Below are 72089 nucleotides of genomic sequence, written 5' to 3' on the forward strand. Positions count from 1 at the left end.
AGTAGGTAGAGGTAATGTTAGACATCTCAATCTATTCCCTGAAACTGCTGGCCCCCAAGTCGGAGAAACATCCACGCCAGCAGCAACAATGGGGCACTTTCCACCCATCACTCTGGGGGCAGTATCTGAGGGAATCGTCCAGCTCACCACTGACCAGTATACCGCGATCCAGGACCAGCTACGCGCCCTGCAGGCCGAGGTAGATGGACAGAACAGGGGCTGACGCCCTCCTCGAGCCCCCACTACTTGAACAGAAAACCCTCAGGTAACAAATTCTAGACGTCGTAATAACCGTGTTTGCAGGGAACAAAGGGCCAACCCCGAAGGACTCGACCTGAATCAGCCAACCTCGAGGGACCAATCTGCGAGGTATCCCAACCAGGAGACACAGATCGATGAAGACCTCGAACGACGTAACCCTCACACCAAGCCTTTGCGAGACAACGACATAGAATCTGCCTCCTCGTCCTCACATGGTCACACACCTAGCAGGTACACGAGGTCCGATTCTGTGGAGACGCAGCAGGGAGGATGATATCAGGTTCATAGGGGTGATCTGCGTGATCACCTTAACGTTATTTTTTAGAGCACGCTCCCACGCCCCTCGTGACGAGGAAGCACCCCGTGATCCCCAAATGGGCGATGAAGGTGTAAACACTCACACAAACCCACCTAACGCACCAGCAGCGACTACTAGGGTTAATGTCCCAGCAAACCTCGCCGCAGTAGCCGCAGCTCCTGCAGTCGCAGCGGTCCCGGCTCCTTTAGCCGGAAGTATTGATCAAAGCATGCTCTTGCAAGCTTTGAAAATACTCGAGCAGCAGAGAAAGCCCATATACAAGCTGCAAGGGACCTCTCCTTTTACTACGGAAGTGCGACAAGCTCAGCTTCCCAAGGGATTTCGATTATCCGAATCCCTAAAGTACAAAGTACCTCTAATCCCATTGATTATTTAGAAAAATTCAATACTATTATGGAAGTGGATCAGGTACCTCAGCTCGCAAAATGTCGCATTCTTGCGGCAACGCTGGAGGAAAATGCCCACCATTGGTTCAACCAATTGCCTGAGGCCTCTATCTCGACATGGGAGACCTTTGTCGATCTGTTCCTCACGCATTTCCAAGCCACGATGACCTATAGGCCGCCCTATACTACTCTGGCTAACATCAAGTAAGAACCCGGTGAGTCTTTGCAGGACTATTTTAAACGTTTTAATGCCGAAGTAACAAAGGTTGAGAAGGCTCTCGAGTCTTCGCTAGTTTGTATGCTAGTAACAGGTGTCCTGCCAAGAACCGATTTTTGGAAGGGGCTATAGGCCCGGAGACCAGAATCTCTAGTTGAATTCTTTTCCATGGCAGAATCGCATAAGAGGATTGAGAATTCTTTTGCAAAATTGGAGAAAGGCAAAGACAAGTGTAAGTCACCAGTGCCACGGTCACGATCCCATAGTCCACGAGGGAAAAGTTCCAGAGGTCGAAGCCCAAGAACACGCAGTCCACGGAGACATCGAAGTCAGAAAATGGCCAAGTCCCCTCCAAAGAAGGAATCCTCGCCGAAAAGAAAAGGTGGACCGCACTTCGTGAATTATACTAAGCTCGCGGTACCACGAGACCATATCTACACTATCGAGGAGAAGAATGGGGTCTTCAAGAAGCCCCCCCCCCCAATCAGGGGAAACCGCAACAAAAGGGACCCCAAAAAATTCAGTAAGTATCATAAAGATATTGGTCACACTACTTTGGAGTGTTGGGTTTTGCAGGATGAGATTGAAGAACTGATCAGGAGGGGAAAATTCAACAAATATAAAAGGAACGAGGAAAGTCATCCCCGGGCGGATTAAAAAGAGGAAAATCAAAACGCGAGTGGTTCGAGAACACCTCGCAATATATTGACCATCATAGGCGGGCCCCATATCGCAGGTGACTCCAGAAAGTCGCAGGAGCGATATGCAAAGGAAGCCAAGGAGAAGCCGCTCACCAACGTGAACAATCTCAGTGAGCGACCAGAGAAGTTATTCAAAAGGGAATGCGATGACATCTTGTTCATGGAAAGTGATGCGAGATTGGTCCATCACCCGCATTCTGATGCACTGGTCATTGTCGCCAATATTGGCAGAGACAACGTCTACCGTATACTCGTGGACAACGGAAGTACAGTGAATCTCTTGAACTTCCAAGCCTTTAAGCAATGGGGTTGCATGAGAAGGATCTGCGACCTGTTACGTCGAGTATATACGGTTTTACCGGTGACATCATTGCACTGAAAGGGATGATCAAGCTCCTGATTGCCTTGGGAACCGCCCTTGTAGTAGCCAAGTCGATGGCTGACTCCGCGGTAATCAACCAATATTCGGCATACAATGCCGTGATTGGTCGGCCAATTTCGAAAGAGATGAAGATCGTGACGTCGATCTATCATCTCACAATGAAGTTCCCTACTCCCGCTGGAGTAGGTTCTGTGCGAGGAGTCCAGTCAGACTCTCGAGAATGCTACAATGTAGCAGTCAAGCTCGCAGAGAAGAAATCGGTTAACGTCATCTATCTGTTAGAGGCACCACCTCCTCGCTAGGAGGTCCTTAGGATAGAAGAAGTGCCGCATAAAGACGGGCCAGATTTGGATCCGAGGATCCTCGATTATGCCTCAACCGCCCAAGCCGTGGAAGAAACTATAGAGGTACCTATTGATCCCGTAGATAATAGTAAAGTTTTGAAAATTGACTTTTCAGTAACGAGAAAAACTAACGACCTTTCTCAAACAAAATCTTGATGTTTTTGCTTGGAAACATTCAGATATGGTCGGAATATCTCCATAGGTAATGTGTCATCGCTTGAACATTGACCCCGAAGTGCCAGGTGTCCGATACAAGTGTCGCAAAATGGACCCCGCAAGGTACCGAGCGCTAAAAGAAGAAGTCGACTGCCTCCTAGCATGCGGCTTCATACGGGAATCGTTCTACCCCGATTGGTTAGCAAATCCTGTACTTGTGCCCAAGCCTAATGGCTCATGGCGCACATGCGTTGACTTTACAGACTTAAATAAAGCTTGTCCCAAAGACAGCTTTCCACTTCCTAGCATTGACCAACTTGTTGATGCCACTGCAGGTCATGAACTTCTCAGTTCCATGGACGCATACTCAGGATATAATCAAATCCCGATGTATGAGCCAGATCAAGAACATACCTCGTTCATTACAGATTGAGGTTTGTATTGTTATAAAGTAATGCCTTTTGGTTTGATAAATGCAGGTGGGACGTATCAGAGATTGGTAAATATGATGTTCGCGGATTTGCTTGGGGATACCATGGAAGTGTATGTTGACGATATGCTCGTAAAATCTCAACAGGCAAAAGACCATGTCAACCATTTACAAGCAATGTTTGAAATACTTAAACGATATAAAATGCGGCTAAATCTAATAAAGTGCGTCTTTAGAGTTGGTTCAGGGAAGTTCCTCGGATTCATGGTTCATCAGCGAGGAATAGCGGCAAGCCCTGCGAAGATCAAAGCATTAGTAGAAATGCGATCACCGACTAAGCCAAAAGAAGTCCAAAGTCTCACTGGTAAAGTCGCTGCTATAAACCGTTTTATATCGCGATCCTCTGATAAATGCAAGGAGCTTTTTTCAGATTTTAAAAGGCAATAAGAATTTCCAATGGACCGAGAAATGTGAAGAGGCTTTTCAAGCATTGAAAACGCATTCGGGGCAGCCCCTAATCCTATCAAAACCCATAACTGGCGAAGTCTTATCGATTTATCTAGCGGTGTCAGAATATGCAATTAGTTCGGTACTAATCCGCGAAGATCAAGGACGACAGTACCCGGTGTACTATGCCAGTAAACGCCTGTTAGACGTTGAGACCCGGTATCCTCAAATGGAAAAATTGGCGTATGCCCTAGTAATGTCGTCGAGAAAGATGCGACCTTATTTCCAGGCCCACATCATCGAAGTTTTAACAAACTACCCTTTGAGGCAAATCTTAGCAAAACCAGAGACATCGGGGAGGTTGTTGAAATGGTCAGTAGAGTTAAGCCAGTTCGACATCAGATACAAACCGAGAACCGCGATCAAGGGGAAGCCTTGGCTGATTTTATTCTCGAGTTCCGAAGTACTGAAGTGGCACTCATAAATGACAAGATCGACACCGCTATACCAAATGGAGAAGGATGGACGTTGTACGTCGATGGGGCTTCTAATAGCGAAGGTTCCGGCGGTGGAATCATACTAATGAGTCTCAACAATTTAAGGTACACGCTGCTTTACGTTTTGAATTTTCTTCATCTAATAATGAAGCCAAGTATGGGGCTTGAATCGTATGATTGAAGCTCGCTCTCGAGATGAGAATCGAATACTTACAGGCTTTCAGCGATTCCTAAATCGTCGTATGCCAGGTGAATAGAGAATACCTGGCCAAAGGCGGGCGCTTGGTTAAGTATCTCACCATAGTATGTGAGCTGTTGCAGAAATTCAATAAAGTAGTCGTGTCCCGAGTACCGCGTGCTCATAACTCACACGCAGACGCATTGGCTCGTTTGGCCTCGACTAGAGAAGCAGAATTACTCGATGTAATTCCTGTTGATGTATTGACTTACCCGACGAAAAACCAAGAAGAAATAATGGAAATAGATATCGCCCAAGAAGTCACCTGGATGACTCCAATAATTCCATATCTAGAGAAGGGTATCTTGCCCGATGAAAAAATGGAAGCGAGGAAGCTGTGGCAGCGGGCTGCCCGGTATGTCATCTATGATGGAAGATTATATTGCTGAAGCTTCAGTCAGTCGCTACTCAAATGTATCGACGGGGAAGACTGCGACTACATACTCCGCGAGGTGCACGGGGGTATTTATGGGAATCATACTGGTGGTAATTCCCTTGCCTTAAAAATCATGCGACAAGGGTATTTCTGGCCTACCTTGCAACAAGACGCTTTCACTTTCGCAAAGAAATGCGACAAATGTCAGCGGATAGCCACATATACCCATCAACCGCTAGCCACTTGTATTCCATCACAAGCCCTTGGCCCTTTGTAGTGTGGGGCATCGACTTGATAGGTGAGCTACCTAAAGGAAAAGGCGGAGTCAATTTTGCTGTAGTCGCAGTCGACTACTTTACAAAATGGGCTGAGGCCAAAGCACTAGCAACTATCACAGCGACTAAGTTGCGCGAGTTTGTCTACAACTCCATAATCTGTCGATTCGGCATCCCTTATAAGCTCATTTCAGATAATGGAAAGCAATTTGACTGTAAGGAGATACGACAGTTATGCGATGACTTGGGAATTAAAAAAGCGTTCTCAGCAGTTGCCTATCCGCAAAGTAACGGGCAAACTGAAGCAGTCAACAAGATAATAAAGCACATCATCAAAGGGAAACTCGAAGAACGTAAGGGTGTATGGCCAGAAGAGCTTTCGCAAGTTTTATGGTCATACAACACGACCCCCCGATCCACGACAGGTGAGACTCCTTTCTCGCTCTCTTATGGATGCGAGGCTATGGTACCAGTTGAGATTGGGGCAAGTTCCCTACGAATATATGCTTTCAACATTAAACAGAACGAAGAAAAGAAGTCGCTTTATCTCAACCTTTTAGAAGAAAAGCGCGATCAGGCTCACCTGAAAAACGCGGCTTATCAGCGGCGAACAGCAAGATACTTCAACTCTAAGGTCAAGGAAAGAGTCCTACGAGTAGGAGACTTAGTCCTTCAAAGAATAATGCCAAACACGAAGAACCCAGCGCATGGGGTCTTCAGGGACAATTGGGAAGGACCATATCTTATCGTAGAAAAGGTTGCCGATGCAACGTACCAACTCGCAGAACTCGATGGTACTGCGATTCGAAGAGCCTGGAATGGCGAGAGCTTAAAATTTTATTATCATTAGTACTCGCACTGTATAGTTTGTACTCGCTATGTATTTATACTTAGTCATTTTTTCATAAAAATCCTATGTATAGGGGGTATATACCACTATGTACTATTGATTATTTAAGAGTTATCAATTTTTTCGAAATTTTCCAAGTTTTGAAATTTTCCTACCTTAATACTTATTACACCAAGCTGTAGTTAAGTCGCAATCGAGATATTATAAATAGCAAAACACGCGAGTACCCGAGTACTGCGAAAATGTTATAGATAAATATCCCTGAAAGGATGTAAACTCGTTCAAAAGAAAAATAAATACAAACTTGTCCAAAGTACAAATCGTGAGTACCCTTGTACCGCATATATATATATATATAAAAAAAAAAGAGAGTCTAACACAAGTAAATATTAAAGGAAAAAGTTAAGCATTGGGAGCAGCAGGGGAAGATCCATCTGCGACTTTGCTGATAGCCTCGTCCACGACTTCCTCATTGTCCGCGGCATCAGCATCCTCAGGAAACAGATTCCCTCCACTGCCTTGAGTCTATGTAGGTGACATGGCTCGGAAAACCTCAACCATCTCAGCAGCTTCTGCTCCGAGGATTGAGAAGTCAAAGTCCAGAATTTTAGAAAGAGTGGTATAATCATAGTCAGAGACTGCCTGGTCATACTGCTTTTTCCCGTTCTCCTTCTCGACCTCCAAGTCACGAGACATCTCCTCGACCTTCATCTGAGACCTCTTGGCTTTGAGCTCGACTTGCTCCTTAGCCTTGCGAAGTTCTTCGAGCTCTTTGTCCTTGGTAGTCGCATCTTGCTTCAGCTTCTTGATGTCCTCCTGAAGCTGAACATTCTGTCTTCTCACAAATTCGACTTCCTTGGATCCAGTGACAAATGCCCTCGAAAACATAGCAATAAACTGCGAAGCCAATTCCGTAGAACGAGGCAGCAGCTCTTCAGCAGGGGCCCTGTCGACCTTTGATATAAACTCATCACCCACGAACATCTCTTGAAGAGTAAAGATGTTGCGAGCTCGGATGGGCGGATCGATCACGACTTTCTTCCCCTTGTCTTGCGTGCCCTTAGTTGGCTTCTTAGAGGAATCCGCGATAGGGGTGACCACCACATCGCTCTTTCTCTTCTGAGCAACGATAGGAGATGTCGTCACTGTTTCAGTTGTTGGCTTGCGGTTGAGGATCGGTGTGGACTTCAGAAAAGTCATCTCTGCGAGGAGAAATAAAGATAAGTATAAATAACGATAAGGCACTAGTTTATAACATGCGATATGTTACCTGACGTTGGCCGAGAAGTTTGCTTGGAAAGGCGTTTGTCTATCCGCTCGTGTTGCTTCTCAGACGGCTCCTTGTACACTGGCTCCCTTTGAAGGCTTGCGTTCTCTGGAATCAGCTTATGTTCTCGCAGCTTTGAGGTCGTGCACAGTAATCGCCAGTCACAATCTTGTACAGGAAGGCGTCCAAGAACTTCAGCAGTTTCTCTGTGAGTCGCGTCAAGTGTAGGTCGAGCCGGTCTATCTGCGACAATAAAAAGGGCGAGTTAGCTTAAAGTCACAAGATAACTCAAAAAATTGACTAAGTAAAGAAACACGCAGCATACTAGGTCGATGGTTAAAGTCAGTCCTAATCCCTAGAACCTTAAACACATAAAACCACTTGGATTTCCAATCTACCATGTTGGAAACCATGCCTTCCACCCCATTGATCTCAGAAGTGGCCCACTTGCTGAAACAATAGAAGTCGTTTTGGAGACCTACATTCTTTATGTCGTAGCAATAGCTAAACTCTTCTGTCGAGGGTGCCCTGTGCACGTACTCCATATACATCGCGTAAAAGCCTAAGGCTATGCGATAGCTGTTAGGGGTTAATTGGAAAGGCGACACATCGTACTGTTTGAGAATAGCGGAGATGAATGGATGGAAGGAGATTGACACTCCGCATCGGAGAATGGGGATAGACACTACGGCATCTTCTAAGGGTATGATCGTAAGGTTGGTAAAAGGGAGGAGTGGTCTTTGAGTAGGACGAGGATGCATGGTGCCAAGACGCAATAGGTTTAACCTCAAAAAGGTGGTCAGGTCAAATTTGGTAAACCCGCGAGACTAAGTCTTCCCAGGAGAAGCCCTTCGGCATCTCCATCTTCGTCAGACCCACGATCAGGAACTTCCCAATCTTCACCCATCTCCTCAACCTCGATGTCAGGAGCATGCCTAGAGTGAATAAGATGATCACGGACTGACACCGTAGACTCGCTATCTCGGATCTCGATGGTTCCTAATTCAGCGAGTTCCTGCACCATCCTCTCAATGTCTGCAGAAGACAGCGGACCCAGCTCTGTATCTCCAGTAGTAGGGACCTCCTCTTCTGAGATCGAAGTTCGAATGAAGCTATCCTCCTGATCTTCATCGAACGCATTACCTCCTGAGCCAAGCATTTGGCTAACCGATAGATCGCTCATCTGAAAGATAGAAGATCTTTCCAGCGTGGTGAACGTGCGAAAACAACGTAAGTGACCTCACCCACATACAAAATGTAAAATCGTCTTAGAAGGTTGATTTGAATTCTTGGGAAAACCAATCAGCCCACCAAGACGCGAAATGTCAGGTGTGCGAATAGAAGGATATCTCAAAAAAAATGGCTGGGTGTATCTCAGTAACCTAAGCGACATGCATTTTCGAGCATGACCCTGAAGTGACTGGGAAACACCCACCATTTTGAGGAACCTAACTAATCACAACCTGCGAATATGCCACGCATCTCCAGCTAGCGATGTACCTCAAAAAACGGTTGGGGGTTTCCCAGTGACCCAAGGGGCATGCGTTGTCGAGCATGACCCTGAAGTTACTGGGAAACACCCACCATTTCGAGCAAATCTACTAGCCAAAGAATACGCTTATATTGGGACACTGGCGTATGTCGCAAATGGCTGGGTGTACTGCAGTACTTCAAGCAAGATACGACCGCACGTATGAGCATTGGAATATTGCGATACACCCACCATTTGAAAGACTTAGCCAATGTCCTTGCAACAAAATATAGAGAGTATAAAATCCTAGGTTCTAAACAACGACTAGAAGTGATAAAGTCTCTGTGAAACCTAGGGCAAGCAGGCATGCGTGTGTTCCAAGTGTTCATCCGAATACCCGCGTGTATTCAAGAGATAAACAGATAGGAAAGATGCGATTACTTCCTAAAGTTCACGGTTATGCAAATTTTAAGTCTATTTTTTCTGTGATTACCTAGTTATACACAGAAAAACATAGCCCTATGTACGTTTCCTACAAGCATGCATTTTAAAACCCCTCAAAATACAAAAACCCAGAAAAAGCAGTTTTCCCTTTTGAGCAGAAACCAAAAAAAAGCAAATAAATTCGAAACTAACCTTTAGTTTTGATGATTTTCCCTGCGGTTGCTCTCAATCACTTCTGAGACTGAAGAGATTTAAGAGGAAGAAGCAAGAATCTGGACAGCATATGGAAGTTTCTTTGAATCTCAGTAAAGGAGGGAAAAGGGAGTTAAGGACGAGAGGGAAAAATGAGGAAGTTATTTCGTGTCAAAGAGTTTAAATACTCATATCCCTCATAAATTGGGATTATGACACGTGGCAGCAACAATGCCTAAGGTCGCCCTATCTAACGGCCAGCCATGGCCACGCCTACACGAAAACTGAGGACTTTCGTGACGTGGCACCATAAATGTGATAAAGTGAAATAATTACAGCCGTCATTTTTCGAAACCCTCGATCGGACAACCAAAGGTCACCTCCTCGTGACAACCTTTCACCTATCTCTCGAGTATAGTTTCCCTCGTGACCGCATCTGTCACATCGCGAAACTAGGGGCATGAGTTATAGTGAGATTTCTCTCATCTAGAAACTCGAGACCAGACTCCTGTTTGAAGGACACGTGTATTCAGTTTTCCAAGAAAAAATGAGATATCCATGAGAGACTCCTCGAGTTTAAACCTCGCCTGAGTTAGAATCAGCGAGATGATGCGAGTATGATCAAAGTCTAATCGCATGCGTGTAACTCGCATTATGTGGGACCAAAGAACGGATCCAACTCGCATGTACCAGGATACGTGCGGGTATCCTTTCCATACTCCTGCGAAGACATAGAGATCGATTCTCTATAATGCGAGTTGGTCCCGGTGACCTAACAGCCTCGATAAACAAACATAGACTCATGCATCTAGGTTCTATCAGCTCATTACACGATGTCCATAAATGCGACTATCTAAGAACGCAGGCATCTTAGACTTAACCAAATGTTAGGTCTATCCTAAAGCCCGCGAGCTTACACCAGAATGAACAGCCAAGTCGAGTAATAGAAGTTGCATACGTTGCTGTATTTAGTGAATAGAAACTGTTATTCATTTATTAATATTTACGTTTTTAGTTTAATTATTGTGAATCAATGTACAAACGGATTGACAATGAATACAATCCTGGTGTAATTAATTGGACACTTGCTTTGTATATAAAGGGGCCATCCACCACGAAATGAGACTTACGAAACTCTTGCTACAGTGGACTAAGCAGATCGTGATCTGACTGAACCACTATAATCATTTGTCTTCTTGTTATTTCCAGTTTTTGTTAAGTACTTACGTTCCCAGCTCGAGTACTCGTCATTTTAGGTTGAATACTCGCATTTATTTTCATACAATTTCTTCTTATTATTAGTATTATTATATATTCTTGGTGTTGCGAATTTTGCTCGACAACAACCCTTATCCTGTAATAGAAAATTTATTCATTCTGTTAAACCTATAAGCCCACTTTATCTGAATCATATATATATATATTGATAAATAAAACCCTTTTAATCCTACAAAATAAAAAGGATAATATTATTTTAATTTAAAATTCAAAATAAATATCATGAATAACAAAATTCAGTTATATCCTTTTATTTTATATTCTCTTTTCATTTAAATACATTATTTTATAATTATTTAATTTAAATAATAAAAGATAGTTATCATTTCTAATTTAATTTATTTTATAAATAAAATAATCAAACAAAAATAAAGTGTGCCTTTATATGTTACCTACACGTGTGGGACTAAACCCTACACATGTGGCCCATATTTTAAAGTCCAAAATTAATTTCTCAATTTTATCACAAATAAGATATAATATTTATTTTACAACAAATAATAGTTTATTAATTCTCATTAATATTTTATTTTATTAATATTGAAATAAATATTATTTTTACTAAAATAACATATTTCTCTCTTTTTAATATTATTTAAGAAGAATATTATATTTAACTAAGTATTATAGTTTCGTGAAGAATATTATATTTTGAAGCTCCAATGAACACTCGATTATTATTGAACTCTTCAATAGAATGATTCAGTTTATTAATTCCATTATTAGTCCACTATAAATATGGAATTGCACTCTTTGACAATATAAAATTATATTTATAGAAAAATTACTTGTAGCTTATTGATATAATCAATTTAAGTAGTTTGTCCTCCAATTATTAGTTCATAATTAGAGTTGGTCAAAATTACTATTTTATCCTTCTAATTATCTCTTGATTCCTTATGCACCATTAATTCAATGTGAACAGTTAATCTATAATCCAATTATAGAATTAGATCCAACTGTTAGCACTCCCAGAATTAACACTATAAGGAAACTAATATTCAATATTTTCAGAAAGCTTGGATTCCATTATTGTATAACATGTTCCCAGCCACCCATGTTTCCAAATTTCTACACAAAGTGACGTACATCTATTTGGGTGACACGTGGAACAGATTCTATGACCTGGATGGACGATTCCACTCACAACGAACGGTGTAGTGAGAACTAATGCTCGAAGTCAGTAAGAGTAGGGACATCTGAGAAAGGTATGCAAGAACACCCGACTAACTCCATCATGTGAGCAGCTCACATAAGCTGACCAGAGGGTGGAGTTGGACATTTTTAGAGGATGTATCCCACATATCCCCGTGCTTGCGAGACATGACAATATCCATATTTTCATGGGATAGATACACAGTATCAAGGAAGAAAGGAAACATGCCTTATTTCTCATTTTGTCTATTGTAATTATAGAAAGTAAACATTTTCCTCATTTTATTCATTATTAGTTTTTGGAAGCCAATCAATGCAATTTATCCATATAAATAGTCGAATCATCTCACTATTCAGGGACAGGAAATTCATTCAGAGAAAACACAAGAGAGAATTCTAACTTCAGGAGTGTAAAAACTCAGAGATCATTCTAAGAGCTTTTGAGAGATAACAAAGAATTCTGCTTCTCTACTCACAAGTCAATACAAACTAAAGGGAAGTATGGTATTACCATCATCAAGGGGTCGGACCTCTAAAATTCTAGTGTTTTCTTTACTCTATATTATTCATATTTGCTATTTAGTTATTCTTAATCGCTTTAATGTGACTCACTATCATTGGCTAAAAGCGAGATCAATATTTTGGTACTTTCATTGAGATAAAAGAAACACAAGTATTTGTTTTAAGTTCTTTGAGGACACAAGATGGATGTAACAACACGGAGAGCAAATCAGACTAAAAGGAGGGGTACAATTTGTGTCGTTGCAGTAGACTATTTCACCAAGTGGACAGAAGCTAAACCACTGGCAACAATCACCACTAGAAAAGTCCTTGAATTTATTCTCAAGAACATCATATGTCGATTCGGACTTTCCCAGAACATTGTGTTAAATAATGGGAAGCAATTTGACGTTGACATGCTCACTGATTTCTGCAACAGGCATGGCATCATCAAAAGATTATCTACCGTAGCCCATTCTTAAGCGAATGGGTAGGTAGAAGTTGTCAATAAAACCCAAGGACACCCTGAAGAAGTGCCTTGAGGAAGCGCAAGGAAACTGGCCTGAACTACTCCCAGAGGTCCTATGATCGTATAAGACTACCGAGAAGACGACCACTAGGCAAACACCATTCGATCTAGCTTATGGCTATGAAGAGATGTTGCCTGTATTGGAATATATTTTACTAGGGCCTAGATTTACTAACAAGTATGTTTATTGACATCCTAAATACGAATTTCTAATTTAAACACATATAAAGTTTGAGTAACCTTACATTCATTATAGTAGAATATAATGACTCCTCCCACTCAGATCTCTAACCCTTGTTCCTTTATGTCGTAGAGTATAACAAGATCTTAGCCCGACAATCCTTTAGTTATTTGGATTCTTCACAGTCTTACACACTATGATTGAGGACTAACTTGCTATGGGCGAGCATGCACTCAATCACTAAGGCTCAAAATTTTATGTGATGAACACTCTTGGATTTCGAAATTAGGAAAAAGAAGAAGAAGAAGAAAAAGTCTTAAAACTCTCTAGTTGTCTCACAAGATGTAAACTAGGTTTAAAGTCATTAGTTGGATTATGAGACTATTCTTTTCTTTTTATACTTATTCACTTACAGTTAGGATTGAATTATATGGAATAAAACATGATAAAATAATAGCAAAAATAAGAAGTAAGTGGCTGGCCATATGTGGGCCCTAGACTAATTATATTTTTTCTATTTTTCTTAACCATTTATCTATTATTTTACAAATGCTATATTTTCCAATTCTAATCCTAAATATACCAAAACTATTTATTTAATAATTATAATTAATTATCAAATAAAATTGTCATTTATATTATTTATTAATTAGACTCCACAAAGTCTCTTAATTAACAAATAAACCCTAAAATCCTATTTCTTAAAGCCATAACCTAGTGAAAATTCATAAATAACACATAGTCTAATATAGAATTATAATTGATTAATTAAAATCAATTAACTGAGTCTTACAAGAAGTATTGTCTCATCTAGTATGGGGACCATGGGCCTATATAAATGAGCTTCCAATAAGCAGATCTAGAATTTACCAAGTGAATTCCCTAACTTATTAATTCCTCCTTGCACCACTATAGATTTGGAATAGCACTCTCAATTAGATAGAATGCTCTATATGTTCCACGATATAGATATGTTATGAATTATCCATTTGTTATAATCTTTATAATCAATGATCCTCTATAAATGATCTACACTAAGTAGGGACAAATTCACCGTTACACCCTTCAATGTATTTTATCCTTAAAACACTTAGCTACTTGTAAATGATATTTCAGTGAACTAATATAATCTCTGAAGTGAGTACTCAACTATTTATCTCTATTAAGCCAAGCTCGAAGGAAATCATCGTTTCACTTCTATGTCCAAATAGAAGCTATGGATTCCGTATCTATGATTTGCGCTCCCACTCAATTGAACTACCATGTCCTTAATCTATATGTCACGAGAAGATCCATTGGTCGATTTTAATGAACAGATTTAAGAGCACAAAAAATGCAACTAAACTAGAACTAACCATCTCAGGATTGAGATCATTTGATATAAGATCAACTAGGTGATATTGAATTGAATAGATATTACGGTAACATTATTATATCTTATCCAAATTCAATATCAGTCTGTTCCGATGCATACTCCATACATCGAACCCAAGCTTACTTTAACCAATGCCTTGGAAAGGACATATCACTTATCCAAGGTACTACATTGTAGATTATCCTATCAGTTCAACCCTGTGTACTGACAAATCATAGGAATACCTATAATCACACAATCTTGATTACTTTCCACTGTGTTGACAAACAATAAACAAGAATATCAATGTGATAAGGATTTGGATGAATTAATAAATCAAATAAATAACTAGATGATCACATTAACCAAATAACACATTAAATAAGTAATGAAAATAAATATGTTTCTTTATTGATAAATGAATATAAAAGATTACATTGAAATAAAATTTTATTTAGAGCACAAAGCCCAACAGCCTGTAGAGCTAGTGCTACTGTCTCACAGAAGAACAACCTATGACCAACAAACAAACAACACCCTACTGGCAGAGTCCTTTGATGAAGTGGAAGAAAGAAGAGATCAAGCCAACCTAAAGTTGTAGGCCTACCAGCAAAAGGTAGCAAGGCACTTCAAAAAATAAGTCAAGCATAGGAAATTCTTTTAGGAGACATGGCTCTCCAAAGACTATTCTTGAACACTAAAGACTCAGTAGCAAGACTGCTTAAACCTAAATGGGAAGGGCCCTATCAAGTTACAGAGATAACTAGTAAGGGAGCCTACAAGCTGGGAAGGTACAACGAGAACATGGAGCTCGTTCTCCTACCAAGATACTGGAATGGAGAACTCTTTCACAAATAGTATTAGTAACCAGCTCATAGAACACTACTCCAAAGTAGCAGTTCTACCTATTCAACATTAAAGTACAAAAGAGCTAGTACCCACGTCTTTTTGGCGTGGTCTCCCACCGTTCTTCAACGGTGGCCTCTATTATACAAGTAAAGCATGGGTAGCCATTTGACATATAGAAGCTAAATCTGTGTAATGTAAGCTTGTACATTCAATTTATGTAAGTTACCCAGCAACAAACACCAATTAATGAATAAAAAATAATGTTTATGTTCTATTTATTATGTCTAAACCACTTTCTCACAAGATTAACTTCTTAAAGTTACTCTTTCATTTTCACATGCGTACTATGGACAACACCCCAAGGAAGAACCCAGGCAAGTATTGTAAAATGACCAAGAGACATATCTACATGGTCACTTGGGGGGGCACCCATACCATACAATGCATTGAAATAGCATAAAGAATTTATGCAGAGAAATTTTAATGCATAGAATAAGCTACTAAACCTACCTCTATGTCGTGCGGGCATACTTTGGCTTGACAAAGTAAATCTAAACCCTTTCTTGTCAAGGCCATAAGAAGATAGCCAGGATTAAATACTGCTTGGTTGGTCACACGATCTATGATAAAATAGCAACAGGGCCAAGCAATAGTAGTGTTCAACAAAAGAGGGCCTATATGCCAAGGATACGAACATGAAGTCCCTGGGTCTTAAAACAAGTAGCGTTCTAAAAAGGACACAGGCCACATGGAACACGGAAAGAAGTAGTGTTCTAAAAATAAAAGGCCACAGACCATACAGAACATGAAAATATTGTTTATATTATACAAATATGATGTTGAATTCTACTAATGAAAAATACTGTCTATGTGTCTGCAGAGGCAGGTGGAGACGAGTCTGAAGCCGCGAGATTAGGATTGTCGAAGTCCAGGCTGGCCATAGCAGTACCAAGAAGGTCGCCCTGGTGGTTAGTAACTTGGCCAGCCACCTCCTCAGCAGGTGGGCCGACTAGTCCCTCATCATGGTGCCCTGACGATGACCCCTCTCGATAGGCGGCGGCCTGGTCTGCCTCCATCCGACTCTCGAAGAGCGCCTTTCCTTAGGCTAACATGTTCTCCACAAAAGCCTCACTGCCCATGTATGACAAATTAGCTTTGGGGTTACACAGCTTGAACTCATAAGTGGTTGTCACCTCCGCTATTCAACACCTAGTGCTACCTGCATAAAAGAGATAAAGGGAGGTGAGCAACCTAACAAAGCTACAAAGACATTCTAGTCATCAGTACCCAATGGTATCTTCTAGGTAAATCACAATGTACAAGGACAGTCATGAACCTAGTACCGTCTTAGGTACACTTACTAAGATACATAGAAAGTCATTAATTATACTATTGACTATAATGGACTCACTACCGAACCTTATATAGAGTTCCCAAGAGGAACCATGCATAAGGCTACAATTTTATATGCCTCAAAGGCCGTCACAAGACCCTAGCTGAGGTCAATAGAGGGAAGAAAACTGACTACCCCCTTGGAGCCTTGGCCTTGGTCAGCTAGGGTTTAGGCCTAAGTGGCTAGCCAGACCCCCTGACCCAGCCTAGTGACCGGCCAGGAGCCCTTGTTCCAGGCATAGGTCGGCTAGCCTATGGGGTACATCCCCTTGGCCAACCAAATCCCTTGACAACCTCCCTTAGCCAGCCAGGTCTTAAATAAGAACTCTATCGCCGGCCAGGACCTGTACAGAGCAAAACTTATGTTTTTTTCAAGAACTCAAACATGTTCTTTGTGGTCATTGTGTTCTTCGTCACTCAAAGAGCCAAGAATCACAATAAAGGTCAGATTCAGATCTTTTTCGTCTAGAAATCACACATGACATATCCTAAGGCTATCATATAGATCAAAATATCGAAATGACAATAATCTAACACAGGAATCAAAGGGTGTTCAAAGTAAGAAATAATGTTCATGCATCCATGATAAAATCAACCAAATTAAGTGAAATAGTGGGAATAGAAAGCTTACCCATTATAAGAAACTGTTGAGGAAGAATGTGGGAAGCTTGGATTGTCAAAACGATACAAAAATCACAAGAGAATGGTGCTTGATTGGTTGGCCCTATAGAGAGAAGGAGGAGCTTCTTCAAATGCATATATCTAGTGAGAGAAAGTAAAATGTAAAAAGTGAAAAGTGAAAAAGGCTTTTCCTCCAAAAGCCCTTATATAGTAGATATGGCACCCTTTCTTCACTTACTTCACTTACACAACAAAGAGACAACTGAAACAATTATTTTTCTACAGCAAATGAGATCAAATAGTCAAGGGAAATTTTTTCAAAACGCTAAAATTCAGGAACTATTATTCAATAAAAGTTGCGGCAGTACCAACTGCAATAATACGGCTGGTAAGTCCCTATCCATACAGACGACTGCATAGGGACTTGGGGGAAAATGTTATCCTAATTTTTGTCCTCTGACATGACAATGCTTACATGGACAAAATTAGTGCCACGTGGGTATAGCTCACCAACGGGAAGGTTAAGTCAATACCTTAGCAAATAGAGATCCCAACACTTAAACAAGCTTTAAGTGATAGACGAACTTCCCCACAAAAGCTGGCTGGCCCTATGGTCGGCCAGCCTTTGGACAACACCATGGATGACCAACCTACTCTCTATAGGGGTTTGGCCGGCCAAGAAAAGACCTACAGGGTTCATTGGGCAATCCTACACGTGGATAACATGATTTGGTCTTTTGTAATTAATTAATTAAATATACAAATATCTAGGTTTTTAAGTGTAAATTAGGGTTTTAGGCTTCCTATATAAATGCCTTAACTCTAACCTAGAAACCTAAGTTAAGTTTAAGCCTTATACTAGCCTCCAAGCTCTAAGTTCAAGTCTAATAACTCTCTTCTCCACACTCTCTCATGCCCATACAAGCTATCTCTACACTTGAGATTTTCTAATCTCGATTCAACCTTGTATCTTTTAGGGTGCTATATCAGATTCCACCTATAGTGATTTGAATAATATTAACTCTCGTTATTAATACAACAAAAAGGAAAGTAGGTCATTACCTACTATCAAAGGGAGTCAAACCTCTATAACAAATCTGTGTGTTCTCTACTTTTTCATTCTATTTGTGTAACATGTGGTAAGCATCAGATCCATATGACCCTGCTGTTGGTTGATCACTTTTTGAGGTCAACAAACACAAACAAAAGTTCATGTATACTCAGGATTCAGACTAATCTACTAATAATCATCATTATGATATGAATAACTTTTTTATGGTAAACGACATGTTCATGAGAGATAATATTACATATCGGTCCAGACTTGTATAAACAAATTACACACAGTACCTTTACTACATGTTTATCCACATATGTGATCTGAATTAAAATCACACGCATTAGAGTATAGTGCATAGTAAACCGTACTTGGTGATTCTATATTTAAGATTCCTTACTTTAATACACTACTGACTTATTTTATTCATATTATATTATCTTAATTCTCTTGTATGACCTAACAAGACTATACCATCTCTATATGAATAAGGAATTTTTAGATATTTATCAATTATACTTCTATAATCAATGTATTTCATACATTTTATAATATATTATCCATTAAATACTTGCTTTTAGGGCATAAACCCTAACATTTCCCGAGAATTTTTGTCTTCATCTAAAATGAAAACAAGTACTTTAGGAAATAAATAGTTCAACCTAGAGGCTAGAAGACTGACCCAAGGCCTAGGTTGACACTTGGCCTGGTCACCAACGCCCAAGGTGACATTTTGTCAACCTCAGAAATTTCCAACGATAATTTTGACAAAGTCTTCATGATATATTCACCTTTTAGAGTATCCATTTGGTGGCCAAAATAAGGACTCAACGCCCAGGACGACCTGGTGCTAGGGTACTAACGCCCAAGTTGATATTTTGTGAACTTGGGCCAATTCCAAGCATTTTTCCCATGAAGTCTCCTAGATATTTCTCCATTTTCATCAATAATTAAGATATAAGTGTTCTCGAAAAGTAAACAAAAACATTTAGGGGTCAAAATATGGACCTAGCGCCGAGGTTGTCACTGGTGTTGGGCTCTGCACCTAGATTGACGTTCAACCTAGTTCATATGTTTTTGTTACGCAAACGAAAATTCTACTATGGGCATTCTTCTTATCTTGGTCCAAAACATGGTGGGAGACGTCTTTTGCAATATCAAATGCCATAGAAGTAGAAAAATGAATCCTAGGAAGCTCAACAATGAGCACCCAGCGCCCAGGTTGACATGTGACGTGGTGTATTGGATCCTGCTTATCCGATCCCAGTTCTGTCTCAAACATTTGATTATTTTTTATAGTAAACGAGAGCTATGACTTGTGACAAGTCAAATTCACTCTTTGATATTTCACCTTTCCAGTAAAGTTGAATATCGACAAACTAGTCACAAATCGAGAAGTTTCGAGTCTACCTGATTTTGTAAAAAAGCAACATCTCTGAGAACTGGTGAACAACTTCACTAGAACTAAGAAATTGAATAAGTGATGTTAGAATATTACTTAGGCATAAAAAAATATAATTCTATGTTGACGTTAGAATGTCAACCTGGGCCCCATTTGTTGAACAACCTTCAGTAAAACGACCATAACTCATTTAATGTTGCTCTGATTGATGTGATTTTAAGTGTGTTTGAAAGCTCTTTCTATGCATGTCTTACACTCATATGTTCTGAAGATTTGAAGTAAAAAATTCGTCCACAAGTCAAGTATAATTTTTTTCTGTGAAAAGCTTGAAAATAATTCAACAAACGCGATTCAAGCTCTAAAAATCCAAAATTATCAATTGGAATTCTTTTAATCATTAGATCTCCATTAATGGTCAAGATTAGCCTAGAATGATTTTTTCATATTTTTTGTATTATTTTATTAAGAGTTTAATGGATCTTATGCCTATAAAAAGGGAGCTCCACTAGCTCATTTTTTACATTATGCTAAGTTTCCATAAGGTTAGAGCTTCTTTCTCTTTATTCCGGCGACTCCTCTGTTTCCATCTCATTCTTTGGTCACGTAAGGGAAGCACTTTCTAGAATTTAAGAGCTTTTCCTTAGCTAATTGCCTTGTTATTCTCGTGAGAAATAAAAATTTGAAGCGGACGTAGCTCCATTTCTATTGACATGGAGAGTGAACTATTATAAATTGCGGTGTCTCTCTTATTTACTATATTTCTTCTATTACTGTTTTGCAAATTTAGCGAGACAGTGTTGACCAATTAGTGTCAACAAGCTTGCAATTTAATTTAAAAATAACTCTGTTTTTATACTATAGCAAAAAATATCTAACTCAAACTTAATTTTTTTTTATTTTTCTTAATCGATGTAACAATTCCAACCCATATAATAATAGAGATAATATAAAATGTGATTATTTTTTTAATTAAACAATAAAATTAAATAGAAAAAATCAATTTTTTAATAATACTTATTCATGAGTAACACTTATTAAAAGTGCAAGATATATATATATATATATATCTATTCTATATAAAGTGTGCCTATATAACAGAATTCTTGGTTTATGAGAAATTTATGGGTGACTTTTTATTTATATATAATAAAATAAATCCCATTAAATCTAAAAAGAAATACAATTGGGTTTTTGCTTTGTACATCTACTATTGGCTTTTCTAAATATACTTATGTTATTTAGTTGGATTTTATTCTAAATAAGAATTTACTACTATTTATATATATTATATATATTTATATATTGCTAAAGAATTTTTCTATTTGTTTTTTTTCGCTCGATCAGGTTATAATTGTTTGCCTTCATATCTGAATCTGAATATATAAAATGTGGCTATATAAACGAATTTTTGGTTTATGAAAAATTATTGAGTGACTTTTTTTTAAAATATTTTCTTTTTTATATAAAATGTGGCTATGTAACAGAATTCTTGGTTCAATGTTATTATTTATTTTTCTGCCGAAATGTTAACAGAATATTCTAATATTTGACAAAATATTCTGATTAGAAAACGTTAATTATAATTGATTAATTTTAGCTAAATAATCCTACCAAAATTTAATCTAACGCAAATTTCTCTCTCTAGAGCAAAAACCCTAGCCTCCAACACAACCTTTACCAGTTTATAACCTTAGTTGTAATTTCTTAAGCTATATTTTATAATTTTCATTGTCATTTTAAAATTTGAAAAATAATAATGAAGACAACATGCTACATGCTATTATACAAAAGTATTGCATTTATATAGCCTACGATGTTTCAAAAATACTTTGAAAAGTTCATCTTGAATTAATTATTAATATGTAATAAAAGATATTAGTTATTATATTATTACTTCAAACAAAGGAAAGTTCTAGCGGTGCTTCTACTTTCTAATCCTCTCTTGGTTTCGGGCAAAAAGTCATATTCATGTGTTATGTGTACGTTAAATTTTTGTTAATAAGACAGGGAAGAGAGTATAGTCTTACAGAACTTGAAATGTGAACTTGAGTTGTCAGTATATACATAAACCTCAATTTTGGCTTCTTTAACCAGCTGCCACACACAAGTTACTTACTCTGAATTTATAACCATTTACAATTTTTAACACTCAAAAAGTTACCGAGTTTGTATTCTATAGCACTACTTATTAAGGTAGAAAAATATTTTTAGATTGACTCATCTATTCCGTTTGTTAAATGAATTATTTTCAAGTTCACACATTAACTTAAAAATGACACAATAATGACCTACTACAAAGTATACAATTATATTCATTCTATTTGTTGAGAAGCGAAACTTCAATCTTCTTCATTAGATTAGCCAGACACACACAATATTTGGACATAAACACAGGACACAATATTATAACTCAAACTCAGAAACACTTAGTCGAAACTTGAATGAATAATGCCACTCTTTTAAGCTCTAAGACTGTATATGACTTGTATTATCATTCCTGCTACATAGTTGATCATTTTTAAATTTTTGATGTGAAATTTTGTATTGTGAGCTTTTTAGAGTTTCTAATAGACTTCAATGAGTAATAGATTTATATAATTATACTTGGAATAAATTTTGATAATGTTGTTTGGTGGATTCCTATTTTGTTATTAGGTAACATAATATTATTATTCGTTAGGTCTATCACAATTATTAAGTGAGAATGAATCAATTTAAAAACCTTATTTCACTATATTGAAATGTGAGATTTATTTTAATATGAGCTTAATTATATTTTTTATTTTGTACATCTTTTGTTTTATTTAAAAACAGGTGAATAAATGACTACACTATATACAATAATTAAGGACATCACTCCAACTACAGAAAGTTGGAAGAATAAAATGAGAATATTAGAAAAATTTGAAAAGCAGACAAATAAGAGTTCACCACTCAAATATCAAATACTTAATGTTAGCAAACAAAAAAGTATACAATCAGTTAATTTACTGTTGAAATTGTCAATACTAAACTAATAAATAATATATTTTCCAAATTTTGCATGTACACGTGTTGCAACAAATTATTATTTCATAAATATATTTTTTTTTCCTTAAAAATGAACACAGGGTAATGATGTTGAACCTAATAACTAATAATATATTTTTTTTAATTTTTAATTGTATCACTTTTTAATAACATAAAAAAAATTAGCAGAAAATTTAGCATACGTGTCTCGCACGTAACTTTTTACTAGTATATATACATATATATGTATATATTTATAACATAAACTAAACACTCAACTCAAAGTCAAAAGTAATTATAAGATAGGGTAAGTTTACAATATATATCCCCTTAAATGATTGTTTCAGTAGACTCTCTGTTTATTTCGGCACCAAAGAAAACTTCTTAGTTTAATTTTCTTTTTACGATCATATATGATATATGGTATAGTTATTTAAGACTATTTATATAAATTTTGAAAAAATTCTGAATAGTTTACAATGTCGAAAATAAAATTTATATATTTTTTGTACGAGCGACTGTTTTTTTTTATTCCCATAATAAGTAATTAGTCAAACATTAATTTTAATATTGTAAATTATTCAGAATATTTTAAAAATTTATAAATTTTTTAAACTAATTACAACATACACAAATATATATGAAAAAAAAAACAAAAAACAAAAAAAAAAACAAAATTTCTCGGAACAGATACATGCCACCCAAAACATAAATATTGTTAATAATATTTATGATATTTTATTATTATACACATGTTGAGGGAGTGTGGTGACTTTATAGCGAGATATTACTACTTGATTGAACAAATGAATCATTTATAAAAGGATTCCCTGACATTTGTATTGATATTTTACCTTTCATAGCGGTATACTTCTATGTATATGCAGCCACAGGACAACTATTAATGCTATATTAACTCAAAAATTAATCAAATAGCTATTACAGCTATAACCTTTTTTTTTTTTTTTTCTTTTTTCCTTTTTCTTTTCCTACATTTATAAGGCAGATTCTAACTTGCGACTACACTTTATGAGGATAAATGTAATATAACTTAATAAATATATGTGGTTGTAATTTCTTTTCTTATTTTTAAATAAGCGTTTATATATTTATAATACATAATTTAAACACTAATTCAAGACTTTCAACACACACGTACTTTGTTATGGTTATGCCACTTAGCTAGTCTCAAGTGATTATAATTTTTATTTTATTAGTGAGAGGGTAAATACTATTTTGGATTCTATATTTTATAAAAGTTACTAATTGGATCTTCTATTTTGTTACATGACAAAATAGACTATGTATTTTTTAATATTGTACAAATAGGACCCTAAATTGATCTTTTGTCAAAATAAAACTTAATAATAATCTATGACAATATTTATTACATTTTTTATTTATGTTCGGGTTAGAAATTGTGTTAAAGTTGGTTATATTAAAAAATAAAATTAATAAAAATATTTATCAAAATAAAACTTAATAATAATCTATGACAATATTTATTACATTTTCTGTTTATGTTCGGTTAGAAATTGTCTTAAAATTAATTATATTAAAAAATAAAATTAGTAAAAATGGAACTCAAAATACTATATTTTTACCTTTTTAAAATATATAAAATGTATTTTATGATATAATTAATAACTTTTACAAATATTTACTCTCGGTGAGAAACTGCGTATATATTAATTATTACTTTCCATTAAAAAAAAACATGCATATTATTACTCAAACTGTCACATCATTGTTTCACAAATATACAACGATTCATAAAAGCTGTAAAAGGTTGGCAGCAGTAAACTTAATCTTCACCCAGGAGAGAAGGCCTCATAAATATCCACCCCCACATTTAAATATGTTATTAATTATAATGAGTTAAAACTAATTCGATCACTTTAGAAGGTTTTAAATTGATGTATTTAAAGTGTAAATTTTACTTGAATGAGAAAATAACGACGTTAACAGAAAACAATGTAACATGATAATTTCAAGTATATAAGCATACTTAATTTTTTTTCTTAATTAATTTTATTTTTTTTTTTAACTTTTTTATGTTGCGAAAATTTCCCAATATATACTATTAAAAATCGTTGCAATTATCATTCTTTAATTATAGTCTACTCCTTTTTTTCAAAATAGTACGTTTGCTTATGTGATCATGGAGTCTCACGTATATATAGTTGCAGAAGGGCTATTAAATATTATTTATATTTTTAATTTTTGTCTAAACTCTTATACCAAATTAATAAATTATTTATAGAAATGAGCAAAATTATTTACAGAAATGGATATATATTTGTAATAATTTCTATAATTCATATTACAAAACTCTTCAATGGTGATAGTTAAATAAGGATGACAAATCCTATTTATTCTTTAAAAATAATTAATCGTTTAAGTTAAAAATATGCTATACATATCTCAACATGAACTATAGTTGAGATATAATATTAATGGCAAGTATAAGAAGAGAAGTTATTATTACAGTGTGCCAAAAACAAGAAGAAAAACAAGGAAAAATGCTCCATTATTTTACGTACTCTTGACTCTTGAGACCCTATTGTCTTTATTACATTGCGTACTTGGGCTTTAAGTTTTTGGTAAAAGAAAGGACCCTTAATATTATATAGAGATATATTACCTGATCTTATCTCAGTGAGTGGTAGAAGTAGAACAAAGGTCATTTAATATATGACATATCTACGTACACAGTAATAGGCCTAGACCAACTAGGCTAGTAAGATCAGCACTATATAAATCCAACCCCCTCATGAACTATTTCACATTACCTCTCATCCCTTGCTAATTGAGTACTAGTATTATATTTCTCTAGTAAAGTATTGTGTACTAGTTATATATATATCTCAAATGGAGAACTCTTCTTCAAATCATCATATTGCTTCTTCTATACTACTAGTACTACTACTCGTACTTGTAATGAGTTTTGGGCAACAACAAGCTGAGGCAAGAGCTTTCTTTGTGTTTGGAGATTCTCTTGTGGACAATGGCAATAACAATTATTTAGCCACCACAGCAAGAGCTGACTCTCCTCCTTATGGGATTGACTACCCTACTCATAGACCCACTGGCCGTTTCTCTAATGGCCTCAACATGCCTGACCTTATCAGTAAATCTCTCATTAATTTTCTCTTTAATTATCTAAGTATACATATATATGTATGTACGTATCTCTGATTTGTGTATATATCTATTAACTTGAATAAATAGGTGAGCAAATTGGGTCAGAGCCCACATTGCCATACTTGAGTCCGGAGCTCACTGGAGAAAGGCTACTAGTTGGTGCAAACTTTGCTTCAGCTGGGATAGGAATACTCAATGACACTGGATTTCAGTTTGTGAGTAATTAAATATTTGTTTATCAAAAAAAAAAAAAGTTATTGTAATGTTACAATAATATTAATATATTGATTTTAATTTTTGCAGCTGAATATTATCCGAATATACAAACAATTGGAGTACTTTCAACAATATCAAAGCAGGGTTGGTGCTCTGATTGGAGCTGAGGAAGCACAAAGGCTTGTGAACGATGCATTGGTACTCATTACACTTGGTGGAAATGACTTTGTCAACAACTATTACTTGGTCCCTTTCTCTGCTAGATCTCGTCAATATGCTCTACCTGACTACGTAGCTTACATCATTTTTGAATATCGCAAAGTCCTCTCGGTAATTAATTACTATCTACTCTGATCTACGTTTTTATAATAATTATAATATACACAAAATCTATGATGGGGATATATAATAAATTAGTATAATGTAGCTCATCATGTCACGAGAATTATACAATAATAGAGTATATATATTATATATAGTGTTTTCCATTACCGTTTTAAGGATTAGTATGTTGTATATGGTACCGAAAGTTGAAACCGACATAGAAGAAAATAATACTCAAATAGTCACAACAAAGTAAGGGAAAATGATTCTTTTCAAGTGAGAAAAGTGGGGTCACAAATTTATTGATCAATTTATTATTGTGGGGTTGGTTGTGTGTGTTTTTGCAGTGAGGCAACTGAATAGTTATGACAATCTTGCTTGGTTGGTGAGACCAACAAGCATTATGCATTTTCATTAATGGGACCATATATATATTATATATATGGACCAATGTTTTGATGATATTACTTTATTCGTTTAGTTATAATAAACCCTAGTTTTTTGGAAAACAAAATATAATTCAACATAAGAATTAATGCTCTTTTAATCATTATTATCTCTCTCATTTTATAGCGACATTTTTATTTGAGCATATGGTCGCCTAACACCATGACACTTCATCGTCGGTGGTTTGTAGGTTAATTTTAATATTATGATCTGATCATGTGGGACACCACTAAGTGCCCTTTTAGTAACATTCTTGTAAAAAGTTTAATTAGGCATGAAAATAGTAATTATAATTAATACTAATGTGAACTATGAAGTGTATGTATACATTGTTAACTACATGATTAGGGTATTTGATATCATGAGTTTGTGTGTGTATGTATATATTTATAGAGGCTGTATGAGTTAGGAGCCAGGCGAGTGTTGGTGACAGGAACTGGACCACTAGGGTGTGTGCCGGCAGAGTTGGCTCAACGAGGCAGAAATGGTCAGTGTGCGGTTGAGCTACAACGAGCTGCAGCCTTATTCAACCCTCAACTTGTTGACATCATCAATAGCCTAAACAGTGAGATTGGCTCCAATGTCTTTATGGCTGCAAATGCATTTAATATGCATATGGATTTCATCTCCAACCCTCAAGCATATGGTATGCATATATATATATGTACACATGCAAATACAAACCCTTATTATATATATTATACCATATAGAATATATAAAGTTTTACAAAATCGAGATAAGTAGATGGATCGAGGAAAATTCTATTAATAATGACTCATAAATGTGATAGGTTGGTCCTCTGTTAATAATGAAAAGAATTAATGAAGTTGGGTCCCTTTAATAATGCATAAAGTAGTAATATATATGTACAATGAGATAGGGGTTATACGTCTAGAACTTCGAGCTATCAAATCTATTCACAAATGTCAAATAGTATAAATTTTCATTTATTGTTTGTTGTCAACCTAAAGTTTAAACAAACAACATTAAATTATTCAATCACTAATGATATAATGTATTGTTTCTGATTTTAAAAAAAAATATCTCTAATCACAATAATAATATATATAACACCTCCTAATAGTGTTCGAAAATACAATGTTTCTTAGATTTCTGTTATAAGGAATTGAGGCTAAATATGACTTATTTATTTTATTTATGAATATATATATTATGCAGGCCCAATAAATAAGAAACACCTGGCTCAAGCTAGACACAATTTGTTGCAACTTCATAGTTTCTCTAAACTTATATTCCACAAATTTTCAAGAGAATTTCATATCTTATACATTTGTTGGTAATATTTGTAGGATTTGAAACATCAAAGATTGCGTGCTGTGGACAAGGACCATTTAATGGAATAGGTCTTTGCACCCCAGTCTCAAACTTGTGTCCAAACAGAGATGCTTATGTGTTCTGGGATGCCTTCCACCCATCAGAGAGGGCAAACAGAATTATTGTGCAGCAAATTCTGGAGGGTTCTAACAAGTACATGCACCCAATGAATCTCAGCACTATGATGGCATTGGACTCAGCTAGGACCTAGAGAGGAGATAGTCTTTTACTACTTCTCATTATTACATTATATATCACTTTCTCTTTCTTTTTTTATTTTATTGTTCTACGTGGGCCAGTTTGTCAGTGCATGCTATTATTTTACACTTTAAGGCCATTTGTAAAATTTCATTATGATATTCCAATAAGGTGATTAGTTTCAGTTTCTCTCTTTTTTTAAAGTATTGGTGCAATTGTGTTTAGATGTGTGAGAGTGATCCAATTGTGTATGCTTTTTATTGCCACTTTAATGGAAGATTAATGTATTTATCTTTCTCAAATAAATTAGCTTAACAGTCATTTTTGTTGATTGATTTTTCCAATTTTGAAAAACTTTATTCTTGTTACTTTTTCATTGTGATTTTTTTCTACATTGTGATTTGAGTTTTGAGCTAGCCTCAAGTGGTTAATCAAAGAGAGTCCAGTCCATAGGTTACCAAAATTGATGATTGAATGGGAGAAGAAAAACTACATGTACCTGAGAAGCAACACATCGGGCCGAGCCCGTAAATGAATTTGGGCCCAAACATATGCTTCCCCCCAAATTGTTAGCTAAAGAAAAGCCTTTTCTACCTCCTTTCATCCTAGGGCCTTAGAGACTCACTGACTCGCTCTTTATATAGGGCCTTTTTATTGAAAACTGGCCTCAAGTTATTTGGGCTCAAATAATATATTTTCTGAACTTCTGGATGAATTTCAAATTTGTTTTATTCTAATAAATGATAATTTAATTTACAGGCTATCGTGGATTTAAAAAATAAATAAATAAATAAAATTACAGCCTATCCCTTTCACCATGATCAATGAGCATGCACTCTCTTTTATTACAATCAATTATCAGTCATTTTCCAAAATAAAAAAAATAAAAAAAATCAATTATCAGTCATTAATAAAAGAATTTATGACTACCGATTATTATTATAGAAAAGAGATTAGTTTTCTATAATTTTAATAAAGGAAAATAAGTAACATTAATTTTATATTAAATTGCACCACAACTTGAGATATTTTATTTTTTTAAGGAGAACTATTTAGTCACCAAAACCGTTGTAGTAAATAATACCCACCCAGTTCAGAAAAAAAAACAAAAACAGATTGCAGTTAAAATATATGGTTAGTAAAATAATAATTAAATTATTGGGAACTATTAGCTAGCTAGGTTGAACTTTAATTAATAGATAATATTAAAACAAATAGTACTATATTGCTGACGTGAAGTGTGAACTCAACTAACTTATTTACGTACATGCATGAGCTTTAATTAGCCTCCAAATACGTTGTGTGAATATAACCTAAAGCTAATTAATCAACTAATTTGTTGTCCTTCATGCATGTCTTTTTCTTTCTACACTACAGTATTAATTTTTTTATTAATTACTCTGGTCTTAAATCGATTGTTTAAAATTTCCTAATTATACAGTCTCAAACTTAATAGTTAAGGACTTTTTTTAGGGGTAATTTCTGACTCTATAGTCAACGTTCATATATGCATTAGAGAGAGCTCAAAAAATACTGTTTTCTTTACGAAAAGAAAAAGAAAAAAGGACTCGAATTAAAAATGCATTTAAGGATGTGTAACTGTACATATTTTATTTGTATTTGCTTAGTTAATTTAGTGTATACTATAAACGAAAATAATAATTAATTAAGCCTATATTTATAAATGTAACAAGTACCTACATATTATAATATTATTACTAAAATTTTAGTCTTTTCTGGAAATTAAATAAGAGCTCCAAAAAGTAGGTGGAGAAAAATGGTTGAAGCATATTCATAGCTAGCTAGCCCTAAAGAAGCTTTGCCAGTTGAACTGCTTATACAGCTAAGTTTATTTGTACAAACAATAATGCCCTTTGAGTAGTTGGTGTGATAATTAAATAAGGTTCTAGCTACTTTTTATTCTATACAATACATGATATAAAATATATTTATTTATTGAGGCTGATCTAGCAACACATTTTGCTATGAGTACAAGTATTGTATTATTGTTTACATATTACTCTCGTGGTCCTAATTAAAGTTCTAAATAAAGGATAAACTTGAACTCTAAATGACAAAAAAAGATTATAAGTTGTGTAGGACCCAAATCATCAGGTACTTACTCTCTACCTTTCACTCCATTTCTAAATATTTATTTATACACATAAACATAATTATTTAATAAAAATTATTAGTTTAATAAATTTTATTATTTTTTCATTAAAAATAACAGTTAAAATTAACATTATTATAAAAAAAATTAAATTAAAAAAATATAAAATATGATACAACGTTAAATTTAAATTTTATATATTAAAAAAAAATACATGCAAGAATTGAATTATTAAATAAAATCTCTATTTAAAAATACTCTATTAAAGAATTAATATATAACCTCTATGTTAACTCGGAAAATTTTCCCTAGTAATGTGGACATCAATATTTGACACGTGGCAAGAAAGATGACGTCACGAAGTTGACTAGACCCGAGTCATAGCAGTCAACTTGGGAGGGGTCCTTAGCCTTGCGCCCAAGTTGACTTTGGGAGCTCGGGGATGGAAGTTTGAACTTGTTTCAACTCACTTTCTATCAGTATTATGTACCATTAAGACATGGCCGAAATCAAATCTAGGCCTTAGAAGCTGAAATTACATGAACCTGTACCCCAAAAGTCAACCTGGGCATCTAGGGTTTCACCCAGTGCTCAAGTTGATATCGTTAACTAGGGTTTCAATTTTCGAGACTGTCTTAGTGAAAATGGATCAAACTTTGTAATTGAACATGAACTAGACATACCAGAGAATATTTGAGGCATCAGAATCAAATTCAGAGCATGTTCATTTTTGAGCACCTGGTGCCTGAGCACCTAGCAAGGCCCAGCGCCCAGGTTGACATTTTTTCTACCTGGGGCAATTCCAATAATATTTTCCCAGAAGTCTTTCGATCTTCTCCATTTTAAGCAAAGATTAAGATTAAACTATTTTTGGGGACCAAAAGGAACTTTCGAAGGGTCCATAAAGGGGACCCATCGCCCAGGTTGACATATTATCAACCTGGGCTGTTTCCATTCAAATTCTCAAAAAAGTGTTTTGGGCATTTTTTCCGTCATCAGAAATAATGAAGATTCAAGCAAACTCGGGGAGAAAACCACAAACCTGAGGCCATGGAAGCAGAGCCCAGCGCCCAGGTTGACAATCAACTTGGTGCGCTAGTTTAGATCATTCAAATGTCAAATCTAATTCGACCATTTAATCCAAAAAGGTCCAAAATTGGATAGGAGACCTTATCCTCAAGTTCAATAACCTTGGAAGTATCAAAATGACAACGCAGGAGCCCAAAAATGGAGTACCCAACGCCCTGGTTGACAAATGGCTGTTGGATTATGTTTTATCAGGATTTAGATTTACTAACAAGTATGTTTCATTAATATCCTAATATGAATTTCTAAAACAATGAAAATTAAACACATATAAAGTTTCAGAAAACCTTACATTGGGTGCAGCGGAATAATATGTCTCCTTCCACTCAGATCTCTAACCCTTGTATCCTGTCTGTCGCAGAGTATCACCAAGATGTGAGCCCGAATGGCCTTCTCTTCAATCTGGATTCTTCACAATCTTCCACACTATGATTGAGATACCACTTGATGTGTGTGGGCACTCACTCTATCACTCAAGGTTCGAAAATTTGAAGAAGCACAGAGAGGGGTATAGGTACGGCTATAGGTATAGAATAGGAGGCTCAATTTTTTTGAAGACAAGAAATTTTCATCTTCTTTAAGTGTGAGCCATCACTATCTATTTATAGGTAACCATTAGGTTTAGGTTAAGAACTATTAGGCATTAAAATAATGAAAATATTAAGTGGAAAATCCATATAAGTGGTATTTTCTAATTTTGACAATTTTCCCTTTATTTTCTCAAAAATGTAATTTTTCCAATTCTAACCATTTAAATGCCAAAACTAATTATTTAATAATTAAAAAAATTATCAAATAAAATTTCCATTTAATATATTTATTAATTAGACTTAATAAAGTCTTTCAATTAATAAATAAGACCTAGAATCTCTTTTCTTCACAATTAAACCCTTGCATAGTGAAAATTCATAAACTAGACATAGTCTAATTTTAGAATTATAATTGATTAATTAAAATCAATTATTTGAGTCTTACAAGCAGTATGGTCTCAACTAGTATGGAGACCATGGGCCTATACAACTGAGCTTCCAATAAGCTGAACTAGAATTTACCGAGTAAATTCCCTAACTTATTAATTCCTTGTTGCATCCACTCATAGAACTTGGAATTGCACTCTCAGTTACATAGAACGCTCTATATGTTCCACCATATAGATACGCTATCAACATTTAACCATCGTTATAATCTCAATAATCAAAGATCCTCTATAGATGATTTACACCGAGTAGGAATAAATTTACCATTTCACTCCTCAATGTATTTTATCCTTAAAACACTTAGCATCCTGTAAAAGATATTTCAGATAACTAAAATATAATCACTGAAACAAGAGCTCTTCCATTTACCTCTATTAAGCCAAACTCAAAGGAAATCATCGTTTCACTTCTAAATACCTATAGAAGCTATAGATTCCATATCTATGTTTAGCGCTCCCACTCAATCATACTACCATGTTCCCAAAATGTACGTATCACCCTGACCAGAAAGTAGGCTTAACTAACAAATTAAAGAACATGAATAACACTCCTAAGATTGAACCTAAGCATATCAGGATTAGGATCTTTTGATCTAAGATCAACTAGTGATATTAACTTAGAAAGATACAACGGTAAGATTATATTATCTTAACCAAGATCAATATTGATCCAGTCCAATGTATACTCCATACATTTGAAACTAGTATACTTTGCCAATGTTTAGGAAAGAACATAACACTTATTCAAAGTGTAAGTACACTTCATCGCTGAATATCACATCAGTGTAAATCCATTGCACTAATGAAACAGGGACTTTTTCTTTCGAAGCATATAATCACAATCACATTCCACTGTGTTGACATCACTGTAACTGTAAATGACTATATGTTCTGGACTTAACAGATTTTGTACATATTAAACCATAAACATGAAAACTACATGTAAACATAAATGACTTCTAATCTTTTATTGATAACAAATCAGATTAGATTGAAATGGATTTTATTGATAACATAAAACAAGTTGTGCATTTCAATCAATCTATTGTCTTGATCTTCAGATCAAGTGTAGTATATTTGACTCGTCCCAAATTCCTGGAACTATATTCATAAAACATTATGCAACATTATTTGCTATATGCATTACTCATCAAGGGATACTGAATTCCTTACTGCTTATAAAGTGCATCTGAATAAATAGAAGACATATCTCTCATTCTTTTAAAGAATGAAATAGAGATAACACAGTGTTGAATTTTCTTCAGCTGAATAACTTTCTGGTAATTTCAAATTTACAAAGTTATATATCTTCACTGATGGAGCTTGAATTATTATAGATCGGTTTTTACACTTTTCTAGAATAACTCCTCCACCCCAAGAGTAACCACCATCTCAGATTCTTTATGAGTTTGTGTAGATATAAGGACTTCTAATATATTCATCCCTATCATCTAACATATACGTCACTTTCATAAATATTTCTTGACTTTCTCTTTATGTTCCTTGTTTGATTACATCTCTGATGGTCCCACTCAGCAGTAGGAGTCTGGTTAAATTCATACATAGAAGTACATTTAACCTCTTACTATTGTTTTGAGGGATATCTAGTTGTGACATATTATTTTAGTCTGAAACTGTAAGTTCCTTCTAGACTAAGTCATCAACATAGCAATCTAGTATTAACATTAATGTAAAATACTTGCTTAAGATTAAGTAATCATTAGAGATACCATAAAATTTTATGAGGATTATGAATTTTTGCCCAAGTCATTCGAATAGACTATGTAAGAATTCTACTATCTTATTCTCATAATCTTGATAAGTTATTTCTATCCATATGAATGGTTAGATTTACTTTCTCAGTAGTGTTCTAAAGTTCCTATCACAAGTGTCAACCAAATGAAGATGGGTTTAGAATTTTAAAATTCTCCCACTCAAATAAGGTAGTGTGATACAATGCCAAAGAATTTTATTGGTATCAATTTCTATTACAACAATAAATGTTAATTGGAACATAAATTAAGATCAAGAATATATTCTGATAATTTGCTAATCCATTATATTACATCTGTTGGAAATTATTTTACCAGGATCTAGATTTACTAACAAGTATGTTGGATTAACAACCTAATATGAATTCTAAAACAATGAAAATAAACACATATAAAGTTAGAAAACCTTACAGTGGGTGCAGCGGAATAATATGACTCCTTCCGTTCAGATCTCTAGCCCTTGATTCCTTTCTGTAGCAGAGCATCACCAAGATCTGAACCTGGATCTTCTTTTCTCCTTCTTTGATGCAGAAATTCCATAGTCTTCCATACTATGATTGAGATACCACTTGATGTGTGTGGACACTACTCATCTCACAAGGATTTCGAAATTTTTCTCTCTTTTTCTCTCTTGAATTTCGTGGCTTATGGCTTCATATGATGTACAAGAGAAGAGAACAAGGGCTGCTATATATAGGGAGAAGGGAGAGCACAACTTTCCAAATAAACAGTTTCCTCTTTTACTGTGTAATTGATTAACTGCCTTATTTAGTGTGATTCACCACTTTCCTATTATAGCTAGGCTTTGATTAGCAATTACATGACAATTAAAAAATAAAAAAAATAATAATTGGGAAACACAAAGGGAGTGCTCGACCATAGAGGGAATATGGGCCTCACTTGGATTTTGCAGTTTCCTCAATTTTATTTCAATTTCTCCAAAAATACTATTTTTCCAATTCTAATCATTTAAATGCCAAAACTAATTATTTAATAACTAAAATAGATTATTAAATAATATTGTCATTTAAAATAATTATTAATTAGACATACAAAGTCTCTTAATTAATAATTAAACCTAGAAACCCTTTTATTTACGATTTCATCCTTAAACTGTGAGAATTCATAAAGTAGACATAGTCTAACTTTTAGAATTATAATTGATTAATTAAAATCAATTAACTGAGTCTTACAAGCAGTATGGTCTCAACTAGTATGGGGACCATGGGTCTATATAACCGAGCTTCCAATAAGTCGAACCGAATTTACCAAGTAAATTCCCTAACTTATTAATTCCTCATTGAATCCACACTTAGAACTTGGAATTGCACTCTCAGTCATATAGAAACGCTCTATATGTTCCACGATATAGACACGTCATTAGTTATCCATTGTTATAACCCTAATGTGATCAATGATCCTCTATATAGATGATTTACACTGTACAGGGATTAAATTACCGTAACACCCTACAATGTATTTTATCCTTAAAACAATTAACCCTGTATAAATGATATTTCACCTAAGTGAAATGAGATCTCCACCATTTATCTTCGTTTGGTTAAGCTCGAAGGAAATCATCCTTTACTTCTATTTGCCAAATAGAAGCTATAGATTCCATATTTATGTTAGCGCTCCCACTCAATTGCATTACCGTGTTCCCAAAATGTACGTATTGCCCAGACTAAAGATTAGGCTTAACTAACAAATCAAAGAACACGAATAATACTCTTGAAATTGAGCCTAACCATATCAGGATTTCGATCATGTGATCTAGGATCAACTTATGATATTGAATTGAATAGATGTTTACGGTAAGTTTCAAAATCTAATTCAAAGTTCAATATCGGTCCATTCCAATGCATACTCCATGCATCCGATACTGGTAAACTTTGCCAATGTCCTGGAAAGGACATAACACTTTTCCAAGGTGTAAGAATACCTATCGCTGATTATACCATGTCAGTCTAAATCCAGTGTTCTGACAAATCAGGGAATCAACTTTTGAACATATAATAAAGATTATATTCCACTGTGCTGAAAACACTATAATCTTTAACAAACTCATATGTTCTGGACTTAAAAAGAATTCATACATTATATACATATAATCATGAAATAAATCATGTGAACCATGCAACATAAAATGTTATTTCTGATCTTTATTAATAAGTAAATCTGATTATATGAAATGAGTTTTATTTAGGCCATAAAACCCAACAAACTCCCACTTGCACTAATATAAAACAAAAAGTGCATTTCAAATAATCATTAACACCTTGATATACCAATTAAGTGTAATAGTAGTATACTCTTCGTAATGGGATCTGACAGGTTGAATTAAACACAACCTCTTCTCCACCATTACTCTTCCTTAATCACAAAATCCTTGATAATGTGAAATTCCTCTCTATATGTCTACTCTTTTGGGATACTGGATTCTATACTTTTGGGCAACTACTCTTTCGTTATTCAGGAAGTAACCCTAGTAGTTAAGGCAAGTTGGAACACTGCCACAAATGTATAGAACTTTCCTTAGACTGAATAAGTATCTTTCCTGCAACTTTTAACATTCAGTCTCTTTCTGGTAGACCAAGAGATTTCAGATAGGTTTTAACACTTCTCCAAAATCACTACTCCACCCCCAAAGTAATCACCATCTCATCAGCTGACTTTCTAGCACACAGGCAAGTCTCGAAATCTGATGTGGTGTAGTCTAAGAGTTTCAAAAACACCCTTATTGACTAACATATAGTTCCTCTTCTTAATCTTAAGATTTACTTGATTGTCTTCCAATGTTCCTCTCCTGGATTAATCTGATACTTACTCATTACTCCCACTCAACAGCAGGTGTCTGGTCTAAGGCATACTAAAGCATATCTGAGACCTCTCACTGTTGATTTAAGAAATTCTTTCATGGCTTTATCTTCGCTGGAATAGTTGATACTTTTCCTTAGATAAATAAAATCTATGTCTAAGAAGTTGTGAAGCTTCTATAGATTTCCATTGGAAAGAAAATGCATCAGCATCTCATGCTTGCATTAGAGTAAGTAATTACCAAGTATACCACAAGCCATAGGTTTAGATAAACTCATACCTATAATACTAGGAACAGGAAGTTTTGTTAAGTCCATTGAATAGACTTATTAACTGAAAAACCGTGTTTTTGCAAATGTCAGTTGTATATACGAAAATATAAAAACTGTAAGCGTTTGCAGCAGCAGAAAGTAATTCTGCTACAGCAAAACTGAACAGGCAGAATATAAAATATTTGCAGAAAAATAAATAACTTGACACAAGAGATTTGTACGTGGTATCAGTGTTCTCCCGAACACTCCTAGTCCACGGGGCCACGCCCAGAGAATGAAATCAATTAATAAAGTATCAAAATTACAAAGACAATTGACTTAAACAAGTTTAGACTCCCTCTAAAGTATTGCCGCAATCCTTTGTAATCCACTTTATGAATCTGACTTCTTGAAACACCTTCAAGCCCGAACTCCCTTCGTCTTTGAAGTGTGAGTGCTTACTTCCTCCCGAAGTAAGGCTTCAACAAGTCTTCTCCCGAAGACCAAGTGCTTACTTCCTCCCGAAGTAAGGCTTCAACAAGTCTTCTCCCGAAGACCAAGTGCTTACTTCCTCCCGAAGTAAGGCTTTATCAAGTCTTCTCCCGAAGACCAATCTCTTGTTCAGTCAAGTAGTTCTTCACAACCTCTAGGATAGAGTAAGAACAGAAATAGAACAACTAGAACCTAGATGAACAACTAGGCTCTCACAAAACAAAGAAAGACTCTCTTCTCTCAAAAGATAAATGTAGAAAATGAATAATGGAAGAGGTAATTCGAATGGTTGCTCTCTAGGCTCTATTTATAGATCATAGAAACCAAAGAGGCAACCACAAGTTCGAATTAGCAGCTGTACAAAAACTTTCCAAAAGAAACACGATCTGCTAGATCAGATTCGGATGCTGACGCAGCGAATCTGCCCAGAAACGGGAAACTTACTAAAATCGGGTCCGATCTTCTTTTAATGTTTGATTCCTGCCAAAAACAGATTAGATATTCTGATTGTATCAAGATACAATCGAAATCAATAAGGAAAAGGCAATAAACAAAGTTTCCCTAAAAAAGACAACTTTCCAAAAGAGAATTCCTTCTCTTTTGAGAAGTTTTCAACAAAGGAAAGTTCAGCTGAAAGTGCAACTTTCCAAACAAGGAAAAGGGCAACTACAATCCGAATTTATAAGGTAAGAAATCGAATATGAATGCACACCAATCTTACCATAAATGGAAAAATTATTTTGTCAACTAACTTGCCAAAAAAAGACTTTACAATCTCCCCCTTTGGCACTTTAGATGAACAAAATAATTTTTAACACAAAGTACCTGCAAGTTAAAGTTAGCCATAACAAATAACTACTCCCCCTGAGTAACACAATCGAAAACCAACAATTCCTAAAGAAACATGCTAACTTTTAAACCAAATAAGTTCACAAGTACCAAACACAACTCCCCCTGGAAAAAGGGTCTAGAGTAGATAAAAACAAATTGAATGCTCAATAAAATGCACATTAATTAAGAAATATTTTGACAACTAAATTGCCAAAAAAGGACCTAACAATCTCCCCCTTTGGCACTTTAGATAATCAAAATATTATTAATTAACAAACACCTACAAAACAAAGTTAGCAAAATAAACATAAAAACTCCCCCTGAGAAGCACAACATTAAACCAAAATAAACAGCTAACTTTGACCAAAGATGAACACAAACACAAACCTCAACTCCCCTGCATGTTGAGTATACAATTACTCCCCCTTTTTGTTTATCTATAAGGGCCAAAGACAAAAAGAAATGAAAATATAGAAATATGTCCAACAAAAACAAAAAGAAAGAAAACTTATGCCCCATAAAGCTTGATCAATGAGGACAACTGCTTGAACAACTCTTGCTGAACCTCCTCCATGGCAACAAGACGATTGGAGCAGCAAGAAGAGCATTTGAGGGGGCTTGTTTGGATTCCACCATTTTGATCTGAAAGAGACAATGAACAGCAAACAAGCAAGAGAGACAAAGAAATATAATCGGGTAGGTGGTGAGAGTGAATGACAAAAATTGGTTGAAATAAACATGGGAGAGTTTAGCAAAAAGTAAACCAATTTCAACATATTTGAGAAACCACCAGCCCACGATTACAAAAGGAAACTGCCCACTCCTTGCAACTTCTTTCCCTTTTTTTTAAAAAAAAATAAAAGGAAACTAGAATTACCAACAATATTTCCAAAAATAAGTCAATCTTTCAAGATTAAAGACACATTACATATAAAAGATCAATCTTTAAATGGAAACATATCAAAAATAAATCAAAGAAGAATGAATGTTGATACTTACCATTTATGCACAAGATTTTCCTTAACCCATGATGCAAGTCACACGCCTCCCTCATTTTATTTTATTTATTTATTTATTTTTTTTTTTATTTTAAATAAAAACCGAAAATAAAAGACAAAGTGTACAATAACTATATGTGATTCGAATTAAGCAAGTAAATCAAGTATCATTGACAATTGACAAAATAAAATACATGTTATGCTTTTAAGGAAAATAACTAATTAGTATCTCATGGAATAATCATACCTAATTGATGATGATGAAAAAGATATGCATGTTACTGAAAGTTGTGAACCAGGATTTATCAATTTAATTTTAATAGAGGAGACTTACAGATTTGAACACACTTGTCAGGCATAAGTGTGTGCAGTGTAAATAGGATCATTGTCCTTGGCAAGATTTTTTCATTTTCGCCTTTTTCAAATTGATCCCACAACTGGATGCTTTCACACCATACTGAAGGTAGCCCTTTTCTATGGTAGTGCATCCTCATCATAGTTGCTAATTACAATGTTCCAGCTTACTCATCAGATGGCTTTCACACCTCAGTATGGGTAGCTCTATTCCAGCAAGGGGCCTGACAAGACTGAAACAAAAATTGCTCAACTCTGTATAAGAACATGATTTAATCCTAGACACACATAGAGAGTAACATGAACCTTTTAGCACAACATCACAAGGTATGATCAGACTGAGATCCTAACTAATTATAAACCAAAAGCATAAACATGATTTGTCAAAATACAATGATAGATGATTAAGAGCTAGAGAAGAATCACATAATATTATTGTACAAGAATTATGAACAGATAAAATTAAACAATGCAAGCTCCCAAAGATTTTCTGAGGGAGTCAAAGCGACTTGCATCTAGGGCCTTTGTGAAAATATCAGCTAATTGTTTTTCAGTATCAACATATTCTAATTGCAATGATTTATTTTCAACAAGTTCCCTAATAAAGTGGTGTCTTATATCAATGTGCTTTGTTCTAGAGTGTTGAACAGGATTTTTGGAAATATTTATGGCACTAGTATTGTCACAAAAAATATTCAAAACACCCAAATCAAACCCATAATCAATCAACATTTGTTTCAACCACAATAGTTGGGTGCAACAACTGCCAGCAGCTATGTACTCAGCTTCGGCAGTGGATAAGGAGATGGAATTCTGTTTCTTGCTATGCCAAGAAACTAGATTATTCCCAAGAAAGAAGCACCCTCCACTTGTGCTCTTTCGATCATCAGCATTTCCTGCCCAATCTGCATCACTAAAACAAGCAAGATTTGAATTGGTATCTTTCGAGTACCAAATTCCATAATCAGGAGTGCTATTAACATATCTAATAATCCTTTTTACAGCTGATACATGAGATTCCATAGGATTACTTTGATATCTAGCACACACTCCCACACTGTAACATATATCAGGACGACTGGCAGTTAAATACAAAAGACTTCCAATCATGCTACGATAGAGTGTAGTGTCTACCTTTACTCCATTCTCATCTTTTGTTAATTTCAGTGTGGTGCTCATAGGAGTACTTACCTGCTTAGCCGATTCAAGGCCAAATTTCTTGACAAGGTTCTTAGCATACTTGCTTTGAGATACAAATGTACCTCCTTCCATTTGTCTCACTTGAAGACCCAGAAAGAAATTAAGCTCACCAACCATGCTCATTTCAAATTCACTTTTCATTTGATCAACAAATACCTGCACTTCATGGTTAGATGTAGAACCAAAAACTATATCATCAACATAAATTTGAGCAATGATAAAATCAGATTTTATATGTTTGATGAAAAGAGTTTTATCCACACTACCTCTGTGATAGCCATGAGAAAGTAAAAATTGAGTCAACCTTTCATACCAAGCTCGAGGAGCTTGTTTCAGACCATACAAAGCTTTTTCAAGTTTGTATACATGGTCTGGAAATTGAGGATCTTCGAATCCTTTTGGTTGCTCAACATAAACTTCCTCATTCAAAATACCATTTAGGAAGGCAGATTTCACATCCATTTGAAACAATTTAATATTGAGAATACAAGCAATACATAAAAGTAAACGTATTGATTCTAATCTTGCAACAGGAGCAAAAGTTTCATCAAAATCAATACCTTCTACCTGAGTGTACCCTTGTGCCACCAAACGAGCCTTGTTTCTTACAATTGTACCGAACTCATCACTTTTATTTTTAAACAACCACTTTGTTCCAATAACATTTATACCTTTTGGTCTTCGGACCAAAATCCATACCTTGTTGCGAACAAATTGGTTGAGTTCCTCTTGCATTGCATTGAGCCATTCCTCAAAGGTCATGGCTTCCTTCACACTTTTCGGTTCATATTGAGAAACAAAGCAAAGAAAGCTGATTAAATTAATATACCTTCTGCGAGTTACCATGCTTTCTTCAGGATTTCCAAGGATGAGATCTTTTGGATGATTCAGTTTGACTCTGGTGCTTGGTTCTTTCTGAATAGAGTCAGTGATGATGTTTGGATGAGTCAAGATAGACGGTTCTGGTTCTCCAGTTTCAGTTGCAGCAGCAGATTCGTCATTTGCAGCATCAGCAATGGGTTCTGCTGCATCAGGATCTGCTGTTACAACTTTTGGAGGAGTATCCATGAGACTATCTATCTTGGCTTCTGTGGAAAATTCTGAAAAATCTCTAAAATCATCAACAACCACATTAGCTGATTCCAAAACAGTTTGAGTTCTCATGTTATAAACACGATAAGCTCTACTGTTTAAGGAATATCCAATAAACACACCAACATCACTTTTAGCATCAAATTTACCAATATGCTCACGATCTCTATAGACATAACACACACATCCAAAAACATGAAAATGACTTACATTGGGGCGCTTACCTTTCCAGATTTCATAAGATGTTTTTGAGGTACCTGGACGAATAAACACTCTGTTTATTATGTAGCAAGCTGTGTTAATAGCTTCAGCCCATAATCGCTTTGTCAACTTCTTGCTATTTAACATCACTCTTGCCATTTCCTGCAAAGTTCGATTCTTCCTCTCAACAACTCCATTTTGTTGAGGAGTTTTGGGAGCTGAAAATTCATGAGTTATACCTGTAGACTTGCAAAAATCATCATACACAGAATTTTCAAACTCCTTACCATGATCACTTCGAATTCGAACAATTTTCCCAATATTACAACCTTTCTCAACTCTTAATCTCAGACAAAGAGTTTTAAAGGCATCAAAAGTGTCAGATTTTTCTCTTAAGAAATCTACCCAAGTAAAACGAGAGAAATCATCAACACACACAAATATATATCGTTTACCATTCAAACTTTCAACTTGGATTGGACCCATAAGATCCATGTGAAGCAATTCCAATACCTTTGAGGTATTAATATCAGACACAGGCTTGTGAGTGATTTTTAATTGCTTTCCAAGTTGACACGGTTCACACTTACCTTCACTTTCCTTACCAAGCTTGGGAAGACCTCGAACAATACCTGCATTTGACAGTTTTTTCAGGTTTTTAAAATTAATATGCCCAAGCTTGGCATGCCACAGATCTGTGGTGTTGTTGATAGCTGAGTGACAAGTAAACACAGGGGTTAGAGTGTAACAGTTATCATTGGATCGAAATCCTTGCAAGATACATTCATTGTCATCATTCAGAACATAACAATGATCACTATCAAAAGAAACAGTAAACCCTTGATCACAGATTTGACTGATGCTAAGTAAATTAGCCCTCAGTCCTTCAACTAACATCACATTTTTCGCCCAGGTAACCCTTCAAAATTTAGAGTTCCCATACCAACAACTTTTCCTGATAAGCCATTACCAAAAGTGACTTCTCCACATTGCATAGGCCGAATGTTAGTCAAAAAATCCTTGTCACCTGTCATATGTCTAGAGCAACCACTGTCAAAATACCACATTTGAGATGCAGCAGTTTTATCAGAAAAACCAGCTAGACACTTCTTTTTCACCCATATTTGTTTCAAACCTTTATGTTTCTTTTGAGATTTTTTCAAATTATCAAAATAATTTGTTTTAAACAGGTTGTTCAATGTGAAACATTTAGGTCTGATATGTCCTTTTCTACCACAAAAATGACAAATGGGAACAAATCTTTTTACCTGAGATTTTACCTTTTTCGAAAATCCTGGAGATTTTGCAGCATCAGAAGCTGTTCTTGCTGCCACAGGCTGTGAAACTGTTACAGCAGAGTTTGTAGCCTCACGGTGATTCGTTGGAACACTAGATTTTACAAACTTCGTGACTCCAGAACTTTCCATTCCATTAGAACCAAGGCCTGCAAAACCTCTCTGACCTGCATTCTGAGCTTTTTCAAAAATAGAAGATCCAGGATTAAGCATTTGAACATTTTTCTTAAAGTTTTCAAGTTCCTTCTTCAATAGAGAGATTTTTTCATCTTTATCACAAACACTTGTCTCATATTCTTTTATTTTCAACTCACACATTTCAATCTGATGAGACAATTTTTTATTCAATTTATTCAACTCTCTATTTTCAGAAGCAACCTGAATCCATTTTTCATACATGACTTTGTATGATTCAGCAAGAGATTCTTCACAGATTTCAGACTCATCTGAATCTGATTCCTCTTGTTTGGTGGTATTATTCAGACATACCAATCTATCTTTCACCTGTGAATCACACAACACATTAGTCATAACAGAGGTTAGGGCAACATTTTCAGTAATATCTTCATCACTTTCGGTTTCATCATCACTCCAAGTGACATTGAAACTTTTCTTATTCTTTTTCAAAGTGTTTGCACACTCAGATTGAATATGCCCAAAACCTTCACATTCCCTGCACTGAATTCCCTTTTTGTTAGAGACAGAAGGTTTAATGAAAGTATTACCTTTTGAACCTTTCGAAATATTCTTTTTATTTCCCATCTTTTTCATATATTTCTGAAAATTCTTAGTTAATAAAGCAATCTCATCATCACATTCACTATCAGAATTTTCATTATCAGCAACTTTCAAAGCAATACTTTTACCTTTATCAGCAATGGATTTGGGTTTGTCCTTTTGTTTAATCTGTTGATTTAATTCAAAAGTACGTAAGGAACCCATCAATTCTTCCACTTTCATAGTGCTAAAATCTTTAGCTTCCTCCATTGCCAAAAGTTTCGTATCAAACCTTTCTGGAAGAACTCTAACAATTTTTCTCACAAGAACAGAGTCATCAAGCTTTTCTCCAAGAGCAAAATATTCATTAGCAATGTCAGATAATTTTTCATAGAATTCAGTTAAAGTTTCATTATCAGACATTCTAAGCTCATCAAATTTAGTTTGAAGCATGATAAATCTAGATCTTTTCACATCAGAAGTTCCTTCAAACTGAGTTTGAAGAATCTCCCAAGCTTCCTTAGCAGAAACACAAGATGATATAAGTTTAATGTAACCCTCACCTACACCATTAAAGATAGCATGCAAGGCTTTGCTATTGTAGGCAGATAGTTTATCATCTTCAATAGACCATTCCAGTTCAGATTTTATAATAGTATTACTTGAAGAATCTGTCTCAACTGGAGGAGACCAACCTGATAGAACCATTCTCCACGCCTTCTCATCTTGAGATTTGATGAAGGCTCTCATTCTAACTTTCCAGTAAGGATAGTTAGAGTCATTAAGCAATGGTGGTCTAGAAATAGAACTTCCTTCTGCAAAAAATGACATTCTAACAAAAACGTTATAGGACCACACTAAGAGTTTAGTGTCCCGCTCTGATACCAAATGAAAAACCGAGTTTTTGCAAATGTCAGTTGTATATACGAAAATATAAAAACTGTAAGCGTTTGCAGCAGCAGAAAGTAATTCTGCTACAACAAAACTGAACAGGCAGAATATAAAATATTTGCAGAAAAATAAATAACTTGACACAAGAGATTTGTACGTGGTATCAGTGTTCTCCCGAACACTCCTAGTCCACGGGGCCACGCCCAGAGAATGAAATCAATTAATAAAGTATCAAAATTACAAAGACAATTGACTTAAACAAGTTTAGACTCCCTCTAAAGTATTGCCGCAATCCTTTGTAATCCACTTTATGAATCTGACTTCTTGAAACACCTTCAAGCCCGAACTCCCTTCGTCTTTGAAGTGTGAGTGCTTACTTCCTCCCGAAGTAAGGCTTCAACAAGTCTTCTCCCGAAGACCAAGTGCTTACTTCCTCCCGAAGTAAGGCTTCAACAAGTCTTCTCCCGAAGACCAAGTGCTTACTTCCTCCCGAAGTAAGGCTTTATCAAGTCTTCTCCCGAAGACCAATCTCTTGTTCAGTCAAGTAGTTCTTCACAACCTCTAGGATAGAGTAAGAACAGAAATAGAACAACTAGAACCTAGATGAACAACTAGGCTCTCACAAAACAAAGAAAGACTCTCTTCTCTCAAAAGATAAATGTAGAAAATGAATAATGGAAGAGGTAATTCGAATGGTTGCTCTCTAGGCTCTATTTATAGATCATAGAAACCAAAGAGGCAACCACAAGTTCGAATTAGCAGCTGTACAAAAACTTTCCAAAAGAAACACGATCTGCTAGATCAGATTCGGATGCTGACGCAGCGAATCTGCCCAGAAACGGGAAACTTACTAAAATCGGGTCCGATCTTCTTTTAATGTTTGATTCCTGCCAAAAACAGATTAGATATTCTGATTGTATCAAGATACAATCGAAATCAATAAGGAAAAGGCAATAAACAAAGTTTCCCTAAAAAAGACAACTTTCCAAAAGAGAATTCCTTCTCTTTTGAGAAGTTTTCAACAAAGGAAAGTTCAGCTGAAAGTGCAACTTTCCAAACAAGGAAAAGGGCAACTACAATCCGAATTTATAAGGTAAGAAATCGAATATGAATGCACACCAATCTTACCATAAATGGAAAAATTATTTTGTCAACTAACTTGCCAAAAAAAGACTTTACATTAACGAAAATTTCCTTTCATGTCCTTGTAATACAAAACTTTAGGTTACTCCATGTGAATGGATCAAACCATAGTTCTATTGGCTTTCTTCTTAGTTTCTTATCTTGACAATCCATTACTTGTTTAAACTCACAATGGATTTTAATCACTAGTGTCTTCCAAGTTATAAGAAGGTGAGTTCCTAGAAACTCTCCCACTACAACAAGGTACCGTGAACTATGTCAAAGAAAACTAAATGGTATAGACCTCTTCAGTTGTGTTAAGACAACAGAGGCAGTGGGATCATCTTGTAAAATAAGATGATAGAACACTTTTGGAATCAAGAAAAAATATCTCCTTTATTTGCTACTTTATTTTCAGACTTAGTCATTTTCTTAGAAAAGTAGTATTTGTTTAAACAAACACTTTCTTATCTAATGACTACGGGATGCTCCACCCCTAATCACTTAGAATAGCTAACAAACATGCAAACCAGGGTTAGCAGTTCTAGCTTTTCTTAAGATTTCGATTAGGTCATCCATGAATCTAGTAATGATTTACATTAAGTATACAACCATTGCATCATTCTGAAATTTTATTTCCATAGAAGGATTTAGGCAACGACTAGTAACTAATCATCAATATGCAACTCGAATTTCTGGGGAGGTAAGTTTGGATATTATTCAAAATCAAATTAATGATCTTTGAACTGCATATCTACTAACTTTTCTCCACCCCTATCAGTTCGCAAGATCTTTAACCACTTACCATTGCTAGAAATTCATGAAATTTTTCAAACATTTCAAATTTCTTTTGCATAAGGTAAAATCTAGAGTGATCGTTTTAAGAATACAACGAAAACTCATATCCACCCCTGAATGTACATCCATCTGCGAATGAGATGAAATTACTTTCAGTGGATATAGGCATATTAACTCTTTGCAGAGAATGATCTTGTCAAAACCACTATGAACAAGATACAAATGCCTTAGATTTATAAAATATGTGGTTGTATCTTTTGATGACTTAAGTTACATCAACATCAAAGAGTTCTTAGAATAGTGCAAGTGGATTCTGGTCACAGAATACTAAACTCATACAGTTTGAATCCATTGAAAGAAAATGGTTATGAAACACTTGTGAAAGTGTAACTGTATAATTAGTAACTCTTTCTTGGACCACCACTACTAATCTAACTCTATGATTTGCCTATACAAGTAGGAGATATCTAAGATTGAGAATTTATATCATTTAGGGATAGAATTCCGGGAATATAATCATATGCGTCATCTAATTTCTTAAGAGAAAATAAGACTTTATATGATTTATAGACCATTCATCCAATGATATGTTATTAAGCTGATTCGAAATGAATAAGCTAAGAGGAATTAGGATAATTTCGTTTTAAATAAGAATCCAACGATGCTCCGATTAGCGAGAGTCAAAGTAATCTTATTTATACAATCTTCTTATTTCATATTGTAAAACACTAGTCTAAGTTGTCATCAATTGATGAACAGCTAGATGTTGCATATACAATATTTATCTTTCGAGATCTAACACTATTATGTTAGTCTAATGGTGAAAATCCATTAGGGATTTATCTCATTAGAAAAACAAATCAAGTTAGACCAACAATGAAGATTCGAAATTAAACTACAATTTAATAACAGAAAATAACATGGTTCAATACAAATTCATACACAATTCAGAAATTATGAAGCACATAGCAAGTAGGAATGACAAGTGAAAATACTAAAACATACAATCCTAAATAATTTCCAAGGTTTTCAACAAACTGATATCAGTGTCCCGTTTAGGCGAGAGTCAAAGCTACCATCCATTGAATAGAGTTGTCAGCTCATCTAGAATGTCAAACATTCTAGCAACCTTTTATTCGATCAATATGTGAATCCGCGTTGTCCCGTTTAGGCGAGAGTCAAGGCTATTATATCTTATGAGCTTCCACCATTGTTTCATATTCTTGCAAGTCTTATACAGTCGCCACCATTAGGGTGATCAATACTATATAAAAAACTTACAAGATTACTTATCTTTCGAGATTAAACGGTGCTAACTTGCTAATGAACGTTCCTCCATTAGGGAGGATTACTCACTAAAACAATAGCTATGTAAAACCAACAATGGAGATCGAATATCCTTATAATAAAGCTCATTATTTTAATGAAGGTTGCATTTTCTTCTAATATTTATTTAAATCCATTTATTTTAAATATATATTTATTTAATTAAAATTTCCAATTTAGAATGAAAAATTCTAAATATAAATTTTAATTTAATATTTATAAATTATACTTAGATAGATAAATAATGTGAATTATTTCCATCTTAGTAATAATTTCCATAAATATTTAGAAAATTATTCAATTTAAGTTGTTTCAAAATTAATTTGAATTAATTTACAACTCAAATTTAATTTTCTATAAATATATATTGCATTTTCGAAAATGCTTTAAAATAAAATAAAATAAATCCTGGAAAATTACTCTAATTTTATGTTGGCCCAAAATTAATTAATAAAAATTAATTTTCAACAAAAAATATAATTTTCCTATTTAATTAAATATCTAAGAAAAATTTCAAATATTTAAGTATCATGATTAAAAAATCAACTTAAATATTAATTTTCTATTTAATTAAATACACTGGAAAAATACTTCAAGCAAAACAGATAATATCTATCTAGACTTTCATAGACTAATTAATCCAATTTCTAATTATTATATATTTTAGTTCATTTATTTTAATTAACCATCAAATGAAAAAGTCACTGATTTAAGTTGGTCCAAAATTAAATAAATAATTTTCAACTTTAATCTATTTTTCAAATAAAATTTGAAATTTCTACATTAAAGAAATGTAATTTCGAAATTTTGGGAAATGATTAATAAAATAAAATAAAATATATTCTGAAAATTATTCAAACTTAAGTTATTCTGAAATAAGATTCCAAACTTAAAATAATTTTCAACTTTAATTAAATAACATGAAAATAACAATATTAAAGTATCATGATGAAAATCAACTTAGATATTGAAATTTTTAATTTAATTAAATGTATTAAATTCAAGAAATAAATAATTAAGTAAAGAGGAAACTTAATTATTAATTCTAGTTTAATACTAGGAAAATATACTAAACTTAGATTGTACCAAAATTAATTAGGAAACAATTAATTTCACAATCTATGATATTTTCCTATTTAATATTAGAAATAATAACTAGTACTAGAAATAACTATCTAGAATATATCATTGACTAAGTGTTTTTCTAAAATTAACTTTAAAATATTACATGAAAAATAAATTTCATATATTTTAAAAGTTAATTATGTTGCTAATTCAATTTTAATTAGGTTAGACTAATATAATTAACCTAATACAATTATTTAAATAAGGCAAATGGGCCTTCACAATTGGGGTAGTTCATGTGAGGGGGAGCTGGGTTCAGTATGTCGTACCCACTTCTATGGCCCCCAACTCTCACACAAGGCCCAAAAGAGAGGAATTTAACCTTTAAATAAATAATTGTTATTCATTGAATAAGCCCAAATCTAATTGGACCTAAATAAATTTCCTTATGTCAAAATTTATTTTAGCAACCTAGTCCATTTACTTAGTAAAAACTTAAATGGGCTCCCTATATGTATCTAAGCCCAAAAGCAAACATATAGGCTCACACAGGTCAAATGATTTGGATGGGTCCTATCATGTTACTAGGTTTACACAGATGAAAGAAGTACAAAATTTACCTGTTACAAATTATTTATAAGATCTATCGTCAATTGGACTATGATTAAAATCAGATCATTGGATCATGATCTGTCAACAAGTTAATCATAGCAATTTAGATCAGATAAATAATAGGTTTGTTAAAAAGTTTTGAATAAACAATATAAATAAACAAACATTGTCCATGTAACAGATGTGAAATAAGATATTAATATAATTAAATTATTATTCTTAAACTAACCAAATAAAGGAAACTAATTTTAAAATATCTAGGTTTATTTGAATCAAAATAAATATCTAATAAGATCAATGATTTGAAAGGAAAGAATCTTCAATATCACTTTCAGATCTTATAATTTAATAAAATGAACCAATTTTAAAATAGATTTGGTTAGATAATAATTACCATAATTATATGTCAAAATATCTCAAATTAAGCAATATTCAAATCTCTACAAAAATATCTATGTTATTTAAATATTTAAGATATGATTTATAAATTTCCAATAAGAAAAAAATGATATATATAGAAAAAATATCATTTTTAAACTTATAATTTATAAATAATTAAATATTTAACAAAATAACAAATTTTTGAATTTGAAAAACATTATGGTAAGTATATCTATAAAAATATCTATGTTAATTTCAAATTTTTAATTATTTAATTTGTCATATAAGATAATTTTAATATAATATTTTAAATAAAAAGACAAAGTTATCTTTTAATTTAAAATATCTTAAATATCAAAATATCTAATCTTATAATTAAATAATAAATAAATATTAAAGAAGTTAACAAATTTTTAAATCTAACCATAATAGGAAATATTTAAAAATTGGAAACAATCCAAAATAGACATATTTAAAATTGGAAAAATTCCAAATTGAAAATATTTAAAATTGGAAACATTTCAATTTAGAAATATTTAAAATTGAAAAAATGAATTTTGGAAAACAATCCCATGAAAAAAATTGGATTTTTGGGGAAAAACCCCAAAAATCACAACTTTTTGGGAAACTGCCCAGGAGGCTGCACGTGCAGCCCAGGAAGGCTGCACGCAGCCTCCTACGCGCGCGGAGGTGAAGCACCCAGCCGAGGTTTCTCGGCGTCAGCAGGGTGCATGTGCGTGAAACATGGGCGCTGGCAGGATTTTCACGGGCGGACAGCAGGGTGCTCGCGCGCGCGTGATGCGTGCGATTGAGCATCCATGCATACCCGAAATCCTGATTTTCCAAAATTCATAACTTTTTCAATTTTTATCGGAATCGAGTTCCGTAAAAAACAAAATTGCTTAACTTTTCACAAGGAATCCAAATAAAATATTTTAAAAAATAGAAAAAATATTTTTCATGAAAAAATTTCGTACAACATTAACATTCATCACATAAGCACATAAACCAACATGAAACCATCCAAATCAACACAGAAACATGCAATCATCGTTTTAATTCATATTACAGGAAAGTAAATCATTACCATGGCTCTGATACCAGTTGTTAGAAATTATTTTACCAGGATCTAGATTTACTAACAAGTATGTTGGATTAACAACCTAATATGAATTCTAAAACAATGAAAATAAACACATATAAAGTTAGAAAACCTTACAGTGGGTGCAGCGGAATAATATGGCTCCTTCCGTTCAGATCTCTAGCCCTTGATTCCTTTCTGTAGCAGAGCATCACCAAGATCTGAACCTAGATCTTCTTTTCTCCTTCTTTGATGCAGAAATTCCATAGTCTTCCATACTATGATTGAGATACCACTTGATGTGTGTGGACACTACTCATCTCACAAGGATTTCGAAATTTTTCTCTCTTTTTCTCTCTTGAATTTCGTGGCTTATGGCTTCATATGATGTACAAGAGAAGAGAACAAGGGCTGCTATATATAGGGAGAAGGGAGAGCACAACTTTCCAAATAAACAGTTTCCTCTTTTACTGTGTAATTGATTAACTGCCTTATTTAGTGTGATTCACCACTTTCCTATTATAGCTAGGCTTTGATTAGCAATTACATGACAATTAAAAAATAAAAAATAATAATTGGGAAACACAAAGGGAGTGCTCGACCATAGAGGGAATATGGGCCTCACTTGGATTTTGCAGTTTCCTCAATTTTATTTCAATTTCTCCAAAAATACCATTTTTCCAATTCTAATCATTTAAATGCCAAAACTAATTATTTAATAACTAAAATAGATTATTAAATAATATTGTCATTTAAAATAATTATTATTTAGACATACAAAGTCTCTTAATTAATAATTAAACCTAGAAACCCTTTTATTTACGATTTCATCCTTAAACTGTGAGTATTCATAAAGTAGACATAGTCTAACTTTTAGAATTATAATTGATTAATTAAAATCAATTAACTGAGTCTTACAAGCAGTATGGTCTCAACTAGTATGGGGACCATGGGTCTATATAACCGAGCTTCCAATAAGTCGAACCGAATTTACCAAGTAAATTCCCTAACTTATTAATTCCTCATTGAATCCACACTTAGAACTTGGAATTGCACTCTCAGTCATATAGAAACGCTCTATATGTTCCACGATATAGACACGTCATTAGTTATCCATTGTTATAACCCTAATGTGATCAATGATCCTCTATATAGATGATTTACACTGTACAGGGATTAAATTACCGTAACACCCTACAATGTATTTTATCCTTAAAACACTTAACCCTGTATAAATGATATTTCACCTAAGTGAAATGAGATCTCCACCATTTATCTTCGTTTGGTTAAGCTCGAAGGAAATCATCCTTTACTTCTATTTGCCAAATAGAAGCTATAGATTCCATATTTATGTTAGCGCTCCCACTCAATTGCATTACCGTGTTCCCAAAATGTACGTATTGCCCAGACTAAAGATTAGGCTTAACTAACAAATCAAAGAACACGAATAATACTCTTGAAATTGAGCCTAACCATATCAGGATTTCGATCATGTGATCTAGGATCAACTTATGATATTGAATTGAATAGATGTTTACGGTAAGTTTCAAAATCTAATTCAAAGTTCAATATCGGTCCATTCCAATGCATACTCCATGCATCCGATACTGGTAAACTTTGCCAATGTCCTGGAAAGGACATAACACTTTTCCAAGGTGTAAGAATACCTATCGCTGATTATACCATGTCAGTCTAAATCCAGTGTTCTGACAAATCAGGGAATCAACTTTTGAACATATAATAAAGATTATATTCCACTGTGCTGACAACACTATAATCTTTAACAAACTCATATGTTCTGGACTTAAAAAGAATTCATACATTATATACATATAATCATGAAATAAATCATGTGAACCATGCAACATAAAATGTTATTTCTGATCTTTATTAATAAGTAAATCTGATTATATGAAATGAGTTTTATTTAGGCCATAAAACCCAACAACATCCATGTTTAAAAAAAAATGTGTGACAAAGAGTATTGTGGTTTATTGAATATAGTCTAGAGTTTACAATGAACTACATATTTTAATAGTATAGTCCACCCCTAAGTATGTAGAGATTATGATCCACCCCTAAGGGACATAGAGATCATGGTCCATCTCTTAGTGATATAGAGATCATGTGGAGTTATGAATATAATCCAGAGTTCAATAGATATAAAAGATCGTTGAACTGCATATTATTCTTAACTTTTTCCACCTTTATCAGATCAAAAGATCTTTCTATTAAACAAATTCTTAATAATTGTTTCAAAATTAACAACTACTCATAAACATAGAATTGAACTTCTAAGTGTTTATGTAGTATTAACTCTTTGCAGAGTTGAATATACTATAAAACTTGTATCAATAATAAAAACACATACACATACAAACTTTAAAACATATAAATATAATTGGTACTGGCATACACAAGATAAAGTAAATGAAGCTCAATTCATAAATGCAATTCATTTTTTTTTTTAAATAGAAACTTTATTATAAAATTCTCCAAAATAAAAGGAATAGTCTGCAACAATATGAAAAATAGGGAATAAAAATCCCAAACTAATAATTGAAATCCAAATTGTTCTTAAACTAAAACAATTAATTCAAAAATAAAAATTCCGAGCTTCATCTTCATCTTGGACTATCTCCACCCATCTTTCCAACCATCCGATTCAACTCGCTAATTAAGATAGCATCCGAGTTCAAGCAGCTGGGGCTGAAATAAGAAGAAAAACAAACAAAGATGGTTAGTAGGTCCAGAATTAATAATCCAAGTGGATAATAATTCTCTAAAACACATGAGTTTATATAAAAAGAAATACCTTGTTTCTTTGCTAGAAATTTAGGGCATTGGGGTTTTTTGTGGCCCTTTTCATTGCAATAGAAGCATTTTCCTTTTGGTATATCACCAGTAGTAGCAGCCTTTTTCTTTTTAAATATTTTCACAGCTTGAACAGGCTTCTTGCTATTCTTCCACTTCTTCTTGTTCTTGTGTTTGGAAGTAGAGGCAAAGTTTGCCTCAGCCTTAGCCGCCCCATTAGCATTCCCAGAATTATGAGCTTTAGATCCCTTTTACTGTGGTCCTCCAATCAAATTTTCAAATGTCTGAAGGTCGTTTACCAACTCGTGAAAGTCTTGTTCATTCTTATTCATGACATAATTTGAAGTGTAAGGCAGAAAAGCTAGAGTCAGACTATTCAAGATTAGACTCACTTGAGTTGTCTGATCCATAACAGCTCCATGATTCTAAGCTTCCTAGAAATAACTTGCCATTTGGAGAAGGTGATCACGCACGTTCTGATGAGGATTCATCCGTGCATTGATGAAATTCCTTGTCGCTTCAAAGCGAGATTGGATTGATGCCATCCCGAATAGTTCAGTTAACTGGTTCATGATTTCTGCAGTCGTGTCAGTGTTTGCAAACCTTATTTTCAATGTGTCAACCATGCTGGAAAGCATGAAGTACCGAGCTTTGTTGTTGGCATTCTACCAACGCTCGTACTTCTCCTTTACAGCTTTGGTTACATTATCACCTGGCTGCTCAGGAGACGGTTCAGTTAACACAAACAGGGCATTTTCACCAATGAGAGCAATGTTAATGTTCTCTCTCCATTTGGGAAAGTTAGATCCATTCAGCTTATTATCAGTCAAAAGTGACACCATGGTGTTGGTCATTGTCATGTTGGATACTACAAATAACAATAAATAGAAATCAAGTAAGGTTCAACACAAAATCTCCTTCAGAAATTATTAGCACATAGCAAGTAGGAATGACAAGCGAAAATACTAAAGCATACAATCCTAAATAATTTCTAAGGTTTTCAATAAACTGATATCAGTGTCCCGTTTAGGCGAGAGTCAAAGCTATCATCCATTGAATAGAGTTGTCAGCTCATCTAAAATGATAAACATTCTAGCAACCTGTTATTCGATCAAGATGAGAATCCAGCGTTCTCCCGTTTAGGCGAGAGTCAAGGCTATTCTATCTTATGAGCTTCTACCATTGTTTCATACTTTTGTAAGTCTTACTAATAGTCGCCACCATTAGGGTGATCCATACTAAAAATAAAACACTTACAAATAGTACTTATCTTTCGAGATTCTACGGCGTTAAATTGCTAATGAACGTTCCTCCATTAGGGAGGATTACTAACTAAAACAAGAACTATGTAGAACCAACAATGGAGATCGAATATCCTAATAAAAATAAAGGTCATTATTTAAAATATATTTTCTTCTAATATTTATTTCAATCTATTTATTTTAAATATATATTTATTTAATGAATTAAAATTTCCAATTTAGAATAAAAATCTAAATATAATTTTCAATAAATATTTAGAAAATTATTCAATTTAATTTGTATCGAAATTAATTTAAACTAATTTGCAACTTAAAATTTAATTATCTATAAATATATATTGCATTTAGAAAAATTAAAGTATATAAGAATACAATTTTCGAAAATGCTCTAAAATAAAATAAAAATAAATCTTGAAAAATTATTCTAATTTTATATTGGTCCAAAATTAATTAATAAGAATTAATTTTCAACTAAAATATAATTTTCCTATTTAATTAATTATAAAGAAGAAATCAAATTTTTAAGTATTATGATGAAAATCAACTTAAATATTAATTTTCTATTTAATTAAATATTACTAGAAAAATACTTTAAGCAAAACAGATAATATCTATCTAGACTTTCATTGACTAATTAATTCATTTGCTAATTATAATATATTTTAGTTCATTTATTTTAATTAATCATTAAATGAAAAATCATTGATTTAAGTTGGTCTAAAATTAATTAATAAAATAATTAATTTTCAACTTTAATCTATTTTTCAAAAAAAAAAAAAATCAAAATTTTCTGCATAATTAAATGTAATTTCGAAAATAATGATTAACAAAATAAAATAAAATATATTTTGAAAATTATTCAAATTTAAGTTTCTAAAATTAAAATTTCGAACTTAAAAAAAAAATTCTATTTAATTAAAAGTCCTGAAAATAATAATATTTAAGTATCATTAAAGAAATCAACTTAAATATTTATTTTTCTATTTAATTAAATGTATTAAATACAAGAATTAAATAATCAAGTTTAAAAGAAACTTAATTATTAATTCTAATTTAATACTAGGAAAATATTTTTAAATTAAGTTGGTCCAAAATTAATTAAAATAAATAATTAATTTTCAACTTAAAATATTTTCCTAATTAAATATTAGAAAAAATAGTTAGTACTAGAAATAACTATCTAGAATATATTTCAATTAACTAAGTTTTCTTCTAAAATTAACTTTAAAATATTAAATGAAAAATAAATTTCATATATTTTAAAAGTTAATTATGTTGCTAATTCAATTTTAATTAGGTTAGACTAATGTAATTAACCTAATACAATTATTTAAATAAGGCGAATGGGCCTTCACAATTAGGGTGGTTCATGTGAGGGAGGGCGGGGTTCAGTATGTCGTACTCACTGCTATTGGCCCCCTAACTCTCACACAAGGCCCAAAGGAGAGGAATTTAACCTTTAAATAAATAACTGTTATTAATTAAATAAGCCCAATTCTAATTGGGCCTAAATTAAATTACCTAAGTAAAATTTTATTTAGCAACCTAGTCTTTTTACTTATTAAGACTTAAATTGGCTTCCTATATGCATCTAAGCCCAATAGAAAACATATAGGCTCACACAGGTCAAATTATTTGGATGGGCCCTATCATGTTACTAGGTTTACACAAATGAAAGAAATTGTAAAATTTACCTGTTACAAATTATTTATAAGATCTTTTGACAATTGGACTATGATTAAAATCAGATCATTGGATCTGTCAACAATAGGGATGCACAATTGCCCCATGGGGATGGGGCCCCGCGGGGACCCGCCCCCTAATGGGGTGGGGATTCCCCGTCTAAATGGGGAACAGGGCGGGGACGGGGATCAAATTTTGTCCCCAAATATTAAACGGGGCGAGGACGGGGATGACACTCCCCGCCCCGACGGGGACCCGTTTAATTTATTAATTATTTTTTATTAATATTTTATATTTTATATATGCCTTTGCATTTTTTTTTAGTATATTAATATTATTTTTACAATTTTGAAGTTATATTTTTGTATAATAATTACTATTTTGAATAGTAAATAATATGTAATATTTTATTTTTTATGTAATTTAATAATTTTATACAATTAAATTTAAAATAAACTTATTTTTACAATAGGGGATTCCCCGCCCCGTTCCCGCCCCATTAGGGGATTCCCCGCCCCGTCCTTGATGGGGAATAAGCGGGGATGGGGCGGGGATGGGGATTAAAATCCTTAACGGGGACAGGGATGGGGAGAGCACTCCCCGCTAATTCTCCGCCCCATGTGCATCCCTAGTCAACAAGTTAATCATAGCAATTTAGATCAAATAAATAATAGGTTTGAAAAAAAAATTGAATAATTTAATTAAATAATCAAACAATACAAACAAACAAGTAACTAATCTGGAAAATCTGGAAAGTAGGCTTAAATATCTCAATTTTAAATTTTTTTAAAAAATTTAAAATTTAAAATAAATATTTTAACTAGAATTTAAATTTAGGTTGTTAGAGAATATTTGAAAAAAAATTCAAAATTTAACAAACTCCTAAATATCCTAAATTCTAACTTAAATTCAAAAATATCTAACCAATTTTTCAAATTTCAAGTTTATTCAAAATTTAAATTTATTTAAAATTTCTAATAAGATAATATAATAAAATATCTTGAATTTTAAATTTAGATATTCCTAATATTATATTCTTAGTCTTATAATTTAATAAATTTAAATATTACAAAATAAACTATTTGAAAAATAAGATATTTTTATATGGTTAGAATATTTTAAATTTTATTAAAAAAAATAAGTTTGAAAAATTTATGGTTTGAAACCCTAAAATTTCTATTCAAACTTAAACTAACCAACTTTTCAAATATTTATGTTGTTTTTTCCAAAATATAATTTTTAATAAAAAAAAATATCTAATAAGATAAAATGTTAAACTAACATATTCCTAATCTTATAACTCTAATTAATAAAATATATTTTAAAAATAACAAATTTGAAAAAAAAAAATATATGGTTAGCAAATTTTGAAATTTGAACAAGATTATTTTTAAAGATAATATTTTAATATCAAAGTAAGATCATTCAAATTTAATAAAAAAAATGTAATATCTGATCTTATAATTAAAATAAAATAATCTAAAATTTCAAAATTAACCATAAGGCTCTTTGTGAGAAATCAAATGTTCAAAAATCAAAGCCTACTAATATCTAAAACTAATTTTAATTAATTAAAAAATTAATAAAAATTAATTTTATTCTGACAATTAGATTTTTAATTGAAAATTCAGACTCTACACAAAATTCTACCAAAAATTGGCTTTTATTTCAATGAAAAACAATTTTTCAATCAAAAGATATGAAAAAAAAACAAGTTTGAGGCCCAGGGGTATGCATTGCATACCCTATGCGCGTGCAGAAAGGGGAGAATTGGCCGAGATAAAAGGCTGCAAGCAGCCTCATTTGACCGAGAGACACGGGCGTGAGCAGCCATTCAGACAGGGGCTGTGTTCGAGAATTCTCGGTCAGCTCCTTGTTTGAACGAGCGGCTGCCCGAGCGTCTCCTATGTGCATTTGAAACCTGATATTTTTGTTCAAATTCAAAAAATCATAACGAATTCATAAAAAATCTAAATTAGGTTCTGTAAAAACCTAAATTGATTAATTTTTCGTCTACTTTCCAGAAAAAATAATTCCAGATCGAAATAAAAAATATTTCAGTAACATACATTGCTATTTCTAAACTATCATCACATAAGCACATAAACCACATGAAAACCATCCAAATCAATACAAATTATCGTTTTAATTCATATTTCATGAAAGTAAACCATTACCATGGCTCTAAGGCCAGTTTTTGGATTATGTTTTTCCAGGATCTAGATTTACTAACAAGTATATTTCATTAACATCCTAATATGAATTTCTTAAACAATGAAAATTTAACACATATAAACTTTCAGAAAACCTTACGTTGGGTGCAGCGGAATAATATGTCTCCTTCCACTCAGATCTCTAACCCTTGTATCCTGTCTGTCGCAGAGTATCACCAAGATGTGAGCCCGAATGTCCTTCTCTTCAATCTGGATTCTTCACAATCTTCCACACTATGATTGAGATACCACTTGATGTGTGTGGGCACTCACTCTATCACTCAAGGTTCGAAAATTTGTAGAAGAAAAGAGAGGGGTATAGGTTCGGCTATAGGTATAGAATAGGAGGCTCAATTTTTCTGAAGACAAGAAATTTTCATCTTCTTTAAGTGTGAGCCATCACTATCTATTTATAGGTAACCACTAGGTTTAGGTTAAGAATTATTAGGCATTAAAATAATGAAGATATTAAGTGGAAAATCCATATAAGTGTCCGACAATAGGTTAATGGGCCCCACTTGGGTATTTTTCGAATTTTGACAATTTTCCCTTTATTTTCTCAAAAATGTTATTTTTCCAATTCTAACCATTTAAATGTCAAAGCTAATTATTTAATAATTAAAATAATTATCAAATAAAATTGCCATTTAATAAATTTATTAATTACACTTAATAAAGTCTTTCAATTAATAAAGAAGACCTAGAATCTCTTTTCTTCACAATTAAATCTTTGCTTAGTGAAAATTCATAAACTAGACATAGTCTAATTTTAGAATTATAATTGATTAATTAAAATCAGTTATTTGAGTCTTACAAGCAGTATGGTCTCAACTAGTATGGGGACCATGGGCCTATACAACTGAGCTTCCAATAAGTCGAACTAGAATTTACTGAGTAAATTCCCTAACTTATTAATTCCTTGTTGCATCCACTCATAGAACTTGGAATTACACTCTCAGTCATATAGAACGCTCTATATGTTCCACCATATAGGTACGCTATCAACATTTAACCATCGTTATAATCTCAATAATCAAAGATCATCTATAGATGATTTACACCGAGTAGGAATAAATTTACCGTTTCACTCCTCAATGTATTTTATCCTTAAAACACTTTACTTCCTGTAAATGATATTTCAGTGAACTAAAATATAATCACTGAAACAAGAGCTCTTCCATTTACCTCTATTAAGCCAAGCTCGAAGGAAATCATCGTTTCACTTTTAAATACCTATAGAAGCTATAGATTCCATATCTATGTTTAGCGCTCCCACTCAATCATACTACCATGTTCCCAAAATGTACGTATCACCCTGACCAGAAAGTAGGCTTAACTAACAAATCAAAGAACATGAATACCACTCCTGAGATTGAACCTAAGCATATCAGGATTAAGATCTTTTGATCTAAGATCAACTAGTGATATTGACTTAGAAAGATACAACGGTAAAATTATAATATCTTAACCAAGATCAATATCGGTCCAGTCCAATGTATACTCCATACATTCGAAACTAGTATACTTTGCCAATGTTCTGGAAAGAACATAACACTTATTCAAAGTGTAAGTACACTTCATCGCTGAATATCACATCAGTGTAAATCCAATGCACTGATGAAATAGGGACTTTGTCTTTGGAAGCATATAATCACAATCACATTCCACTGTGTTGACATCACTGTAATTGTAAATGACTATATGTTCTGGACTTAACAATTTTTGTATATATTAAACCATAAACATGAGAACTACATGTAAACATAAATGACTTCTAATCTTTTATTGATAACAAATTTATCAAATTAGATTGAAATGAGTTTTATTTAGGGCATAAAATCCCAACAATGGCCTGGTGCATTGGGTTTTTCTTATCCGATTTTGATTCTGATTCGACCATCCATCTAGTTTTTTTTACAATAACTAAGATACATGAATTAAGAGATGTCAAATTCACAACTTCACATTTCTCATTTCCAACATGGAAAACTTACTAAGAAATGAAGAGTTTCGCGTCTCTCATTTCTGCAGAATAGCAACATCTTCGAGAACTAGTGACGAGCTTTACCAGAACACAAAAACTAAGTGATGTCAAAGTATCACTTAGGCCACATAAAGTACATCTCCTGGGCACTGGATGTCAACTTGGCGTTGGGTCATGAACAATCTTCAGTAAAACGGTCGTAAATCACTCAATATTGATCTAATTGACGCAATTCAACTTGCATTTTGAAGTGAATTCAATGATCTATCAATTCGTGTCTCACACTTAAGTCGCAATTTTGAAGTTACCCACTCCAAATTTTACGCCCAAGGGAGTTATAAAAATAAGCCACAACTTACTTGGAAAAGATCCTGTTGTCGCGACCTGGGCACCAAAAACTGACTATCAATTTCAGATGTTAATTTTGACCATTAGATCATCATCTACAGTCAAAATTAGCCAATTTAATTTTTTTTTTTGATATTTTGAATTATTTTTTCCTATTTTTGTGGGCCTCCTTCACCTACAACAGGAAAGCTCCCTTAGCTCCTTTCACATTCAAAAAACTACCCACATGGTCAGAGTATCTTTCTCTAGAAACTAAAGGTGAAACACTTAACATTTTTCTATAATGCCATCTCGTAAGAAAACAAAATCGAAGTAGATGTAGCTCCATTACTGTCGCGATACAGAGAGTGAACTACTATAAATTGTTGTCTCTCTTTATTTATAGTTAACAAATATTTTATTCTTACCAATCTAGGAGCGTGTGGCTTGGAAATCTCTATCTAGATTTCTAAATCAATACTCTAGTTTCTTATTAATTAACTAAGTCCATATTTATGTATATATTTATGTATTTATTTATAAACTAGTGTGGAGATGTGTTAGAGGCATGTAATGTTGGGATTTTATGCCCTAAATAAAATTCAATTTCATTGTAATCTTATTTACTTTCAATAAAGATCAAAAATCATATCTTGACCTTGTCATATACTTTTTTCACATATTTTATCATGATTATAGGTTTAATTTCACAATTATAGTGATATCATCACACAGTAGAAAGTAATTGTGATTATATGCTTCAAACTATTTAGTCTCATGATTTATCAATGCACTGGATTTACACTAACGTGATAATCAATAATAAAGTTTATTTACACAGTGATATGTGGAATGTACTTTTTAGAGCATTATTAAAGTAAACTTGTATTGGATGTATCGACTATACATTGGACTAGACCGGTATTGGCAGTGGAAAAAATATCATAAACTTACTATTATGTCTTTTCTAAGTCAATGTCACTTAATTGATCTTCGATCAATAGATCTTAATCCTGAGATAATTAGGTTTTGGCTTAAATATATTACATGTGTTCTTTGACTTGTTCGTTATAGCTGACCATTTGGATCGACGCAATACTTACATCTTGGGGACATGGTAGTGCAATTGAGTGGGAGCGGTAATCATAGATATAGAATCTATAACTTCTATAAATAGTTAGAAGTGAAACGATGATTTTCTTAGAGCTTGGCTAATAGACATAAACGGAAGAGCTCTTATTTCAGTAATTATACTAGTTTACTAAAATACCATTTATAATAAGCTAAGTGTTTTGAGGATAAATAACATTGAAGGGTAAAATAGTTAATTTTTGTCCCTACTCAATGTAAATCATCTATAGAGGATCATTAATTGTTTAGATTAAACAATAGATAATTTATAACATATCTTTTCTTGGCGAATAGAGTGTTCTATGTAATCAAGAGTGTAATTCTGAATCTATAGTAGAGTTAGGAGGAATTAATAAGATAGAGAATTTACTCAATAAATTCTAAGACTACTTATTGGGAGCTTGGTTACATAGACCAATGGTCCTTGCACTAACTGTGATAATATTATTTTGTAGTTTCAAATCAATTAGGATTCTAAACAATGAATATATCTTATTTATGAAGTTTACTAAGAAAGGGCATATTTGATAAGGAAAAAAAAAATAGAGATTTATTTGTTGATTAAGACACTTTGTGGGTTTAATTAATAATATATTTAATAATTATTAAAATAAAATTAGTATTGAAATAATTAGAATAGATAAGTGGTAAAATAGGAAAAGACACATTGTTTCATTTAAATAAAATAAAGTGGCATAAATCTAACTTTAAAGCCCAATAAGCAATTCGGCCCTAGAGTTAGACTTCAGCCCAAGTCTCCATTTTAAGCCCAATCTCATCTAAACATAACCCTAAGTGAAGCCTATCCCTAAGTGAAGCCTATAAATAAAAAGAGAATAGAGCTTTATCTGATGATTTTCTAAACTAGAAATCCCTAAAAAGATGATTTCTTCTTCTCTTTAATTTTCGAAAATTCAGAGGCTATTTCCTCTTGGATTTCTTCACAAAATTTTGTGCTCCTTGGTGTTGAGAACTTGCCCACACATTTCAAAGCAATACTCGACACAGTGAGGAAGACTAGGGAGTCCAATTGTCATCAGAAGGAGAATCTAGTTTTAGATCTTGATTATACTTTGCAGCAGAATTGTTTAAGGGTTAGAGATCAGATTAGAAGGAGCCATATTATTTCGCTACCATAAATATAAAGTTTTCTATACCTTTACGTGTTTAATTCATTATTTTAAGAAAGTCATATTTAGGATGTTATATTATAGAATTATAATCCAACATACATGTTAGTAAATCTAGATCCTCGTAAAATAATTTCCAACAATCGGCTTCAAAGCCATAGTAATAATTTATTTTCATGAAATATAGATTTCAAACAATTTTTCAATGATTTGGATGTGTTCATGATGGTTTATGTGAGTTTGATGATTAATTGTGTTATTACAAAATTTTCTATGAAAAATAATTTCATTTTTAATCTGAAATTATTTTATTTAGTAAATTAGTTAAAAAATAAGTAAATTAGCCTTTTACGAAACTGAATTTAGATTAAAATTGAAAAAGATATGATTTTTTTTTTTTAAATTTGGAATTTGGCTGCTACACATGCTAGGGTTGAGACCCTAGCATGCACATGCGGATGGGACACGAGGCCGCATTTTGTGGGGCTAATGCTCGGACAAACATGCCATTCAAACAAGGCATGTTGCTAGCAGCCCCTTTACTCGATCATGACCCAATCCTGCGCTCGGTCATGCCCCCATCTAATTTTGCCTATTTTCAGATTTTTTTAACTTTTAAAAATCATTGTTTAATGATATAAAATCTGAATTTCTGTAGATTTTTGTGTAGATTCTTATTTTTAAATTTCAGATATAAATATCATATTAAAATTCATTTATATTAATTTTATGATTAATTAAATTTAATTTTAGATATGAGGACAGTTAAAATTTTAAAATTAATTTTTTTACAAATTTGCTATTATGGTTTTTTTTAATTTAATTATTTATTATTTTAATTATAAAGTCAGATATTTTCATATTATATTTATTTATTAAATATATATTTATTCTATATTGTGGCTATGTAATAGAATTTCTAGTTTAAAATTATTTTATAGTTTTCTTGTTAAATTTTAATAGAATATACGATTACTTAACATAATACTCATAATTAATTTTATATTATTATATATATATTTAAAAAAAATTAAAATAGATATTTGTATACAAATAAATTTTATAAATACATAAATGTAGTAGATATTATAAATTAATATTCTTAATTAATTTTATATTATTATATGTATATCTAAAAAAAATATAGATATTTTTAACAATTTAACTACATTATCAAATTTAGAGACGCTATACGTTAGGAAAAAAATTATAAAATTTTAAACTTTAAACTTCCTTTTCCAACATCATATAATTCACAAACTACAAAGTTTTGCATTGCAGATTATATTCATTCATCTTTCTTAGTTATTTCTCTTTAAATCTTTCCACATATGTATATATATCTTTATATATTAAAAGTGCTTATTTAACGGCATTTCTTGGTTTAACAGAATATACTTTAAAAATAAAAGAATATTCTGTTAAATTTAACGATGTTAGTAGGTTTGATCGTCCGTTAACTTTCAAAAATATATAAATAATTAAACCCAAAAAATTAAACAATCTTTTTTTAAACATTTAAACCCAATAATTAAACCCAAAAAATATTAATATTAATATTGTTACACGATTAGCTTAACAGATTACGCTTACACGATTTTTTCTTATTAAACCCAAAAAATTAAACAATCTTTTTTAAACATTTAACCCCAATAATTAAACCCAAAAAATTAAACAATCTTTTTTTTAAATTAAAAAAAAAAAACTACACAGATACCCACCTTAAATAACAATCATCAATATAAAATTTAAACTCTATACAAAAAAATCGTTTATAACCGTTAACTTTCAAAAATATATAAATAATTAAACCCAAAAAATTAAACAATCTTTTTTTAAACGTTTAAACCCAATAATTAAACCCAAAAAATAAACAAACTTTTTTTTAAATTAAAAAAATCTACACCGATACCCACCCTAAATAACAATCACATCAATATAAAATTTAAACTCTATACAAAAAAATCGTTTATAACATAAAATATTTGAATAACATGTTGGGTTTTATGCCCTAAATAAAACTCATTTCAATATAATCAGATTTACTTATTAATATAGATCAGAAATAACATTTAATGTTGCATGGTTCACATGATTTATTTCATGATTATATGTACATAATGTATAAATTCATCTGAAACCCTTTTCACATACTTGATCCTGTTTATTGTGCCGTCAACACATTGGAAAGTAAACATGACTATGTGAATAAAGTTTCCTAGATTTATCAGACACAGGGTTTTACTGATATGATAATCTACAACAAGAGTTTACTTGCATTTGGAGAAGTGCTATGTTCTTTCCAGAGCATTGGTTAAAGTAAAGCTCAGGTTGGATGCATGGAGTATGCATCGGAAGGGACCGATATTGAACTTTGACTTAGATTTATTAAACTTACCGTAATATCTATTCAAGTCAATATCGCCTAGTTGATCCTAGATCAAATGATCTTAATCCTGATATGATTAGGCTCAATCTCGAGAGGCTATTCGTGTTCTTTGATTTGTTAGTTAAGCCTACTTTTAGGTCAGGGTGATACGTACATTTTGGGAACACGGTAGTGCAATTGAGTGGGAGCGCTAGCATAAACATGGAATCTATAGCTTCTATCTGGCAAATAGTAAGCAAAGGATGATCTCCTTCGAGCTTGACCAAACGAACATAAATGGTGGAGTACTCATTTCACATAAGCTGAAATATCATTTATACGGGGTCAAGTGTTTTAAGGAATAAATACATTGTAGGGTGTAACGGTAATTTAATCCCTTTACAGTGTAGATCATTCATATAGAGGATCATTGATCACATTAGGATTATAACAATGGATAACTAATGATGTGTCTATATGGTGGAACATATAGAGCATTCTATATACTGAGAGTGCAATTCTGAGTTCTATGCGTGGATTCAACGAAGAATTAATAAGTTAGTGAATTTTAGTGCTAAATTCTTGATCTACTTATTAGAAGCTCGGTTATATAGACCCATGGTCCCCCCACTAGTTGAGATAATATTGCTTGTAAGACTCATGTAATTGGTTTTGATTAATCAATTATAATTCACGAATTAGACTATGTCTATTTGTGAAATTTTCACTAAGTAAGGGCGAAATTGTAAAGAAAGAGTTTTAAGGGCATATTTGTTAATTATGATACTTTGTATGGTTCAATTAATAAATATGATAAATGACAATATTATTTAATAATTATTTATAGTTATTAAATAGTTAGAATTGGCATTTAAATGATTGAATTAGGAAATTGGCATTTTTGAGAAAATCAGATACAAAAGTGGTAAAATTGCAAAATTGCAAAAATCTAGGCCCAGTCCACCTAGCCTAGGGCCGGCCACTTGTGTTATCTTTTTTAAATGATTTTTTCATTATTTTAATGCCATATAATTCAAATCAAGCCCTAGAGGAATGCTATAAATAGATAGTGAAGGCTTCAGGAAAATTACACTTTCTGAATCAGAAAAACCTGAGCCTCCACTCTCTTCTCTAGCCGCCACTCTCTCTCTCTCTTTTCTTCCTCAATATTTCGAACTTCTCTTAGTGATTAGAGTAGTGCCCACACACATCAAGTGATACCTCAATCATAGTGAGGAAGATCGTGAAGAAAGATCATCAGCAAAGGAGATTCAGCATCAAAGATTCAGAGAAAGAGATCCAGGTTCAGATATTGATAATGCTCTGCTACAGAAAGGAATCAAGGGCTAGATATCTGAACGGAAGGAGTCATATTATTCCGCTGCACCCAATGTAAGGTTTCTTAAACTTTATATGTGTTTATTTTATCGTTTTAGAAAGTTCATATTTAGGATGTTAATAAACATACTTGTGAGTAGATCTAAGATCCTGGTAAAATAATTTCCAACAACTGGCCTCAGAGCCATGGTAATTGATTTACTTGCAAGAAATTTGGACTTTAAAACGATTGTTTGTATGTTCTTTGGATGGTATCATGTTGTATTGAGTGTTATTTGATGATTGATTGATGTTTGTGAAATTTTCGTGAAAAATAATTGCGATTTTATCTCTGGAATTATTTTTATTGGATAGTATGGAAAAAATTAAGCAAGTTAGCCTTTTACAGAACTTAATTTGGATTTTATTTGAATTAGTTATGATTTTTTGAAGATTTGAAAAAAATCGGGGCTGTGCTGATATTTTCCTGCGATCGCAAATCTGTCCGTACAGTTTCGAATTTTTTTGTTTTTCTTCGATTTTTCATACTTTTTCATGGAATTAACTTCCAATTTTTTGTATAGTTTTGTATTTATACTATTACTATTCCTAATTCAATTCTAATTATCATTTTGAATTAATTTAATATTTTTTAAATTTAATTCAAGATATTAGTGTAATTTGAATTTGAATAGAATTAGTATCTATCTTCTTGCTTAAAAATCTATCTTATTTTTAAATTTGATTATATCTTATTTTTTTAAATTTAAGGTCAGATTTTATAAGATATTTATAAAATCTTTTAAGATATTTTTAAGATATCTTATCTTTTAAGATATTTTTAATTATATCTTATCTTTTAAGATATTTTTTTTAAAAATTAAATCTTTTTAGATATTTTGACCTTATTTAAATTTAAAATAAGATATTTATAATTTAAATAGATGTAAGATATTTTGCTAACTTTTAAATTTTGTTATTTTATTTATTTAAATTAAATTTAAAATCTGAAAAGATATTTCATTTATCTTTTCTAATTTTTATTTAATTTTTATTTTTAAAATAACGTTTAATTTTTAAAAGTAGTTAGCAAATTTTGAAATGATATTTAGGTTGGTTGAAACCTAATTTTTCAAAAAGTAGGTTTAATTTTAAATATTTTTTTTTTAATTTTCGAAATTTAAATTTTATTTCCGAAATTAATTTTTTTTTTTTAAATTTTATTTTATTTTTCGATTATTAAAATATTTTTTAATTATTTATTTTTCGAAATTATTTATTTAAAATTAAGTAAATCCTACTTCCAACTATCCAGCTAACCTTGTTGCAGGAGTATGTGGTTTTAGCTTGTATGTAAGTTTTTAAAACCTATTATTACTTGATTGCAAATAGCCATGGTTACCTTTTGCCAGATCTAATGATCTGATGGCTCCCTTAGTCAAGATAATAATTTGTAACAGGTATATTTACAATCTTCTTTCATCTGTGTATGACCTAGCAACATGATAGGACCCATCCAAAGTGTGCCTGTGTGAGCCTATGTGTTTAATTTTATTATAGATGCATATAGGTTAGTGTTGCTAAAATAAATTATCATAGTTATTGATAGAATTTATTTAGTCCCATTTAGATTTTGGGCCTATTCAATTAATAACAGTTGTTCTTATTAAGGTTAAATTCCTCTCTTTTGGGCCTTGTATGAGAGTTGGGAGCCATAGAAGTGAGTACGATATACTGAACCCAGCACCCCCTCATACAAACCACCCCAATTGTGAAGGCCACTTGCCTGATTTGAACAACTGTACTAGGTTAATTACACTAGTTTAACCTAATAAAATTGATTAGCAACATAATTAATTTCATTTATTTTGAAATTAATTTAAGAAAATTATAGTTTAAAGAATTTTTTATTCTAAGCTAAACTATATGTATTTTCTTGTATTTAATTAAATATAGAATTATAACCATCTAGATTCTTTCTGAAGCTTAATTTAAATTTTTCATTAAATATTCCTATTTAAGTTGAAATTTAGTTATCTACAACTAACCAACTTAAATCTGAATATCTTTTGAATTTCAAATTTTAAAATTAAGTTGAGGAATTTTAGGCATTGGTTATTAAGATTCTTTAGATATTTTTTAAGTTAATATCTTTTCGAATATTAACTTAAAATGGAATATTTTCAAATTAAGTGGTTACAACTTAATTTTTGATATTTAATTAAATTTAAATTTGAAAAATATTTAAGTTCTAGATTTTTTCTAATACAACTTAAATTAGATATTTTTTTCAAATTTTGTGGAAAAGATACTTAGTCAAATAAGATATTTTCTAGATAGTTATTTCTAGAGTACTTATTATTTCTAATATTAAATAGGAAAATATTATAAATTGTGAAATTAATTATTTAATTAATTTTGGTACAATTTATTTCAAGTATATTTTTCCTAGTATTAAACTAGAAATTAATAATTAAGCCTTCTCTACACTTAATTATTTATTTCTTGAATTTAATACATTTAATTAATTTGAAAATTAAATATCTAAGTTGATTTTTATCATCATACTTAAATATTTCTTTTTCATGACATTTAATTAAATAGAAAATTATTTTTAGTTGAAATTTATTTTTTCAACTAAATTTAAATAATTTTCAAAATATATTTTTTTCTTTATTTTATTAATCAATTTTCGAAATTGCATTTCTTAAATGCTAGAATTTCGAATTTTATCTTGAAAAATAGATTAAGTTGTAAATTAATTATTTATTTTAATTAATTCTTGGATCAACTTAAATCAATGATTTTTTCATTTATTGATTAATTTAAAATAAATTGAATTAAAGTATATTATTAGAAATTGAATTAATTAGTCAAAGGAAAATCTAGATAGATGATATTTTTGCTTGAAGTATTTTTCTAGTGTATTTAATTAAATAGAAAATTAATATTTAAGTTGATTTTCATCATCATACTTAAATATTTGAAATTTTTCTTATATATTTAATTAAATAGGAAAATTATATTTTCTGTTGTAAATTAATTTTATTAATTAATTTTGGGCCAACATTAAATTAGAATAATTTTTCCAGGATTAATTTTTTATTTTAACATGCATTTTCAAAAATTGTATTCTTAAATACTTTAATTTTTCGAAATGCAATATATATTTATAGAAAATTAAATTTGAGTTGTAAATTAATTTATATTAATTTTGTAACAACTTAAATTGAATATTTTTCTAAATATTTATTGGAAATTATTACTAAGATGGAAATAATTCATGTTATTTTTATATCCATCTAAGTAAAATTTATAAATATTAAATTAAAATTTATATTTAGAATTTTTCATTCTAAATTGGAAATTTTAAATAAATATATATTTAAAATAAATAAATTAAATAAAGAGAATCAAAGAAAATACAACTCACTTTAAATAATGAGCTTGATTATTATTAAGATATTCGATCTCCATTGTTGGTCTTACAAAAGTTAAATGTTTTCAATATAACCTCGAGACGCTAGACTTCGTCCCCCTATGGATGGTTATTCGTTGAACGCATTTAACACCGTAAGATTTCATTTGATAAATGTTTTGTAAGTTTTCGTCTCTATTAGACTCTCCCCTACGGTGACTACTTAGAGATAAACTTATGAAACATGAAACAATGGTAGAGGCTCATGAAATGAGAATAACCTTGACTCTCGCCTACCGGGACAACGTTGGATTCTTATTTTGATCGAATAAAAGGTTGCTAGAATGGTTTCTATTTTAGATGAGCTGACAACTCTATTCAATAAATGATGCTTTGACTCTCGCCTACTATTAATCGTATCGGTTTGTTGAAAACCTTAGAAATTATTTAGGATTGTATGTTTTAGTATTTTCACTAGTCATTCCTACTTGCTATATGTTTATAATTTCTGAATTGTGTATGAATTTATATTGAACCATGTTATTTTCTGTTATTAAGTTGTAGTTTAATTTTGAATCTTCATTGTTGGTCTAACATGTTTGTTTTTCTAATGAGATAAATCCCTAATGGATTTTCTCCATTAGACATACATAATAGTGTAAGATCTCGAAAGATAAGTATTGTATATGCGACATCTAACTGTTCATCAATTGATGACACCTTAG

General features: G+C 32.7%; 1 protein-coding gene across 1 annotated transcript; it reads left to right on the forward strand.

The window, feature by feature from the left end:
• The first annotated feature begins 25220 nt into the window (after positions 1-25220).
• Positions 25221-28552, forward strand: LOC115719756 (GDSL esterase/lipase LTL1). Its single transcript, XM_030648938.2, has 5 exons — positions 25221-25711; positions 25813-25940; positions 26029-26271; positions 27106-27358; positions 28024-28552. The coding sequence occupies exons 1-5, from the start codon at positions 25453-25455 to the stop codon at positions 28257-28259; spliced, it is 1119 nt and encodes a 372-aa protein (XP_030504798.1). The 5' UTR covers positions 25221-25452; the 3' UTR covers positions 28260-28552.
• Positions 28553-72089: the final 43537 nt, after the last annotated feature.

The sequence above is a fragment of the Cannabis sativa genome, chromosome 2, assembly GCF_029168945.1.
Source record: "Cannabis sativa cultivar Pink pepper isolate KNU-18-1 chromosome 2, ASM2916894v1, whole genome shotgun sequence".
Taxonomy (NCBI): domain Eukaryota; kingdom Viridiplantae; phylum Streptophyta; class Magnoliopsida; order Rosales; family Cannabaceae; genus Cannabis; species Cannabis sativa.

Coding starts and splice junctions, on each gene's coding strand:
- LOC115719756 (XM_030648938.2), top strand. CDS start 25,453: ATGGAGAACTCTTCTTCAAATCATCATATTGCTTCTTCTATACTACTA. Junction 25,712..25,812: donor CAACATGCCTGACCTTATCA/GTAAATCTCTCA, acceptor TTGAATAAATAG/GTGAGCAAATTGGGTCAGAG. Junction 26,272..27,105: donor AATATCGCAAAGTCCTCTCG/GTAATTAATTAC, acceptor ATATATTTATAG/AGGCTGTATGAGTTAGGAGC.